Raw genomic sequence first — 70,066 nt, forward strand, 5'->3', positions numbered from 1 at the left:
CAAGCAGGAGAGATTAGAGCAAGACACAGGCTGGACTTCCTGCTTGAATTCTCAGAATTCCAAACCTACAAGAGACTGGGAGATTCCCTGAGCCCTAGGGCTTTCAGGAGGGGCTGTGAGCACAGGGGCTTTGTCCTTTCTGCATAAGGTAGGGGGGATGGGGACAGGCTGTACACAGGGGAGGCTGGAATAGAAGAGGGCTCTGCACGTGGACATTCTCACATGTTTGGCCTTGTTTCCTTCACACAGCAGAAGTTGCTTTGTCAGCCTCCCTGGAAACCCTGGGAGCAATCCCAGCGCTGGAAGTGGGCAGGGCAGGAGGCTCAGAGAGACAGGGCAGAGGAAGGAGAAGGCTGGGGCAGGATTAGGGAGGAGGCAGCAGAAGTCCTAGGCTCCCCTGAATCAGGGCTTATAGTGGGGGGCTGGCTGGACACTTCCCAAAGGCACCCCCAGGTCTGATACTTCCTGGGCCAACAGGAGAACATGTGGCCTCCCCTCCCTGACCCAAGCAGGAGCAGGGACTGCGTCCAGGCCCAGTTCTGCCTAGCTGTGAAACTCTCCATTAAACTCACCCACCAGTACAGGGGCTGTTGCAAGGGCCAAATTAAATAATGTTTGAAAAGGCTTTGGACATGTGGAGTCCATGCTTTATCTCCAGGGCCAACACCGGACGGCCAGCAAAGGGGACAGCCAGCAAAGGGGATGGCCAGCAAAGGAGATGCCAAGCACGCTGCCCAGGAGCTGAAGAGAGGTGGAGTGGGGCAGAGGTGGAGGACCCTGGAGAAGCCTTCCTTGGTCTTCAGGGGAGTGCAGGGGATAGCACCTGTGTCCCAGGCTCTCTGCTGAGCCCCATCACTGGGATGTAGCAGACCCAGCAGGCCACCCTGCCTGGAGAAACTGTCCTCCTCAGAACCCCAGTTCTCTTGGAACTCAGAGGACGGGCCTAGAAGGGAAGCCAGTTTCCCAACCGAGAGGAAGGGGGCCAGGCCTGAGCCTGTGCATGGCCAATATGGCCAGGGCCTGTGAGTGCAAGTGAAAGGACATACTATGGAGCTTAGGGCCCAGGGCCTCTGGCCCACCGCTCACTGCCCACAGGAGGAAGCTGAAAAGTCACACAGCCACCGAGCTGACTCAAGACCCTGCCTTTTCAGCCTCCCTGGTGAGGAGGACAAGCCCTCCCCTGAGCCAGGGGGACCTGCTGGGGTCTAGCAAGGCAGCAGGGGCTCCAGGAGGCGGGGCTGGAGGGGGCAGGCTCAGCACTGGTCCCTGGGCACCCAAGAGGCCTGCCACTGCCACCCAGATGGAGAGGGTTCTGGAGGCAGGAGCCAGCCTCCTCTCCCCACCTGGCCAGACCGGCATTCCTTACCTAATAAGGTGCTTTCTCCTTCCCTCCCTCAGCTTCTGTCAGGAACCTGGAGGGTGTGGGTGACGGGCGGGGCAGCACCTTCCCCTGCACCCAGCTGCACCGCACAGCAGCAGCCTCTCTGGGAGCAGACCCCCAACTGTCAGAGAAAGCAACCAACACAGGCCAGCCTCCCTCCAAGTCCCCAAGTGTGCCTGGGAACCTGGGCTCCTGGCCCCATCCTTGCCCCTGTGGGAGGGCGCTATGCACAGGCAGTATAGGCCCTTGAGCTGTACTGTTTCCCCTGCACCCAGTTAACAGCTGAGCTGGCTCTCCTGACCTCCCCAACACACAGACATAGACACAGCCCCCCGTGGAGAAGGAGGTGGTCTTGTGGGCCACACACAGCCTTCCTCTCTCTAGGGGGAGGGAAGCCCAGGTCCCCAAGGAGGGAGCGGCCCCAAGGGCCCCACTTCCTCCCCTGTCCAGAGAAGGCAGATCAGGAAAACCAGACCCCAGACCCTTGGAGACCTGCCTGATTCTAAACTGGGGGTAGGGGCTTCAAGGGGGTCCTAGTGGAGAGCTGGACTGACATGGAGGGCAGAGGCCAGGCCAGCATCACTCGTGTCCCCACATGTGGCTCCAGCCCTTCCACCATGGCGGAGCATCTGATGAGGCTCAGCCCAGCTGGACACCCTTTGGGATATTAGCCTCCCACACCGCAGTGTCCTCCTCTGTGAAGTGGGAACACACAGATTCACCTTTCAGAGTTGTGCAAGGACCCAGTGCAATGACAACTGAGAGGCCAGCATTTAGTGGCCCTCAAGTGCCCCTCATAATGCAGCTAGGGAAGGGTGCTGTGCCCCTCAGGGTCTCTGGCTGGGCCTGCAGGTGCCAACTCCATTCCAGCACCTCTAGACCCCACAAAGAGCCTACCCCACTTCCCAGGGAGCTGCTGGGAAGGAGGGGGAAGAGAGCCACAGTACTGTCACCTACAGGAGCACTGCAGGCAGACCCCTCTGAGCCCAGGCTGCTGTGCCCTGGGCCCAGTGTGTGGCTGTGTGTGGCTGACAGGCATCTGGGCCACACCCTGATGACTCAGGGCTGTGGCACTCACCACAGGGCCAGAGGGAGAACAAAGCCACCAGCTCAGGGCCTCGGCAACCCAGCATCCCTCTGAGTCATGCGTAAACACACCCAACTGGGTGCCCCCAAGCCTCCCAGCCAGTCCCACCCCAGGGGATCACAAGGCCCCCAACCCCTGCTGCTGTGGTAGAACAGGGGCAGCCCTCCCCTCACTGGCCAGGCTCAGGTATATCCACTGAGGAGTGGAGCTGGGCTGGAAGTCTGCAGGGTCCAGGCACAGACCAGGATTCCAGCCCACCATGACCCGAACCGAGTTCAGTTCAGCCCAGGCAGCAGAGTCTGAGACCTTCCTCAGGAGGCCAGACTTGGAGAGGACCTGAGCAGAGTGCAGAGGCCCTCCATGAAGGCCACAGGCCCTGGATCAATCTGAATCAGAGACAAGACAGATGCAGCCTGACCCTGGTCCTTCATCGGGCCTTCACGTGTGGGAATCACACAAGATGGGACAGTCAGGTCTTCCGGTGACCACTCTTATTAAGGCCAGAGTGGTCACCGGAAGCAGGCCCAGCTTCCCCACCTAACCAAGGACTGAGTTTCCTCAGAGGCATAAGACTCGCCCTGCTGAGACCCACATGAAGAGCAGCTCAGAGGAAGACCTGGATTCCCAGGCTAGGTCCAGAGTGAGGAAGAGGCCACCCAGGGGGACAGGGAGCAGGCAGGGGTGAGGATACCACTTTCCCTGACAGGAAGGATCCCCAAACCCCAGGCCCACAACACCTGCCCCTCACCCTCACCCCACACCCCATCTGACACTGTTCTGGCCCCAACCCTAATGCCGAATCTGAACTATGCCCCTGACTCAACCTTAAATCTACTCACTTCAAATCTGGGTGCTCCTCTAAGCTCAAGCAACCCCATCCTGATGTCCAACCAGTTGCATCCCAAACCCCAACTTCACCTGTGCCTGAAATTTCAGTGTCAGCCCTACGGTGCCCCAAACCCACAGCACTCCACACCCTGCCTTCCCAGGCATCCCCTCACCCTCACCCCTATTCCACATCCAGGTATCATCCCACATCTGCGTCCACCCTCACCTCCAACCCACTCCCCATCCCAGGCTCTCCATGAAGCCCCTTCTACCCCAGCGGCCCACACAGTGCCCACTCAGTGTCCACTGTCTGACAATCAGGAGCCTCATTGGATAGAGCTGTGCCTGGAAGCTTGGGTGGGGCATGGACACGGTAGTGGAACAAATGTCCACATGCCCAGACTGGGAGTCACTACAGACAGCAGACACTGGGGACCGGACATGCCCCCAGGTAAGAAGAGCAGGCCTGCAGCATTGCAGACCCCGCCTCCAGGTCTACCAGCAGGTCCCATGGGTCATCCACACCTAGCCTGCTGCCCCCTCCCCTGGCCAGGGTGGGGAGGCAGCTAGAGCATTCCAGGGACCTACCAACTAGGAGCCCTCTGCAGGACAGCCCAGCCTACTCCTCTACCCAACCCTTGGGCCACCTGCACCTCATGGGAGGGAGTCAACCCCAGGCCTCTGGAAGGAGAGCCAGCTTGCCCAGAGGCCAGCACCCCTCCAACGCTCCTGATCCTGCCCTATCATAAGGGCCCACAGGTGACTGGCCGGTCTTGGCCTGGGCACCCTCCTCCACTTCTCAGCTTCCTTCCACAGCTCACTGAAAAATACCTCCCTCTGCTCCTGCCAAAAGCCCTTTGGCTGCAGTCCCTGTCACAGACTCTGCAGGACCCCCAGACCCATCTGTGGCAGACACATGATGGGCCGCAGCCGAGTCACAACATGTCACATATTACTCAGTGGGTCAGGAATCTGCACTCCCTTGCCCACCCCAGGCCTCAGCCAGGCCCAGGGCTCATCCCAAAAGCTTAGTCAGGGGTTAGGGATGTCTGGGGGCAGTAGAAGCTAGGGGGCAGCAAGGGACTCAGGGACAGGCAAGCACCAGGGCATGTCCAGCTCTGGGACTAGGAAGTTCTTTTGGTCATCTAAGTTCAATTCCTTACTGTGTAGACCAAGGGGAGAAGGAGACTTTCCTCCTTGGGAACCTGTCCCTCCCTCCAGTTGCCATCCAAGTCCAGGCCCTGGCACCTCTTGCCCCACCTCAGCTGCTCTCTTGGCCCGGACCCTGCCCCTCTACACTGGCAAAGGGACCTGCTCTCCCTTCTTTAGTGGTCCATGGCTGTGCAGAATCTTCCAGAAACTCAGCTCTACCATGGCATCCCTGCCCCTGGAACACTTCAGTCTGCCACCCGCCACTGAGGCCTCTTCACCAGCAGTCAAGGCCTTGTGCCCTGCCAACCCAGCCCCAGCCTGCTGCCTGCTGTCTGCTGCCTGCTGTCTGCTGCCTGCTGCCTGCTGCCTGCTGTCTGCTGCCTGCTGCCTGCTGCCTGCTGCAGACCCCCTGCGCCCTGCCTCCACTCGGCAGAACCTTGCTGCCCTCCAGACAGGCCCCCCACCTTCCCTTCAGGGCTAGCTCCACCGCTGCCCACCTCCTCCCAGAAGACTTTGCTGAGTCCCTCCTCCGCTGTGCTCTGAGTTCTGATGGCCCCTCCCTCCTCTCCCGTCCTGTGGCTGCAGATGGTCTGTGCCACCCTCCAGGCCTCCAGCCTCCAGAACCCAGGCTCTGCGGCCACTCTCACCCACTGGCCAGTACTCAGGGGATGGGCTGTGCCTTCATGGGGGTCTCTGCCTGATCCCTCCATCCCTCTTGTCACTGTGGAGACCAGGAGTTCGGAGCTTCCCACACCAGCTCCAGTTCTCATGACAATCCGTCACATGGGGGTCTTGTCCCCTTATTTACAAGGACCCTGAGGACAAACAGTTTAAGTAGCAGACAGTGGGCATGAGACCCCAAAGCCTTCCCTCCCAAGGGGGCTGCCTCAAGCGGGTGAAGGGGTAGGGATCCCTGGGGAAGGTCTGCCGGGTGGATGCAACCCTACTGCAGGGTCTCCTGGCCTGGGGGGAGGCCAGGCAAGGGGCAAGGGCACCTCTAAGCAACCCATGCCGCAGCTGAGTCCCCGCCGCACGCCCCCAGCTCTGCACAAACACGCTGGGAGCCTGTGCGCACACCCAGCCTCCCCTCGCCCCCTCTCCTGCACCCACGCACTGACGCGCTACGCCAAACCCTCCCCGCCTCCCGCATCCAGACCAGACCTGCCAGGCTGGCTGGGCCGGCGCAGGAGACACTCCCGCCCCCACTGGGGTTCTGTGGGGCAGGAGCGCCCCCAGCTGACGACCGTGGGACAGACAGGGGACCGGGACCCAATCCAGACCCCAGCACCCCTAGCTACCCTCCATTTCTTGACTTTACTGAGCACCTAGGGCCAAATCAGAGGTGAGCCTGAAGAGGAGGAGGGCAGGCGTCCGCACCCAGGGAGCAAGAACAGGCCAGGGAGGAGCAGCTGAGAGGCAGAGGGAGATGGCAGCTGCCATGTGGATTTTGGACTGAAGCTTAGTAGTGGGTTGGGCCCGGGGTTGGAGAAGGAAGAATTAATGAGACTCCCAGATTCTGGCACCAGGGTGGATGGTGAGACCAAAGGCCTGGGAAGGAAGCTGAAGAACTTGTCTTGGACACCTGGGTTTGAGGGACCTGAACAGCATCCCAGAGGAGACCAGTAGGAAGTGGGCGCTGGGGTCTGAAATCTGGAGAGTCAGGGATATGGCGGGAAGCAGGGAGATTCCGGGTCCCACCGTTCTCCTCTCTGGCTTCTGATCCCATCCTCGGGCAAATCTCTTCTCAAAATGGGCTTGGTGGCCTGGCATGGTGGCTCACGCCTGTAATCCCAGTGGCTTGGGAGGCTGAGGCAGGAGGATAGCAAGTTCAAAGCCAGCCTCAGCAAAAGCAAGGTGTTAAGCAACTCAGTGAAACTCTGTCTCTAAATAAAATACAAAAGAACAGAGCTAGGGATGTGGCTCAGGGTCCAGTGCCCCTGAGTTCAATCCCTGGTATAAAAATAAAAAGAAAAAATGAGCTAGGTGTGGATAAATAAGATGCTGGTAAGGTCCTCTCCCACCCTGTGCTAGTCATTACCCACCCGGCCTAGCCTCAGTTCCCTGCAGAGCCCTCCTGAGAACACACCGATGACACGGGTATTAACTCCTGTTTATTGAGCATGTACTAATTTCTAGGTGCTGTGCTGAAGTCACCAGCCTGTGGGTAAAAATGTGGTCACAATGACATCAATGCCCAAATCATTGGGGTTCCTGGGGCCCCTTTTGTGCCACAGGGCCTCCTGCTGTCCACCAGGAAGTCTCCCTTGTTATTTCAGGGGGTCCCAGAGATGCCACCTTGTACAGGGCCTTTGCTCTGCTCCAGCTTCGCTGTGGAGGCCTTGCTGCCTTCATGGCCAGTGTCCTCCATGAGAACTCTCCCTGGAGAGTGGCCAATGAATCCTAAGCCCTCCAAGCCTGAGACAGGGCAGGGAACAGAGGGGCAGGAGGGACACAACTCTTCTGCCTCTGAGCACCAAGTCCCCCAGGTCCAGAGTTTTAGAGGCCTTCAAAAGCAAGGCTCCCTCAACCCCTGGTCCTAATCCACGGAGCCTCTCCCCTCAGGAGCCCCATAGCAGCCCTTCAGGCCACTTGGGTCCACACCAAGCCTGCTCCATCCACTGTCTTCTGTCCCTAGGGATTGAACTGGTGCAGAGTTCCAACCTCTTCTAGCCCAGAGACACCAAATACACCATTCCATCATTACTGGACCCTGTGCTCTGTGTACTCAGTAACCTCTACTGTCCCCTATGTCATCCCTGTAGCAAGGGAAACTACGTGCCTGTAAACCCAGCAACTCAGGAGGCTGAGGAAAGAGGATCACAAGTTTGAGGCCATCTTCAGCAAAAATAAGAAAAAATATTAAAAGGGCTGAGGATGCAGCTGAGTGGTAAAGCACCCCTGAGTCCAATTCCCAGTACTACAAAAAAGGGGGGGTGGATAAAGAAGAGCCTGGGGTCAGAAATATTAAGCAACTTGTGCAGGGTCCCATGGTAGATGGACACCAAGGCACATTCTACCCCAACCACTCAAGCTGGGATAGCTTCCCCCACCTACACTCTCATCTCTCCAGACCCAACTCCAATGTGCTTCCTTTTACTATACCCACTGGCTGGTGGAAGTGCTCCTTCAGAGATGACCTCCTATGTGACCCTTTTTGTTCACTCATTTAATGAGTGCCTGCTACATTGTAGATACAGCAGATCCTTTTTTTTTTTTGGACCAGGGATTGAACTCAGGGGCACTTAATCACAGCCACATCCTCATCCCTTTTTTACATTTTATTTAGAGACAGGGTCTCACTGAGTTGCTTAGGGCCTCACTAATCTATTAAGGCTGGCTTTTAACTTGAGATCCTCCTGCCTCAGCCTCCTGAGCCTCTGAGATTACAGGTGTGCACCACCACACCCAGCTAGATAGAGCAGATTCTAAGGTACTACTGTGAGTAGGCCAGGATCCCTCCCCTCGTGGGGCCTACATCCCTGTTGGAGAAGAAAGACAATAAACACAACAAGTGTCACATTGTCAGGGTCACTCCAAAGGCAGCTACACAAGCCCTCACCCATAAGGGTGCCATGCCTGGTTCAGTACTCCCCTGACACTGTATAGGAGTTCTGCATTTTTAAGTAAAGTGCCCCCTCTTCACTTTGCATTGAGCCTGTGGATTCCACAGCCAGCCTTAGACATACTGTGTCAGTGGCAGTTGGCATGAAGAAAAGTAAAACAGGGAAGAGGGTGGGGTGGCGAGGAGGAGAGTTAGACGTTTACATGGATGGCCAGGGAAGGTTGCATTGAAGGTCATCTGCAGGTAAATGGATGGAGCTGGAGAACATCCTGCTAAATGAAATAAGCCAATCTCAAAAAACCAGGGGCCAATGTTTCCTCTGATAAGTGGATGCTAATCCATAGTGGGGAGTGGAGGGGCATGGGATGAGTGGAGGAACTTTGGACAGGCAAAGGGTAGTGGAGGAGGGGGCAAGGGGGGTAGGAAAGATGGTGGAATGAGACCGACATCATTACCCTGGGTATGTATGATTGCACGAATGGTGTGACTCTACTTTGTGCACAATCAGAAAAGCGAAAAATTCTGCTCTGTTGTGTAAATGAATCAAAGAGCTTTCTACTGTCATTTAAAACTAACAAAAAAAATGATAAAGGGGAAAAAAGAGTGCTGATGACATGAAGGAGGTGGGGGTACAAGCCACCCACGCAAAGAGGAACCTGCAAGGACAAAGCCCCGAAGCCCCAGATGATTTCCCAGGCTCCGTCCTGGTGCCAGGGTGAGAAAAGCTGCAGGCGCAGGGCAGAGCAGTAAGAGCCATTGCTGACTTCTTGAAATAACTTTTTCTCCTTCTTGAAATCACTTTCTGTTTCCCATGGGCCTGGTGGACTGGGCAGGTGATGCCCAAGTATCCATCTGGGCAACCAGGTGGGCAGAGGAGCCACTCAGCAACTAAGACACTGTCAGAAGAGGACAGTGTGGGCAGGTGATTGGTGGGGAGATGGAGGTCCCTCCGGCAACACCTTTCACCCAGAAAAGGACTGCAGGCCCAGCCAAGGTCAAGGGCACACCACAGCCACCCACAGCCCACCCTCTACTCAAAGCTCATCCATTCTAGATATTGACAGGGAGGGTGAAGGCCTGGAGCTGCCTCACACATCTCCCCTTCCCCACCAAGGCACTTCCTCCCCTAATGCCCTCAGATTCCCACCCCTTTCCCATCTCTCTCACAACCAGCACTCTGGCCACCATCAGCATTTCACTTAGAAATGTGACCTCCAGACTGTACTTGAACCAGGGTCCCCTCTGCTCATACACCTCCAATGCCCAGGAGCTCACTCTCTCACCAGGAAGCCTGTTCTGTTCTTGGACAGCTCAGATTGCCAATCAACCCACCCCTCCACCTCCCTATAAGGCCCTGCCTGGCCTCCTCTGAAGCCACATGAAAACAGCAGCTCTCTCCTCCATGTGATGGAGACAGGGTAGAGAGAGGAATATTTTACAAAGCACCTGCTGTGTTCCAGTCACCTGAGAAGCAGAGATGAGCAGCAAGCTATGGTCCCTGCCCTCAAGAGATGAGAAAGGTCATTACAATGGAAATTGAAAAGGATTTTTTTTTTATCTCGAATTTTATTGAGCACTTACTATGTACTTGGCACTGTTCTAAACAGTTCATATGAAGGAAATCATTCAATTATCCCCAATTATCCCCAAAGCTCTGCTGTTTTCCACTCCACATGCGAAACCTGCCCAAAACCATGCAGACAGTAAACATGGTTCGGAATTCACGCTCAGCAAAATTAGCAACTAACTCTACCTGTGTAAGTTTGGGCCAAAGTTTCACTTCTCAGTATAAAGCATTTCTCCCACCTCCAAAATACAAAGTACCTCCTCTCTCCCCAGACTGGCCCTGGCCAAGGAATGGTGCAACAGCGCTGTCTAGGGGCAAAAACATGCACTGCGGAGGCATCCTTGCAAAGGTACCCAGAAGGATTTCCAAGTGGAAAAAGATCTTGTTAAAATCCTCAGGACCTCCCTACCATGAAGGTGACTTCTGAACACCTGATCTGCTTCATTTAGTTACCAATCAGAAGACAGATCGCAACAGAACTGTGTCATGAAAACCTTGTTCTTTGTTCAGGATCCCAATTCCTTTTTAATATGAATACAGGTGACATGAAGAGTTCCAGAACCTAGTGGTCTGGCAGAGGCTTCATGCAATCCCTGAGCACTGTTCAACTGTATCTTTTTCTGAACTTTAAGGGGCAAGGAAGGGAGAGGGCATCACTTGCAATGTAAGCTGGGTAGGGGATTCATGGATCCTCATTTTTAATATCTTTATTTTGTTTTATTTATTTTTTTAATGTGGTGCTGAGGATGGAACCCAGTGCCTCACATGTGCGAGGCAAGCAACTCTGCCACTGAACCACAACCCCAGCCCTATTTTGTATTTTATTTAGAGACAGGGTCTCACTAACTTGCTTAGCGCCTCACTGTTGCTGAGGCTGGCTTTGAACTCCAGATCCTCCTGTCTTAGCCTCCCAAGCTGCTAGAATTACAGGCATGTGCCACCGCACCCAGCCCTCATTTTTTTCTTTTATTAATATTCATAGATATGAGCTGTATTCTCTAAGACAAAGTTTAATTTAATTCTCTAAGACAAAGTTTCCAATGTTTCAAGCCAAATCTACCATATAGGTACAGAGTACCCACAATGAACCACAACAGAGCTGGGGGTTGGCTCGATGGCCAAGTGTTCCTGAGTTCAATCCCTAGTACAAAAAAAAAAAAATAAAATGAGGATCCGTGAATCCCCCACCCAGCTTACATTGCAAGTGACGCCATTTCCCTTTCTTGCCCCTTAAAGTTCAGAAAAAGGCACAGTTGAACAGTGCTCAGGGATTGCATGAAGCCTCTGCCAGACCACCAGGTTCTGGAACTCTTCACATGACCCGCATTCATACTAAAAAGGAATTGGGACCCTGAACAAAGAACAAGGTTTTCATAGAGTACCCCCAGGGGAATCTCAGATCATGGCCCCACACCAACCACCAGAGAATAAAGTCAAGCCCCAGGGTCAGGAAGCTGGATGCAGCTCTATCCTCAGAACACTGTCCCTGTGGCTACTGAAGTTCCATGTGCAAGAACTACAACAGGTACTTTACTCATTTGAAAACTATTTAGTGAGCACTGACTATGCGTGAGGTGCTAAGAATCTAAAAGTGAGCTGGACATGGCTCCTGCCAGCAGGGGTGACCTCTATATTGGAAATGAGTCCAGTTCAAAAAAAGCAATGGGACAAGATAGGACATAGGAAATGCCTTCAGAGAGACCCTGCAGACCAAAGGATCACTTCTGCCTTGGGAAATCTGGATGCTCACAACGAAAGACAGAACTGGGCCTTTAAAGATGGCCAAGGGCTGGGTTTGCTGGAGGAAAGGGGCTCATCAGGAGGGGACAGTGTCAAGAAAAGGACTAGGTTTGTGAAGCAGCCATGAGAGGAAGGACATTAGGAAAGGATTCTTAGGATGGTGAGACAGCCAAGTTCCCCGTGATGGCCGACCTTGAAGGAGTTTAGATTTGACTCAGTGGAGTGGGGAACCATGGGAGTTGTTTGAAGAGGACAGTACCCAGAGTGGCATTTGTGCACAGGGAGACCCTAAAGCTGACCATTGAGCTGACAGGGTGGGCCTGGGCTGGAGGAAGTGCAAGTCTGTCCATCAGTGAGAATGTCCATCTCTCGCAGCCAGCAGAGTTAGCCAGACCCGTGCTGAGGATGCCCAGCCCTCTCCACGCGGCCCTGTGGCTCAGTCCTCCTTTCTGCACATCTTCTGGGCCTCTCAGCCTCATGCCTCCTGCAGCCCTCAGAGTGTCTTTAGAGAGAGGCAGACCTTTCAGTATGCACTGAGCACCTGCTGTGTGCACAGCCAGGGAGAGATCAGAGAGAAGCACAGGCCCTGCCCTGAGGAACTCACGCCTGAATGGGCAGAGGATGCTGTGAGGAAACCGGCAGATTCAAGATGGAGTCTCTTAGGAGCCCACGGTGCCCTCTCCTCCCACCCACAGGAGACACATTGCTTAGACCCAACCTTGAGTCCTTGTAGTGGCTCCTCAAAGATATGCCCAGATCCCAGAACCTGTGAGTGTGGCTTCATTTGGCAAAAGTGTCTTTGCAGATGGAATCAAAAGATCTCCAGGTGAGGGCATCCTGGGTTACCCACCAAGGGGACCCTCAATCCAGTGATTGATAAAGTGATTGACTGAATGATTGATTGATTGATTAATTGATTTTGTGTGTGAGAGCAAGGCTGGAGGAGGGAGGAAGACATGGACACATAAAGGAGAAGGAGATGAAGACGGACTCAGAATCTAGAGGAACCGGCCACAAGCCAGGAACACTCGTCTGCTAGAAGCTGGAAGAGGCAAGGAAGGATTCCGCCCTGGAGCCTTTGGAGGGAGCACAGCTGCAGGGGATGTGCCTGGGGATTTGACTCAGTGGGCAAGTGCCCCTGAGTGTCTCTTAATAATTCCTGGTACCAAAAAAAAAAATTTTTTTTTGTTATTGAGTGTTCAAAAATTTTGTTATTGTCAGCTGGGCGCAGTGGTGCATGCCTGTAATTCAAGTGGCTTGGGAGGCTGAGGCAGGAGGATCGCAAGTTCAAAGCCAGCCTCAGCAATGGCAAGGTACTAAGCAACTCAGTGAGACCCTGTCTCTAAATAAAATACAAAATAGGGCTGGGGATGTGGCTCAGTGGCCGAGTGAACCTGAGTTCAATCCCCAGGTACAAAAAAAAAAGTGTCTGGCCAAACAGCACAGGGGCCACAGCTGGAGGCAGCCAGCAGAGCGAGGCCGAGTTCCACGTGGTTCTAGGCTATCAGGGAAGCGTCCTTCCAGGGCTGGTCATGGAGAGGCTGAGAGCAGAGGCCACCTCAGATTCACAGCAGGAGGCTCATTCTATTTTTTGTTTCTATTTAAATATCCAGATCTTTCTATTTTTTTATTTTGAGAGATGGTCTTGCCAAGTTGCTGAGGCTGCCCTCCAACTTTCGATTCTCCTGCCTCAGCCTCCCGAGTTGCCTGGTTTCATCTTTAATATTTAACATCAAACTGTTTTCCAGAGTAGCTGTACCAGCATACGCAACCACCTGCAGCCTGTGAGAAACCCTGCTGCTCCAAATCCTCACCAACACTAATTATTGTTACTCTTCTCCGTTTTAGCTAGGCTGGTGGAAATGTAGATCTAGCTGTCTCATTCCGGTTTTTACTTTGCATTTCCTTGATGACAAATGAGGCCAAACAACTTTTCGTCAACTTCACTCCAAACTAAGAGACTCCATAATGTTTGTGTGCCTCCTTCTCCCCCTCCTTCCTCTACCCCTAATGAGCACAATGCAAACTCACATTTATTGTGCACTTACTGAGTGCTAGACTCTATCCTCACCCTTTGTATTAAACGTCTAACCCTCCCAACAACCTACATGGCAGTTATTACTATGCTGGTACACAGAGAGGCTAAGTGACTTGCCCAGAGTCACACAGCTCCAGATGGTAGAACTGGGATCCATGCCAAGTTCCCATTCTGCCTGCACCCTGAACTGCTGCAGGAGCTCCTCCCACCAGCTCAGGGCTTGCTGCTTTAGTCTTCCTTCTTTCTGAGACAGTCTGGTAACCTTTCTGATCCAGCTGCTGGGAAACAAGTCAGGGATGGTACCACCCATCATGGCCACTGATTTTGTTTTCCCCCCAATTAGTGGGCTCTCATTTTCTGTTTTGTCATTAATGATAGCCTGCTTCTTTCCAGAGAGAATGTGGGAGGCAACACGCTTCAGAGTCGTAACCAAGGCAGAGAACTCATTTGCTGGGCCCCAGAAAACAGAGACTAGGAAAGGCCAGCCTGCCTAGCAACCGAGGCTGCAATTAAGCCTCAGGCAGTCGGGGAGGAAGAAGAAATCGGATCCATACTATCTGCAGGAAGCAGACTGTTTGTTCTGTGGGGACAAAGCTTTTCCCTCATAACACATTCCAACAAAAATGGTTCACGTGGACCTTGAAACAGAGAACACTGAGTGATGAACTCCTACGTCCTAAAAAAACATCTTTTAAAAAAATATTTTTATTTGTAGATGGACACAGTGCCTTTATTTCTTTATCTTTAGGTGGTGCTGAGGATCGAACCCCAGGGCCTCACACGTGCAAGGCAAGCGCTCTACCACTGAGCCACAACCCCAGCCCCTAAAAAAACATCTTGACATGACAGCCAGAGGAAAGCATATTTCATACGACAGTTGACCAATCCTGAGGACACTGCACCAGGGACGCAGAGTTTTCCAGAAAGGCAGCCAACGAGGTCCAGGGACAGACTCTCCCAAGGCAGGATCATCTGGTCAGGGCCAGAACTTGGAGTACTCAGAAACTGGCTGGGCGGTTCAGCCATCAAAGAGTCCCCTAAACACCCTCTACCCGCTCAAGTTTGCTGAGAAATGGGTGGTCCCTCGAGGACAGGGCCAGGCCCCTCTATTTCTGTAACTCCAGGCCTGGTTTCACACCCTCCACAGCTGGGCAGGCCTGGGGAGAGTAGGCTAAGGGGCCACACACCTCTCTGCCTGGCTCAGCAGACTCTTGGTTCATCCCTGCTACCTGCTTTCCCCTAACGAGGGGAAATGTGTAGCAGGGCGCACGGCCACCCATGGTGTTTCCCAGGATCCTTTGCAGCTGGGGGCATCACATGACTTAGGATGGCAATAGGATGCCAGTGGAAGTGATGAGGTTGGGAACACACCCTCTCCTGCCTTTTCCTCTGGCTGGAATGCAGAGGTGACAGGCCGCTGTCCAGCTTGGCTCAAACTCACAGGTCAGCCTCTGAGCCAACAAGATGGCCAACAAGCTCCTGTCTAGAATCTGGAGCTGTGTTCCAATCCCAGAAGGAAAACTAAGCTTCCATTGTGTTTAAGCCACTGTTATCTTGAGTCTAATGCAAGAGATTCAAAATCTGTAAACTAGCTTCTGTCCCTGTGAACTACCCATGACATGACATTGTCTTTGCTCCCAGAGCCACCAGACTGGCACCTGGGCATTATGTTCAACTTCGTGGACTTCCCCTGAGGCTAGCTCAGCAGCAGTCTAATGAGGAGGACAGCACCCCTGCGTGGGACTTACGCTGTCTCTGTTTTGTAGATGGGAAACAGAGTCAGAGATAAGGCCAATCCTGTTGGAGGGCTGGGAGGCAGGAGCCCCAGGGCCAGTCTCATACCCAGGTCGGCCGACTCTAAAGCCCAGCCACAGACCCCAGCACCAGTCCAAGGGGTACTGTGCGTACTGTTCACCCACCTGGCCAAACAGAGGCCCCTCCATCTGTGAAGACGTGCCCAAGGTCTGCATGACAAGCTGTGACTAGATTTCAGGGGAAACTCCCTTGCATTATAGGGGAGACACCCTGGGGTACAGAGGGGAAAGAGGCTGGACTGGCCAGGGAGTCAGCAAATCTCCACACGCTGGGAATCCTTGCACTACTTCTGGGCAGGGGTGAAGACCTTGAGCCTTGTGACAAGGCCCCAGCTGCCTCCTGGGAGTGTCACAGCCGTGGAGGGGCATTATCTGTGCCTGCCGTGTAGCCATGACTTTCCGGCGTCAGCTATCAGCCTGCAGGCCTCAAAGTGCATGTGGGCTTTGTGGCTCTAATGTGGGTTTGTCCCCCCACAACCCACTGCATCGGACTTGGCAGCAATCCCACCAGAGGGCTCTGGCCTGGACAGGGACCCCATGCGGCACTGAGCTACTGCTATGCTTCAAACTCCCACCAGCTTAGGGACATGCTAAGGCAACCACTTCGTGGTGTTGAGAGTCTGTGGCGGTCCTGGCTAGCGATAGGGTGTAGTAGCGACAAAGCACGGAGCCTCAGCTGGGAGGACTTTCCGCTGGGATGCCACAGACATGGGGCTGAGTCAGCACTGTGCCCAGCCTCATCCGCCTGATGAGTCGGCACTGCTAACTGGGGCACCCACAGGGCACCTCTTCACATGGCCTAGGCTGCTCCCAGTTCCACAGCAGGGTTCTAGGAGAGTGTCCAGAGAGGGACAACCAAAGAACAGCACCTGGCCAAAGCTGCCTGGCCTTTGTGAGGTAACCTTAGAAGCCACAGGGCCTTTCTTTCTCTGTCCCCCACTGGTGGCAGCAGTCACAAGTCCACCCAATTTCAGGGAGAGAGGAGACTGACTCCTAGTTCCCTGGGAGGAGTACTGAAGACTGGGGGACACTGTCTGAAACTGCCACTCCTCGTAACACCATTAGCAAGGCCCCGTGTGGCTTCTCCTCCTGTATCTGCTTTGGGGTGTTCCAACATCAAAAAATAGCCCCTGTGCCCCCATGCCTGCCACACCTAAGGAGATGCGTCATCCTTGCTTTTGGGGGGACTTTCATTCTAAGGCAGCTCCTCTAGGTCCACTTGTCTCCCCATCACCACCTTTGGGGCTGGTGCGAGGTCTGAGTCCTCTAATGTTGCCAGGTCAGGGGACCCAGAGAGTCCCTGTGGCTAACAGAGGAGGAGGGAGAACTGGACCCTTGTGTGTTACCAGAAGTCCTTCATGATTGGATACCTGGGACAGGGAGAGAAGCAAAGGGGGTCTAAGGTCCTCCAGGTCACTTTGCTCAAGGTCACCATTCAGCCAGAGGAGCATCCACCTCACCCCGCGCCTGCCCTCTTCCTGCCCTGTGGCACCAGCTTCTGTAAGACAGGGCCCTATCCAGCCCTACACCTCGGAGGATCCCTCCCGCCACTTCCCACCTACCTAGTGTGGAACTTCCTTCCAGAGCCAGGAGCCTAAGACCTGTTAGAGAAGCAGGTTCGACTGTTTCCTCCAGTCAAGGCAGCTCTCCCTGCATGGTTCAGCACCAGCAATGCCAGAAAGACAGTTCTAGGTTAAACAGAGATTCAACACGGAATCGTGTGGTCATGAAGTCACAGGTGGGGAAGCAAGTGGCAGCTGGGCAGGCAGGAGGCAGGAGGCTCCCTCCTGATGGGACCCGCTGAGGACATACCAACATTCCACCACGTTGCCTTCCGTGGATCCAAAATGGCAGCTGTGGCTGCTGTAGCCACCACCACAACTAGGACCTATGGTGATCAGATGCTGGAACAGGGCACAGAGGCCACAACCATTTGGCACAAGCTTGCTAATGAGCAGAAAAAGTAACAGAAAGCTGATGTCCACCACACCTCCATCTCTTAAACCCTGCACAAACACATCTGTTGGTGGAACCTGGTGTACCCTGGCTGCCACTGGGCAGAGAAGTGGGAATTTGGCTTTTAGGACTCTGCAGTCCAGAGAGACATACAGAAGGAGGTGGGAGTGGACTCTGATGGTCCATACATCACCCTCAGAGTGCACAAATAAGCAGCAGTTCACTAAACCTGTCCCCCTCTCTCTGGGGTGGGGGGGCAATATCCTATATTCCCTGGGCAACATAGGAAGATTTGGTTTCTTGTCTCTCCAGCACGTGTCCACTGGTTTATGTCTCCTGCTGCTGCTAAGCCACCTCTAGAGCTGTAGATCACCCCCATGAATCTCTTGACCTCTCATGCCTGCCACACCTGACATCCTCTCCACTAGAAAACGGAGAAGGAGTAACAAGAGTCCCATTTGCCACCACATCCCTGAAATGTCCCCAAGGGTACCTTTACCAGATTTCATTACTGAAGTGTTTGAACAATTTCAAAAAACAATTACCCCTGCCGGACATGGTGGTGCATGCTTATAATCCAGCATCTTGGGAGGCTGAGGCAGGAGGATCACTAGTTCAAAGCCAGCCTCAGCAATGGCGAGGCACTAAGCAACTCAATGAGACCCTGTCTCTACATAAAACACAAAATAGGGCTGGGGATATGGCTCAGTGGTTGAGTGCCCCTGAGTTCAATCCCTGGTATCCCCCACACCCCTCTGAGAGGAAACGAAGTCCCAACAGGCTTGGACCTTCCCTTGAGTTTCACAAAAAAAATGTACCTAAAGATGAGGCCTTTCCGAGGAAAGGATTCCACATACAAGTCTCCCACTCCCCTCTGCTTTCCTGTCTTTGGGGTCCTGCCAAACCCCAACAACACCTTCCCAACACCTCCAGCATCGACTCCTTCCTTCGGGAAATTCTCCCTCCACCATCCTTTCCTTCATCTTCCTTCATAACACGCCTCAGGTTGGAGTCCTGCCGCCCTATATAGCATCTTAGACTTCAGCACCGAGATGGAGAGAGGCAAGCCCTTGCTGCCTACTCAGGAGCACTAAGGGAGGGGGCTTAGAGGAGGCTGGGAGTTCCCAGGGACCAAAAAAGGGACTTCTTGAATTTGGTTCCTTTTTAGAAAATCCACTAGAGGGCGCTGCAGACTCACCAGTTCCTTCTCAGAGGGCTCTAGCCTAGATGACGCCACAGCATCTCCCAGGGAAAAGTTCAGACTAATGAGAGAGAGGAAAGAACATTTCCACATTTGCAAGGTATCTGCCCTGCTTTAGAGGTCCCATTATTCTATCCAGAGTCCTTTATTTCTTCCTGGTTCCCAGGCCCTGCTGGGTCAAGCTGAGAATAGGGCTCTGACCTTCAGAGCTCTCCTATGAAGAACTAGGTGTCCCTCCAGTTCCTTTGCCATACTTTCAGAGTCCCTGAAGAGGTCATATGAGGGGTGGTTAAGCTGAGACAGATCCCCTCTCCCACCCTATTGCACAGGGAAGGGAGCACAGGAGTGGAGGACTGTAAGGGCCCTTAGCACAGCCTCAGACAAGTCCCCACAGCTGGCAAGGACCAGGACTCTGAGGAGCTGTGGTGTCTGGAGCTGTGGTGGGGGGCTCTTTGATCTGCTTCCCAGACTTCTCCATTAAGTGGCAGTGGACTGTGATTATTCCTCCCTGAGACTACAGGAGGCAAAGAACAGAAGTGCCTCTCCAGTTTCCAACCACTCCTAGATGTGGGTGAGGGCTGTAACCCTCTGGCTAGCTGCTGAAGGTACCCATCACTGTGACAAAATGCGGGAGAAAATCAACTTAAAAAAGGAAAGGTTTATTTTGGCTTATGGTTTCAATCCATGGTTGGCTAGACTCTGAGTTAGGGCTCTTGGTAAGACAGAACTTCATAGCACAAGTCCATGGTGGAGCAAATCTGCTCACCTCATGGTGGCCAGAAAGCAGAGAGAGACCAGGGCCAAGATGGACCCTGCAGGACCCTCCCCCAGTGACCTAGTTCCTCCAACTGGAACCCACCTCCTACAGTTTCCTCCACCACCCACAATGCCATGAACTATGAAGCCCCCAGTGGATTAATCCACTGAGGAGCCCTCATGATCCAATCACCTCCCAAGAGCCCCAGCTGTGAACATAGCTGCCCACATAAGTCTTTGGAGAACATTCCAGGTCCAAACAATAATAGGGGAACGTGTAGAGGGATGTGGTAATCCTCAGATACCTTCCCACTTTTTTGTTGTCGCTGTTACTTCCTAATTTTATTCCCACACTGCTCCCAAGCAGCCCAAGTGCTTTGCTGGAAACTGGCCACTCCGTGGGTTCTAAGCTGGGTACGCAAATCCCTGCCAGTTACACGGTCAAGACGAGCCTGTAACCGCCTCAGGATCCAGGAGACTGTTGTTGTGGGCTTCTTAGAGTCACTTCCTCAGCCTCCTAGGAAAGCCTCCCAAAGGCGCCTCCCCTTTCCTCCAGGGACCTGAACCAGGAAGCGTTTGCCCTGCGAGCAGCTGTACTCCTTAGGCCACACGGGGGCGCCAGACTCAGGTGGAGGCTGCACCACGCCTACCTGGAGGAGGAACCCAGAGAACCCCACCCCACCCCCATTCCCCACCCCATCCCGGGGGTGTCAAATCAGCCCGAGGGCCCTCCCAGCACTGGGCATCCAGTTGAGCTGATGTAACCCCTTTTCTGTTTTAATTCAGTACGAGTGAGGCATTTTCTTGCAAATGAAAGCCTACTACCAACGCTGGGACAGTTCCTAAAGATGTGGTCCCCATCTAGTCCCTACTCCCACCCCCTACGTCTGGAGAAATGCAGATGGGAGGAAGCCCGCTGGACCTTGCCAGAGATGTAGACACAGAATCTACAGTGTGCGAGCGAAGGGCTGTGTTGAAGCTCTGCCTAGGGTACTGCGCATGTGCTGTACAGGTGTGAGCAAAGCGGCAAAACTACAAGCAGGAGCACTGTTTGAACCGAGCCTCTAAGGATGAGGTCAACGAGGTGCGGGGGGAGGTTCTATGCGTGGCTGGAAAGAGGGGGAGGGGTGAGGACAAGATGGGAGGTGGAACTGAAGAGGTGAGGTGGGGTGGGGTGTAAGCAAGACCAAGGAGACGAGGTTATCCAGAGGGAAATGAAAACCACAGAGGGGTTGGGGAAGTAACACGGATCACAGAGCAACACTGACCAATAGAAATTCCTTCAGCGAGGGAAGCATTCTGTATATGCAATATCCAGTGTGGAAGTCACTAGCTGCTACATGTGACTTTTGAGCACATGAAATGTGGCTGATAAGACTGAGGAACTGATTTTATGATTTTATTTAATTTTAATTAATTCAAATAACCACAGGTGGCTCTAGCACAGCTATGGGGGGAAGATGAGAAGGGAGAAGATTGGAAGCAGCAGTTAGGAGGCTGTGAAGGCAGTCTAGGTCAGGGAGAATAAGGGCCTGAAGGCAGAGGCAGGAGCTGGAGAGGAGGCACAATGCTAGGCACAATGTCAAAGGTGGTCATTGTGCAAACCACCATGTTCGGGGTTAATATTATGAACCATAGAAAACTGAAGTACTTGCCAGGCACAGTGGTGAGCACCTGTAATCTCAGTGGTTCCAGAGGTTGAGGCAGGAGGATTGCAAGTTCGAGACCAGCCTCAGCAACTAAGCAAGGCCCTAAGTAACTTAATGAGACCCTGTCTCAAAATAAAAAAAATAAAAAGGGCCGGGGATGTAGCTCAATGGTAAAGTACCCCTGGGTTCAATCCCCAGCACAAAAATAAATAAAGCTTCATAACAGGTCTGATTAGCTGGATACAAAGGTGCACACCTGTAATCCCAGCAACTCAGCAGGCTGAGGCAGGAGAATGGCAAGTTCAAGTTCAGCCTCAACAATTTAGCAAGATTGTTTCAAAATTAAAAAATAAAATAGAAAGGATGGGGGATGTAGCTCAGCACTTTCCTAGCATGCACGAGGCCCTGGGTTCCATCCCCAGGACCATTACGTTCATTATGTTCCTCCAGCTACGGAGCCAACAGAACGCCCCGAGTCATTGGAACAGCAGCAGTGTTCCAACTCAAATACTGAAGTTCAAAAAGTCTAATGTGACAAGACGGAGCAAGGTAAGCTCAGATTAACTTAGTCAAACATTACTCAGCCAGTGCAGCCAGCTTCCCCACAGAGCCAGCAAGTCAAGCCTTTGAAGTCCCTGGGCTTGGCCCTCCGTCCTGCACCTCGGCCAGCAGCCCAGGCCACTGACCCTCCTCTCTGGATCAGTTCATTTTAGGCAACAAGGTTGCTGGATAAATGAAACAGGTCCAGGAGGAAGGAGCTCCCTCTACAATGCTACTGGAACCTGTACAGAGCACCATGAACCTTGGGTGAGATGGTTGTGGCAAAAAGGAAATTCAGGGACCACGTTTTCATCCCGCATAAAATCCTTGAACATATTTGGCCATTGTTGGACATAGAAGTTTGTTTCACATAAGTTGTAGTTTGGAAATGTTCTTTAAATCTCTCTCTCTTAGGGGAAAAAATGAATTTAAATTTAGTAATGTGACATTACAATCCTTGGAAATAAAATTAGTTTTATACTGTTGTTCTGACAAAGTAAGGGAAATGTACTATCTGACGTGGCTTGGTTTAATTTTTTTTCTAAATTTTTTTCTTCTCTTCCAAAGAGATTTGAAACAATGTTTCCCAAAGCATGTTTGTTGGAATGGCAGTCCCATGAAATGCTCTTTTAAGAAAGTAAAAAGCTGGGCACCATGGTGCATGCCTGTAATCCCAGCAATTTGGGAAGCTGAGGTAGGAAGAACTCAAGTCCAAGTCCAGCCTGGATAACTTAGCTAGAAAGACCCTGTTCCAAAATAAAAACTAAAAAGGATGGGAATGGAGCTCAGTGATACAGCACCCCTGGGTTCAATCCCCATTACCACAAAAATTAAAAAAAAAAAAAAGAGAGAGAGAGAGAGAGAATGGGGGTGTGGCTCAGTGGTAAAGTGTGTACTTTGCATGCATGAGGCCCTGGATTCAGTCCCCAGAACCAAAAAAGAAAGAAAAGAATTGTTTGATCAAATCTACTTGGAAATCCCTCTCTCTCTCTCTCTCTCTCTCTCTCTCTCTCTCTCTCTCTCTCTCTCTCTCTCTCTCCTTCCCTCCCTCTAAGAGACAAAGTCTGTGTTGCCCACCCTAGTCTTAAATTCCTGGGCTCAAAGATTCTTCCTGCTTCAGCCTCTCCATCTCTTTTATAGAATCATGGTGATGTTGGCACATGATGCCCCTTAAAGCTGCAATAGAAACCCTGTTTAGCCGGGCGCAGTGGTGCACGCCTGTAATTCCAGCGGCTCAGGAAGCTGAGGCAGGAGGATCGCGAGTTCAAAGCCAGCCTCAGCAAAAGCGAGGTGCTAAGCAACTCAGTGAGTCCCTGTCTCTAAATAAAATTCAAAATAGGGCTGGGGATGTGGCTCTATGGTTGAGTCCCCTGAGTTCAATCCCCAGCACACCCCCCACCACCACCACCAAAAAAAAAAAAACCTCTTTGCAGGTAACACTCATTAGAGTCCCTTAGGGCTGGAGAAACCTGGAACTCACTTGAAGAACTCTGCTTTAGCCTCTGGGAGAGGGAAGGTGGGACATAATCCCTTGCTTCCTGCCAAATGGTTTTGAAATATTCATCATTTCTCTCAAATGACAAATGATGAAATATTGTTTCTACTTTTAGTTCATTTCCCCTACAATTCCTGTAACATTTGGTATGTGATAAAGACATTTTAAACAAAAAGATACATTCAAAACTGGGAACCAACAGGCAACAAACTGTTCCATTTACCAGCCACCTGTGCTTTTGAAGTGCTTGATCACACTCCGGATGTTTCCATAACCTCTGGGACGCCCTCCCAGGTACAAGAGCTTGCTTCACATTTCAGCCAATTACACAGCTGTGTCCCTCTTACCCAGCTTGCACACAGAAGAAAACGTGCTGAACTTTTTTTTTTTTTTTTTTTTGGCAAATCCATAAGAGTGGTGTCTAAAGAATTAACAGTATTGGAAACATTTTGGAGTTATTTGATTTCCTCACAAAACTTCATTATTGCTAAATCCAAAAGATGAGCATGACAGTATCTGTGAGCCTACCAGCTGTCCCCTCCTTCAACTCTGCTGTGACATTTCTCTATGTTTTCTGGTTATGCCAGCAGCATATCATATGATCAACTCCAATGTGCCTCTGTTAGCTTCTAGCACATTCTGGGAGGTGACACTTTTTTTTTTTTTTGGAGGGGGGTGGACTAGAGAAAGCTAAGGGGCTATAACACATTTACAGTTCCCCCTCCTTTCCACCCTGTGATCAAAGAAATTTAAGAGGTAGTGCCGTTGATTCAAATATATATATGTTTTCTAACAGCCCTCTATATGCAGGGAAGAAAACAGCAAAAGTCCGACTCCTAATGGAGCTGGCATTTGAGCAGATGGCTCAGACAGAGAAATTTCCAGCTAATATGATGGCTCTTATCATGTAAGTCAGTACAAGAAGGAGGCAAATGCATCTTGAGCCAGGTTGTTTAGCAAGAATGGGTTTGAAATCATGGAAATAAGAGGGTTAACGTCAAATAAAGAGCAGTTCTCAGACGGGCACGATGTCTGGGCTGCTCCGGAGGAGAGGAGAGGGACTCTGGTAGAGAAAGCTGGGGCCCCCGCTGAAGCCCAGGAGCTCCCAGAGGCCCAAGCTGAGGACCACCTGAAGCCTAGGGCAGCAGATTGGCATGAAGGGAACGAAGCAGAGGGACAGTGGAGCAGAAGCCTTAGGGAACCACATGTGGAGTAAGCCAGTTGGCCAAGTCAAGTCTCCACTAGTGACTTTGGAAACCTTACTCTCCCTTCCCTAAAATACGCCCCGGGTGTCCGTTAAAGTTCAATGTGGGCCCATGAGGTGAGGCACACCTGTAATCCCAGTGGCTCAGAAGACTGAGGAGAAGGATCACGAGTTCAAAGCCAGCCTCAGCAACTTAGTGAGGCCTTAAGCAACTCAGCGAGACCTGTTTCTAAACAAAATAAAAAAGGGCTGGGGATGTGGGCTCAGTGGTTAAGTGCCCCAAGTTCAATCCCTAGTATCAAAAAAAAAAAAAAAAAAAAGTTCAACGTGTACCGGGCCAGTGAAGGACAGCAGCGAGGCTGGGAACAGAGTTCAAAAGGAGCTGCCTACTCAGTGGCCATCTGTGAACTTCTGGGCAGGAAGATGCATCCAACAGATGCTGCCCTGAGTGCTTGAGGTGGTGCCCGTCTCTGCTCTCCCGGAGCACAAAGAGAAGCCTGATGCTGCCCTCGCTTCTGGCTCACTCTGCAGTTTGGAGAGAGAACAACTTTCAGGGACTTCCTGAGAAGATGTGTGAGAGAGGCCCATTTTCTGGCTTCCCCTAAGGACCCCCTCGGCCTGCAGACTCTCATTGACTTTTCTCGCCCAGGACTGAAGCCCGGGGCTCTCCACATCCTTGGCACTTCCTGTCCTCATGGTCCCTTTTCTCACGCTTGCCAGCTTCTGGGACCTCATGCTGCTCCTTTACCATCAGGCCACCAGGCCACCAGGCCACCTCAGTCTCAGCACTACCCTGCTGCCTGGCCTGCTCTTCCCCAATGCTCTCTACTGCTCACCTCCATGCCCAAATGTCACCTTGTGAGTTCAAACCCAGCCTCCCCCCCCCACCCCCACCCATGCACCCTGCCTGTTTTGCCTTCTCCATGGCACTTATTCCCACCTGCCTGGGATGAGTTGTGCCCCTTCTCCCATAAGACATGTTGAAGTTCCAAGCCCCAGTACTTCACAATAGGATCTGATTTGGAAATAGAGTTGTTTTTGTTTTTGTTTGGTACCAAGTACCCAGGGGCACTTAACCACAGAACCATATCCCCAGTGCTTTTTTATACTTAATTTAGAGACAGGGTCCCACCGGTGCCTCGATAAGTTGCTGAGGCTGGGTTTGAACTCACAATCCTCCTGCCTCAGCCTCCAGAGCCACTGGGATTACAGGCGTGTGCCACCATGCCTGGTGGAAATAGAGTAATGCAGATATAATTGTTTAATTTAAGATGAGGTCATACCTGACTAAAATGGAGTAAATCCAAAATGACCAATGTCTTTAGAAGAAGGAAGAAATGTGGAGCCGGGAGACTCATAAGGAGAACATCACATGACCTTGGAGCAGAGGTTGAGGAATGCAGCCACAAGCCAAGAAAAGTCAAATAGTGCCACCGCCACCCAAAGAAGCAAGGAAAGATACCCCTCTGCTGAACCTGAATTTTGTTCTTTAAGCCTCCAGAACTGTGAGAGAATAAATTTCTGTTGTTGTAGTGTTTGTTACAGCAGCCCCAGGGTGCTAATACACCATCTGCTCTACTCTATTTAAAATGATTTATGTAGTTAATCATCTATCCCACTTCACAAGAATGCAAACAGAGATGCCTGTCTGGCTCACTGCTTCATCCACAGGCATAGAGCAGAGCCTAGGTGCTATTTATTTTTTATTTTATTTTTTGGTACTGGGGATTGAACCCAGGGGTGCTTAACCACTGAGCCACACCCCCAGCCCTTTTTTTATATTTATTTAGAGCAGGGTCTCACTGAGTTGCTTAGGGCCTCACTAAGTTGCTGAGGCTGACCCTGAACTCATGATCCTCCTGTCTCAGCTCTTTGCTGAGCCATTGGGACTACAGACGTGTGCCACTAGGTTCTCTTTAAACAGCAACAGGCTGAACCAATGACAAACATAACAGACCTCACCTCCACTGGAGACTCAGAACCTGATGGCCAGTCTCCCATACCTCCACCCCTAGGTGCCTTTGATGAAGGAAGGGGAACCCTCCAACAAGACTATCTTGGTCCATTTTTCTATTACTACTAATGAATATCACAGACTGAGTAGTTTATAAAGTATAATGGTTTATTTGGCTTATGGTTTTGAAGGCTGGGAAGTTCAAGATCAGACACCCACATCTAGAGAGGTTCTTCTTGCTGAGGGGGACTCTGCAGAGTCCCAAGGCAGCACAGGGCATTATGATGAGAAAGAACATCCTAGCTGAAGTCTCTTCTCTTCTTCTTCTTACAAAGCCACAGTCCCGTTGGGTTAGGGCCCCATCATTATGGCCTCCTTTAACTTGAATTACCTCCCAGAGGCTCCCACCCCCAAATATCATAGTCAGGTTGTTTCCACTCTCTTTTAATACCTCCTAGTAGAGGTTAAGTTTCAACATGAGTTTTGGCAGGAATGTTCAAACCATAGTATTGCCCTTCAGCATACTCAACCCTGCCTGCTTCCAATTTGGCATCAGCTGGAACTGGCCCACCGAGCTGGCTCTGGAGCCAGATCCAGGACCCAGCTATCTTTTAAAAAAAAAAAAAAAAAAAATCTTTTTTTTTTCTAAGTTGTAGATGGAGACAATATCTTTATTTTATTAATTTATTTATATGTGATACTGACAATTGAACCCAGTGCCTCACCCATGCTAGGCAAGCTCTCTGCCACTGAGCCACAACCCCAGCCCAGACCTTGAAGGCAGACATCTCCCAGAGAAGGTGAAAGTAGTTATAATCCAAGAAGAACAAACGATAGTCAAGGAAATGACCCAAGGCCCAGGAGCAACATCTCTTCACCCACAGTTCTGTGGGCAGAGGATAAAGCAGGTTGGGGAGAACAGGAAGAGGATGGGACACAGAGTTGAAGTGGGGTGGAGGCTCAGTGGTTCAGGACACGGGCTGGGAAGACATCAGGCAGCCTATGCCTCATCTTGTGGGGTGAGGGTAGATGAGTGAGGGTAGACAGGCCAAGTACAAGGGGCAGGCAGGCCAGGGACACTTAGCCCTCCCCCACCATGTATTGTTCTCTGTGAACTCAACTATTCACTCATTCAACACATATTTATTGAGCACCTACGATGCATCAGACACTCCCAGTAAACCAATACACCAATGCAGTTATGGGTCCTGTTCTCAAAGGGCTTATATAACTTCAGAGAATGGACACTTGATATGGAATTAAATACATGAAGGGATAATCAAGGGCAATCTTGGACTCCATGGAAATGTCTGATAGGGACCCAGTTGTCTGGAGGGGTGTGAGGAAAGACTTCCCTGATGAAGGGATCATTCAGACCCAAAGGAAGACAAGGGGCCATTCAAACAATGGGCAGGAGGAGGGGAACTGTTCTTTCTTTTTTTTTCTTTTATTGATTCTGGGGATTGAACCCAGGGGTACTTTACCACTGAGTCCTTTTTATTTTTATTTGTTTTATTTAAGACATGGTCTCATGAAGTTTGCTAATTTGCTGAGGCTGGCCTCACTTGTGATCCTCCTACCTCAGCCTTCCAAGTTGCTGGGATTACAGGCATGTGCCACTATGCCCAGTGGGAAAAGCATTTTCAAAGTCCCAGAGAACATGATATGGAAGAAGATGGAGTGGAGGGGGAAGAAGCAAGAGATGTAGGAGAAAGAGCAGGAACCCAGAAGGCCATGGTTAGGGACCACAGGAAGATTTTTAGACTTTTCTGAGCAATGGGAAGCAGCATTGGGGTGGGGGAATAGGGCTAAACAGGAAAGTGGCTTGACAAGGTATTCCCTTGTTTTAAACTTTTTTGTTATAGATGGATACAATATCTTTATTTTGTTTATTTTTATTTATTTTTATGTGGTGCTAAGGATCAAACCCAGTGCCTCACACATGTGAGACAAGCACCCTGCCTTTGAGCCACAACCCCAGCCCCAAGGTATTCCCTTTTTAAAGACCACCATGATGCCAGTGTAAAACGGACAGGCCCAGAAGCACCAAAGGAGGGGTGGGGGGTCAGGTGAAAGGTGAGGCTGGGGGCCTGGAGATGCAGTAAAGCTTTCTCAAAGGTAGAATGGTCCATCTTTGGTGATGGACTGGCTGTGGAGGGAGTGAGGTGGGGAGAACCAAGGACAGTCACTAGGGAAGAAGCGGTGTCACTCATTAAGAGCAAGAACATGCAAGAGAGATGGTTCCAGAGGGAAGGATATGCACTTGGAACCAAAGCCAGATGTCACCGTCACTGTGAGCCCTGCTCTGGCTGGCCTTCCTGCCCACCACATCCCACACCCTCCTTCTACCTCTGCCTCCATAAGCTGAGTCCCACTAGCCTCTGTTCTGTCCCCTGGTCCTACCATGGGCCTTTTCATGCACTGTCCCTCTGGAGGAACACCATGCCCCAGCTCTTCCCTGACTACATTCTCCTCCTGGGTCAGGTCTTGACTCGAATGTCACCTCTCCAGAGAGGCTTTCTCTGACACCTTCACTAGTGGCCCCCTAGATTCAAAGCATAATCACCTGCAATGACTTCACAAAGGGTTCTTGGGTCTGAGAGGTCCCTTCCTCAGGGCCTTTCCTGACACCCCTTCAGGCTGGGATCCCTGTCAGGCACTCTAAGGGCAGGTCTGGAATGCCCCTACACCTACACACAGGGTTTGTGGGACAGGGACCTCTGTTCAGTGACTAGACAGCAGCTGCCCAGAATCATTGCTCCACGGGGCTCTACAGAATGGATGTCCCCAGCTGGGCTTCTGACTAGGGAACTGTGGACACAGAGAGGGCCATTCTATCACCTGGGAAGGGATGAGCTAGAAGGAGAACTGAGGAAGTGGCAAGAAAGTGCTGGAAGGGAGGAGAGGCTTGCCCAGAAAGGGGAGCTAGGCAGAAGGCAAGCCAAGGCTCCCAGGGCGGGTGGAGAGAGCGTGGAACAGACCCAGGCAGACGGCCAAAGGTCAAGGGCCCAAGCCAAAAGAGTATCACCTCACCGCCTGTGTCTGAGTCCCTAACACCGCCATCCCGCCTTCTTGACATGAGGAGAATTCAGGTTAGATGCTTAGGGGCAGAACTGGCATTGGGCCCCTGTGTTGTCCTGGAGCCCAGAGTCTCAGTCACTCTGGTTCACATTACCAGGGGGAGGACATGAAGGGGCAGGAGTCAACGACAGTGGAAGTGGCCAGGAGAGGCTAAAATAGAACTGAAAATGGGATTTTGGAATGATGGCCCCTCAATTGGTGACTGGGAGGAGAAGGGTGGAAGCCGGGCTGGGGAGGACTGAGGGACAAGTCAGAGGCCAGAAAATAGAGGTGACAAGCAGGGTGAAGCCACTGAGAAATTTGGCTGTAGGAGAGTAACCGGAGGAGGTAGTGGAGGCAAAGAGGGCTATTTTAAGGCGGAAGAAATGCAAGTGAGTCTGGAGGCGGGCGCTAGTGGAGGAGCTTTAGGAAGCAGGAGAAGCCGGCAGCGCAGGTAGGCCTGGGAGGCCACAGAGGTAGGAGAGCTGCCCTCCCCCTCTTTCCTGTGAGAATGGAAGGTTCCTGGAGAAAGGAGGCTCGGCTGAGAGACTATGGAAGGCAGTGTGCCAGGGCACAGTGAGGACCCAGGGAGCCTGGTGACCATTTGCAGTGCCATCCATCTGTCCAGGTGTGATGTTCTTCCAGGGACACCCAGCAGTCGGGTGCAAGGTCAAAGAACAGAGTGTTGCAGTTATCCAGGGCCAAGGTTTGATCCAAAAGGTCCTATGCAGGGATTGAAATTAGGACCTGGGCAAGAGAGTGACCATGGAATCTAAAGTAGAAGGAGCAGCAAGGATCTGGGGGACAGGGAGGAAGCAAATTCAAGGGACCCTAGTGAAAATGCCACATGCATAGACTGAGAGAACTGTAGTGACCACAAGACAAAGTGTCTGAAGTGGGCACTTTAGCCAGGTGCAATGGCCCACGCCTGTAATCCCAATAGCTCAGGAGGCTGAAGCAAGAATATCGCAAGTTCAAAGCTAGCCTCAACAACTTATTGAGGCCCTAAGCAGCTTGGCAAGATGCTGTCTCAAAAACAAAAAAAAATAGAAATGGCTGGGGCTGGAGATGTGGCTCAGTGGTTAAGCACCCCTGGGTTCAATCCCTGGTACAAAAAAAAAAGTAAAGTAGGGACTTTAGAGGTGGAGGGGTCTCAGTGGGGAAATAGCCATAGAGAGGAGCGGGGACCTGGGGCCTGTGGCCGAGGCCTCAGCCATCCTGCAGGACTCATGAACAGCAGCTGCAAGGGGACCCCAGTCTGTAAAGGGGTTTGTTGTTGCAGTGGTTTTGTGGGCGCAGGTGAGGGTGTGCACTGTAGAGCACTCACACAGTATTAAAAAAAAAATGAATCTACCTCTTCCCACAACCCACAATAGTGGGTTCCCCAGCCCAGGGGAGCCATGTTCCCACCTTCTTCTGTGTGGGGGCTCCTTTTTCCAAGGCTAAGGGGCAGTGGCTGGGCAGCCCTGGTGGGCTGGAGCCTTCCCCCCTGCCTTTCTCCAAGGTCCCCAGGTGTGGCCCCTTTCCAGCACTCCAGAACTGCTGGGAACACAAATGTTCCTAGCCACCGGCTCAGTTTCTGAAACCCTCTCTTCCCTGACTCCCGAGGGAACCCATCCCCTTCCCCCAGCTGTCTGGCACTCCTCCTCCATCTCCCTGCCAGCTCCTCTCTGTCCTCCCTCTATTGAAGTGGCATCTACCAGGGTCACACCTCCAGGCTCCTGCCCTGTCTTCTCCAGATGATCCAGCCCACGACTTTCATCCCCAGGAACACTATGGCCTAGAACTCTGCCTGCTGAGCCCCAGCCCTATACAAGCTCCCCTGGGATGTCCCTGATTGCTCAACCTCAACCCACCAGCCCTGCATAACCCTAGGCTGCCCTGCCTGGAGATTCACCTGCAGCAGCCAAGGGCTGGTGATTTAGTCAGCTTTTTCACTGCTCTGACTAAACGACCCAACCAGAACAACTGCAGAGGAGGAAGGTTTATTTGAGGGCTCATGGTTTCAGAGGTCTTAGTCCATAGAAGGCCAGCTCCATCCTGTGGGGCCCGAGGTGAAGCAGAACATCATGGTGGAAAAGTATGGCAGAGGGAAGCCGCTCACATTTTGATCAGAAAGCAGACAGACTCCACTCTCCAGATACAAAGTTTATACCCCATAGGCACACCCCAGTGAACCACTTCCTCCAGCCACACTTCACCTGCCTCCAGTTACCACTCAGTTAATCCCAACAGAGATTGATTCACTGATGGGGTCAAGACTCTCACAACCTAATCATTTCTCCTCTGAATCTTCTTGCATTGTCTCACACGTGAGCTTTTGGGGGACACCTCACATCCAAACCACAAAAGTTGGCTTATGGCCACCCAACATCTATTCACCCTGGAACTTCTCTCTCCTTCTCTCCTCTCCCTTTCTCTGAGATGGTCAGGTTCAGGGAAAACAATAACAATGTCACATGATAATTACAGTGCAGAAAGCCTCTTTCTGTACGTTACCTATTGGATATTCACAGTGACACTGTAGCTTCCATTTCTTCATGGGCAAAAAGATTAGGGGTTTGGAAAGTTTACAATCTGGAACTCAGTGCATATGCTGCCAAATCCAGTCTCATCTCAGCACCAGGCTGAGGCTGGACTAGGCAAGACCTCAACAGTCACTACTGGTTGAACGAGGCGGTGCTCTTGCCCACATTGGCCACAGGGGGGGAGCCAAGAGCTAGCATCAGCGTCACTTTCAACCCCATCTCATATCCACCCTCAGGAGGGCTGGGATCTGAGGGTGGAAAGGGATCTATCACCACTAGAAAAGACCAGGGAAGAGAGGCCACTATTTCAGTATCTGCTACAAACAAGTCAAAGGAGGGAAGCGCAGGAACAAACCACTAATTTCAAAACTCTGGGACTAAAAACAAACTGTATTGCTGAAATTTGCATGATCAGCATATTTAATAACAAGCCACATAAAGTGATGAGCATTGCTAGATTGCTGGGGTGCCTATGCCTCAAAATGGGTAACAATGACCCCAAGAAGGGACAGATCTATCAGACCATGCTGTCCTGCACCAGGCAGGACAGGGGCTATGCTCATGCCAGCAGAGACCTGTGAGCAGAGGGCACAGCCACTGAGCAGAGGGCACAGCCACTGTCTCCTGCCCCATGCTCCCAAGGTAGGTGGCCACTTCAGTGCCCAGAACGTGTAGCAGTCACTAAGCAGACTCATCGGTTCCTGATCGCTCAGACCTCCTGGTCCCACACCCAGCAGTACTTTAGGGTCCTGGATGGATCTCAGGATGAGGAATCCCCACAGTCCAGGTGTCTCCCAGGCCATCATCTGCGGTGCAAATGGGTTGAAGGAGGCAGGGGTTCCCTGGTGTAGCAGCTAGAAGGACAGTTCTCAGAGGCTCAGGAATCTGTAAGAGATGACCACCCCCTTCTTTGCTGGAGGGAAGCTGCATTGCGTGGAGGCTGAGGAGAGGGTCTGCCTGCTCCTGCTCAGGATGAACGCAGAGGCTGGAGGGAAGTTAAGGAAGATCTAAGCCCAGTTGGGCGTGGAGGCCCACACCTGTAATCCCAGCAACTCGGGGGACTGAAGTTGGAAGATTGCCAGTTGAAGGCCAGCCTTGGCAACCTAGCAAGAACTTGTCTCAAATTTTTAAAAATAATTTTAAAAGGGCTGGGGGCATAGCTCAGAGATAGAGGACCTTGAGTTCAATCCCCACTATGGAGGAGTGGGAGGAGGTTCAACCCATCAGTCACCCTGTCCTTGTCCCATGGACAGAACCCAGTCTCATGGAGCTTGCTGGGAGCTCAGACACAATGCTTCTCTCAGGGCCCTCAGACCTACAATCAACCCCCACCTTTCAGTCCCAGCTGGAGCCTGAGATGGGGTGACAACAGCACCCACTTCACCATTTTCCAAATTCTTTCCTCCCCACTCAGCCTGACCAGGGCCAGATTTCCACAGCAAACATCTCGATATCTTCCCCCAGGAACATTGAGGTCCCCAGCACACCCCCACGGGCTCCAGACACCAACTTCAAACATTGAGTATGGACGTCAAAGGCAGGAAGTTGGATGACCTACCCTTACCTACCCCCTCCACCTACCTCAGCCCTGTCCTGGGTGTGAGCAGACGTGATGATGCTAGGGTACAGCCCTTCCCTGGCGCCGAATCACTCTACACCCCTAACACCATATGGACTTGAACCCAAAGGCCAACCAGGAGGTCACCACCTTCAGCTCCCTCTGCTCTGATAGCCTGAATTTTTTTCCATCGATGTTTATTTCAGCTAACCCTCTGCACCTTCCCCATTCCTCAGACTCAGGCCAGGAAAGCTGAGTCCAGCAGGCAGGGCAGCTGCTGCCTGGCATCTGGAAGGCTGTTGTAGCAGCAGAAGGATCTGATAAGGCCGCTGGGGGAGTAGGGACAGGAGAGGGCAGTGTCACAGAGGCCTAAGGTTCAAGCCCTTGACTCAAGCAATGCCAAAATGTGCATGTGTGAAGGTTCGTTCCTTTGGGGAGGGAAGCCATATTTGGCATCAGCCTCTCAAACAGCAATGGGAAAACAGAGGCAGGGAATGCCTTAAACCAGAGGGCCAGGAGAACCTGGGTACAATAAAAAAAATTCTCTCCTCTCCCCCAGGATGGAGCAAAGTGAGGCAGGGAATGTCCCCTGGGCCAAGTCTGCTGCTTTGGTGCCAGGAGCCATCACATACACACTCCTGCTGCTCTGGGCAGCTCTCTGTCCACAGGGTGGGGGCGGGTCCCTGAGGTGAGAAGTCCGAAGCTCAGCAGGGCCAATGTAGCACAGCTGCCCAGGATGAGCGCCAAATCTTGGGCTGCTCAGCCAGGATGGCACGTCGTCATCAGCTTCACAGCCGCTTAACCACACCTGCTACACCTACCATGACCCTCACCAGCCCTCCTCTTAGGCACCCAGTAGGGCTCCCTCCTCTAAGGGAAACTGGGACTCTGCCCCTGTCCTGGGAAAACTGTACAGGCTCTTGAGTGAGAGGGCCAAGGGAGATCAGAATCACCCTGACCAACACTGCCACCACAACCTTCCCACCCCAGGAGCTCCTGATTACACAGTTGAGCAAAGGGGACAGATGGGAAGACTTTCCCCACCCAGCTCTGAGCTGGCCTTGGCCTCAAGTTACCTTGTCCTTGGGCCACCCAGGCCCTTCCTTCCAGATGGTTCCTGTCCTTGGAGAGACAGAGGCAAGAGCCCCAGACAGCCCCCACAGCTGGGAGTCTTCAGCACCACTTCCTAGAGCGTGGTGCTCCTGAGGCCCCCCAGCTGCTGGGAACCTTGCCATCCACACACCCTTAACATACCACACAATGCTCTGTGCTCTGGGCTACATTTGTTCCCCAAAACTGAGTGAGGGATGGGGCCCCAGCACACTTCCCCACACCCCAGAGTCACCCAGACCACCCCCTTCCCAGGAGGTCTCAAGTAGGAAGCCACAGTGAGGAATCTTACTCAAACCCCCTTCTAGGAAAAAAGCTACCAAGAGAGGAAAGGCACACTGAAGCCCTAGGCTGGGCTACTGCCCTTCTGGCCCGTTTCCCCTGAGCCTTCTGTACAAAGGCGGCAGGGGCCTGCTGGCTGGGGCCTCAGTACCTGGGGGTTCTGGGGTGGTACAGAACATGGGGAGACTGTCTCAGGGCAGAAGGGCTCCAAAGCACACTGTGGGCCCTTCAGACTACCTCCTCTTAGGTCCACCTGCCTCCCTCTCCCACAATTACACAGTGGCCATCTGTTCCCAGAAGGGGAGGGGGACTTAGGGCACTCAGTGCTACAAGAGAGACAATCGGGAGGAGGCAGAGGCACACAGCTGGTAGACTAAGCTGGGAATCAGACTTCCTCAAGACCTAATTCTCCAAAGATAGGTGCCTGGCTGCATCCACAGAGGTGTCCAGCAGTAAGGTTACCACAGTCCCCCTGACACCTGGCCCCCTCTTACTGCACCCAAGCCCTCTCACCTGTGCAGGCACAAGAGTGCTGGGGAAGGGCCCCCAGCCCAGCAGCAGCGGTGCGTATGTTCAGTGGCTGTGGAAGTGCAGAAGGGGCTGGGATCCCAGGGCACTGCCAGACACCTAGGAGTCATCATCACCTGTGCTGCCACCAGTCTCAGCCTCATGGGACCCTTGCCACTCACGGGCCAGCAGTGCTGTCAGGCCCTGGGCTCGGAGCAGCAGGCCGCCACCCAGGAACAGGACCCCGCACAACACAAGCAGCGACAGCACGCCCAGCACCGCTGTCTGCACCACACGCGGCCCCTCAGAGGGCTCCAGCAACAGCCCAGACTGGTTGCAGCAGCTCAGCCAGGCGGCCTCGGCCGCTGGACCTGCCTGGGAGCTGTTCATGCTCCAACACCAGCTGCCCAGATGTGCACAGAACAGCCAGATGTGCTGGAGCCTCAGCTGGTTGGCAGGCAGGAGGGCGGCTGCTTGGGCGGGATGAGGGGCGGGTCCCAGAGGTCCTACGCCCCCCCACTTCTTGCGCAGAGCACAGGGGCCTTTCCTAGAGAGAAAGCTCTTCCAATAGTCTATGGTCCCTTCTCAGACAGGGGGACTCCAACATATTTCTCCTTCTCAACAAGGCCCACACACCCACCAGTGTGCATCCAACCAGTCAAGCCCAGGAGCCCTGTCCCTGAGGCTCTCCTCCCTTGGCAAAGGCCAAGAGACAGTATCTCCCTCAGAGGACTGAAAAAGTCCTGTCCCAAGTGCTGGTTGGGGTGCTGCCCAATCTGGGGAGGACACAGGACAAACAAGGGCTTTCTGTCCTTGGTCAAAGTTCAATACTGTTGAATACTGTTGACCTGGGGGCTGCTGGGACTCCAGGCAAATGGGCATCCTTAAGGATCTGAGTTTCTCCCAGGGGCAGACCAAGGCCTTCTTCAAAGTCCAGGGCAAGGAAAAATGGAGGCCACAGAGGATACCAAGACTTCACGGCCTAGCCCTCATTTTCTTCTGCCCCACAGGTCACGGAGTGATGTATTTACCAATAGGAAAGTATAGATCTGGGGGCTGGGGATGTGGCTCAAGCGGTAGCTCGCTCGCCTGGCATGCGTGCGGCCCGGGTTCGATCCTCAGCACCACATACAAACAAAGATGTTGTGTCCGCCGAAAACTAAAAAATAAATAAAAATAAAAAAAAAAAGAAAGTATAGATCTGGGCCATCAGGGCTCCAGTCTTATGTCTCCAAAGAATCATGATGCCAAAAGGGATGGGTATGTTACTGTCCACCAATAGCAGCACACTGCCAGCTGGGTGTCCCATAAAAGCCAGCCAGAGGGTGGAAGAAAGAGCAATCTGAATGCAGAAAAGTAGAAAGTGGCTGGGTGCAATGGTCCATGCCTGTAATCCCAGCTGCTCAGGAAGCTGAGGCAAGAGGATCACAAGTTCAGAGCCAGCCTCAGCAACTTACTGATGCTCTAAGCAACTCAGTGAGACCCTGTCTCTAAATAAAATATAAAAAGGGCTGGGGATGTGGTTCAGTAGTAAAGAATACCTGGGTTCAACCCCTGGTACCAAAAAAAAAAAGGAAAGCTGGATGGAAACCAAACCCTCCTGTCTGGGTCTTCTGGAAGATTCTGTAGCAACTTTGAATCCTCTTTTTTAAGAATAAAGTCACCTAAAGAGACTTCAAACTTGGGGGCCCACAGCCTCAAGTGGCCTTTAACCCTGTGAGGAGGTAGGGAAGCCCTCTCCCAAACCATCCCCTCTCAGAATGGTCAATATTTACAAGCCCAGGGACTCAGTCCATTGCTCTCCTTTTCTGGTCCAAGTCTTTCTAGGCCCTAGCTGACCCTTATTTCTAGGATTTGGGGTGGAAAGGGAGTCATTCTGTGTTCCCTGGTCTGCCTTGTACCCATCTCCCAGGCCCTAGGTCCAACTTGTGTGATTTTCTTTTCTTCTTCCTGCTCCTCTAAATACTCCTCCCAATAAAATGTGGTGTATATTCTCCCCTAAATAAATAAATAATACATAAATAAAAACAAAGTCACAAGACTGGCAGTGAGCATGTGCATAATATGGGCAAGGCCCTGGGTCCCATTCCTAGAACAGAAGAAAATTAAAATAAACAATGTCACTGCTGCCAAACACTCTTATCAGTCAACACCTCAGAAGGAAAACAGGAAAGCGTCCCCACCCCTGCACTGCAGGAGGCCAGGTGGAGGCCACACGCCATCAAGGATTTGCTGGGAAAAGTTTTCCCCATCTCCAAACCCTCTCCTCAGTCCTCCAACTTTGATGCCCAGAAATTGAGAGTAGGACATCATAAAACTCAGTCAAGAAAGAGCACACAGCCAAGGGTGGTGTGGCCTGGGAAAAACATGCAAACATTTTCTGATCCTCCTGGCTACCCAGCTTGCTCCAGAGCCATGAGCAAGACACTCTCACACACCCACAGCTTTCCTCCCTTAGCTCCTCCCCCTACTCACACTTCACTTTGTAAGGTTAGAACTGCCCCAGATGTGGCCAAGCAGAATTGTAAAATACAGATTGAATCAAAAGCTTGGTACACAATGGATATTTTGAATATGCTTGGGTAAAAATGAGTGTGAATTACCAAAGCAATGCTCTAACAATCTGAGGGTAGCCCAGCCTGGAAGTGGACCAATCTCTCCCCAGACATCCCCATATCAAGTGACCTTTCCAGCTTAGATGGAGTCCTGTGTATACTCTACGAAGACAGAGAAAATATTCTTTGGGGCCACCATGAAGCAAGCCCAGACAACATAAAGCCTGAGGATGTCATAGTTTCCTTAGGAAGGGAAGAGAAGCTGGGAGTGGTGGTATATCCCTTTAATCCTGGTGACTCAGGAGACTGAGGCAGGAGGATCACAAGTTCAAAGTCAGCCTCAGTAACTATCTCAAAATAAAATAAAAAGGGCTGGGAATGTTGCTCAGTGGTTAAGCATGCCTGGGTTCAATCCCAAGTACCACCAAAAAAAAAAAAAAGAATGGAAAAAAAAAATAAGCTCAGTTCATCCAACAGTAAGAGAGTAAGAGACCCTCACCCCGTGACCATCATTCATGGGACTAGTCATGGTCGGTCACTCATCTCGGTATGTCCATATTCAACAAAGAACAAAATCTGTTTCAATCTTCTTTAATCCAATCTACCAATTCTCCACATCTTGGAGTAATGCCCACAACACACACCCATGTCCTCAAAGGAAGGCCAAAAAGTGTTAATGCTTTGGAGCAAGACACAAGCCAAGGGAGTGATGGCTGAACCTAAACTCACATCTCAATTTTATTCACCATCCTTATGAAGGCTCTTCTGTACAGTAGAGAAGAAAGGGGAACAAGGGTTGGAGACTGTAGGCAGGACCTGACCACCAGCAAAGGTCACAGGGATGACCAGAGGCTGGCAACCACAAAACAAGGGAGCCGGAGTCTGTCCCATCCAAGTCTCACCAGGACCCAGAGCAGGTTCCAGAGTCCAAAAGACCTGACAGTACAATGCCCAGAAACCAAGGTCTGGGAATCCTGAGGAAGCTCTCAAGGCTTCAACGAAGGCTACAGGGCAAGGGTGTCTTTGATAAGCCTACGCATAGTGGTGGTGACTGAGGTGCCCAGGGCATCAGTGATCTGAAAGGAGATCTTGTAGAGGTAGGGCTGCACGTCCCGCAAGCCTGTGTCAAACACGTTGTCCACCTCCGACTGGGTGGGCATCTTGGGCAGGTACTCATGCCGGTTCATCACCTCCACAATGTTGATGATCTTCTCACAGAGCTTCTCACCCACCTTCTCCCGGCAGATTTGTCGCTCCTGCTCTGTGGCCAGGGCTACCACGTGCACCTTCACAGTCCACACTTCCCAAGGAATGCACTCATCTGAGAAAGGCCAGCGAGACTTCTTCTTCTGATAGAACTCCAAGGACATCTGCCCCAGCCCATCACCACCTGAGTTTCTCAGTGCATCCTGGGAAAAAGGGAAGAGATGAGCAAGCCAAAGTCTCTGAGGAGTTCTTTCCCTGGAGGGACCTGCTCCTGAGTCCTAGGAATTACACAATCCTAGCTCTATTCATCCTTTAGAAATAACAAGGAGTGAGACCCAGATAATAAAGGATTCGCATGAGAGTAACACAACCAGCCTGCAAATAAGTGGTTCAAGCAAACTAATGCCTATCTCCTAACCCTACACCTCTGGCTTTGTTAACAATTCATGTTATGTCAGGCACAGTGACACATGCCTATAACCCCAGCCACTTGGGAGACAGAGGCAGGAGGATTCCAAGGTCGAAGGCAATCTAAGCAGTTTAGCAAAGCCCCCAAGCATCTCAGCAACATCCTGTCTCAAAAAATTAAAAGGGCTGGGGATGTCGCTCAGTGGTAAAGTGCCCCTGGGTTCAATCCTCAGCACCAAAAAAAGAACTGATGTTATAACCTAGTGTAGTGGTATATGAGAGGCTGAGGCAGAAAGATCACAAGTTTGAGGCCAGCCTAGGTAACTTAGTGAGACCCTGTCTGAAAATAAAAAATAAAAAGGGGTGGGGCTATAGCTCAATGACAAGAGCATTCCTGGATTTAATTCCCAGTCATCATAAAATAAAAGAAGAAAAAATAATGATGTTATAGAAAGCCAGCACAATAATAGCACACACCTATAATCCCAGCTATTTGGGAAACTGAGGCAGAAGGATCCAAATTCAAGGTCAGCCTTGGCAACTTAGTGAGACCCTGACTCAAAATGAAATTTTTTTAAAAAGGGATGGTAGGGCTAGGGTTGTGGCTCAGAGGTACAGCACTCACCTAGCATGCATGAGGCACAGGGTTTGATCCTCAGCACCACATAAAAATAAAATAAAGGTACTGTGTCCACCTAGAACTAAAAAATAAATATTAAAAAAAAAAAAAAAAAAAGCATGGTAGAGCACCCCTGTCTTTAATCCCCAGTACAAGGTGGGGGCATGGAGAACTGATGTTGTAGAAATCACTCTGGTCTGCAGGAAATTTAAATAAACAATTTAAATGAATCTTTTCAACAACTCCATGAAGTAGGTACATTACCTTCATTTTACTGAAGCAAAACGAGGTTCAGAGGAGGAAAGTAATTTGCCAAAGTCATATGCCTATAAATAGCTGCACCAGGGTTTGAATCCAGACTATTCAACTACAAAATCCATTTTCCCCCCTTTTTCTCTTTTTCAGTGCTGGGGATTGAACCCAGGTCCTGAGCTGGCTAGGTAAGTACTCTACCACCAAGTTACATCCTCAACCCCAAATCCCTCTTCCATCTTCATATTCAGGGCCTTCACCTTCCACAACCCCCACCCCTTTGGTTCCTATCCTTCATATTATTCCCCACACAGAGTCCTTACATAGAAAGAAGGAAGCCAAGAAACAGAATGAAGAAGGGAAGCTGAAGGACAGGCCAAACCTGGCTAATTCTCTGAGAAACAAATGGAAAAACTAGTTCAATAATTCTGCCTATCCCACCCCATGGGTGTGGGTAGCCCCAAACTCATCCCAGCTAGGACACTGAAGCACATTTAAACCCGAGTTAGTGACAATCCAGAGAATAAGAATGCCACAAATTCTGAACTATCCCTCAGGGAACAGTCTCTCCTCCATGGAAAAACCAAGGTCACATGACCTTGACTGATGGTAACAATGGCACAGAATTCTACAATGCACATTGTGTGCTGGGCTCTGTTCCAAACACTGGACACAGCTGACTCATTTAATCCTTGGAATACATACACCCAATTTCACATACAGTGGAATCACGTTCCCTAGGCTGGATTTGGGTGGTGTAGTCTGGGTCCAGAATCCACGCTCTTACCCACCCTGCTCTGAGTGCCTCTCAGAGACATCTGGAGAATAGATAGATGAATAGGCTGCTTCTCTTGAAAAAGGACTAGGAATCCTCATGAACTTGCCCTTTCTGGGCTTGCAGAGATGAGGGGAAGGGGCTTTTTGAATGCTATGGCCTGGGAGGGGCTCCATCAGACCCTAGGCAACCACTACACAGTGCATGGTCCTACAGTCCTCAAAAAAAGAAAAAGAAAAATTTCCCCTTGATATTTACAAGTTTGATATAGCCACTCTCTGAAATAGGCAAATACCATGACTCTCAATGAAAAAGTTAAAAATCATCCTGCCATTCTGAACACTTGAGGTGACCAAGGGTAGCAGCCTGGTGTGTTCTTTCCACACAGGCACATAAAAGCCCATGCCACTCTGCCCAAAGGGATCACCCATCTTGGATGGCATCTGTGGAGCCAAGCTGTCTTCCCTCTGAGGAAGTCTCAAATGCAAAAGGCCCAGACTGGCAAAAAGAAAAGTGGACACAGAAACACAGCCCTGTTAAGAGAGAATTTGGAGTCAGACAGAAGGTCAAGGCCTTAGGAGCATTGTCTTCCCACAGGATCTGACTGCCAACACCGTAAGGGCTTCCTGCTCTCCCTTCTTCCCTGAGGATTTGTACCCGCATCCCACTCCCACAACACCCAGACTCCGAGAGGAGCTCTCAACACCTGTTCCTTAGAGCCTGGGAGTCCAATTCACACTCTCAGGAAGGAGAAGCTGATCCAACAGCACACCAGGGTGGACAAGCATTCCAGGCCCACCTGTCACAGACTGTGTCACACTCCTACCTTGAATTCCCCGACAACCTTGCGCAAGGCGCGGTCCAGCTCCTCAGAGGAGACTCGCACATAGGTGAAGTCGATGAAATCACAGTCCACATCCTGGGTGCCCACGGTGCCGATGGAGTAGGTGCCCTCCTTCTTGTAGTGGAACTTGCCTGTGCTGCGGTGCAGGAGCACCGTGTGTAGCACAGCCAGCATGGCCTCCTCCACCTGCCGCCCCTCCACCGACACCTCCAGCACCTCCGAACGACAGTTCATCCTGGAGCCACACCAGGGTAGATGACAAGGACCAAGACAGGGAGCTTCACTCTACTCAAGGACAACCCTGCAAGAAGAGACCGGTCAGAATGCTGACACCTTCTAAACCATCCACATTGGCTTGGCTCAGCCCCTGCCTCTACTTTGGAAGCACCTACTACCAGAAATTCACAGGCCCTCGGGATTGGAGAGCTTCCAAGGTTACCTGTCCAAACACCCAGTTGAGGCTTGTTTTTCCTTTACAGTATTAGGTGCAGCATGTAGCAAAGGCTCACCTATGCGACACCTGTCAGGCACTGACCACCCAAAGGCAAGCACAGCACTTCCATTAGGAGTTGAGAGCACACAAAAGAAAAAGAATGGTAAATATTCCCACTGCCATGAGAGGATGAGATGGCAGTAAGAAAACTACAGAGTTTTCTTACTTCCTGGGATCTTAAATGAACAGGTGAAGGTGCTTGGAGTATCCTGATGGCAGTAAAGAATCAACACATTCCTGTACTAAGATCATCAGAAAGTTAAACCTGGGCCTGGGCACAGTGGCCCACGCCTGTGATCCCAGTGGCTTGGGAAGCTGGGGCAGGAGGATCGGGAGTTCAAAGCCAGTCTCAGCAATTTAGCAAGGCCCTAAGTAATTTAGCAAGACCCTGCCTCTAAATAAAGTATAAAAAAAGGGCTGGGGATATGGCTCAGTGGTTATGTACCCCTGGGTTTAATCCCCAGGACCAAAATCTGGGCACAACAGTGCACAACTATAATCCCAGCTACTCAGGAGGTTAAGGCCAAGGATTCCAAGTTCAAAGCCAGCCTCAGCAACTTAGCAAGACTCTGTCTAAAAAGGGCTGAAGATGTAGCTCAGAGATAAAGCATGAGCCTATTAGGTGTGAGGTCCTAGGTTCACTCTATAGAAGCAAGAGAGACAGAGAGGGGTGGGGGCAGATGAGGGAAGTTAACTCTAACTAAAGGACAAAGAATGGTTCTTTTTTTTTTTTCAGTTTTTCGGTGGACACAACATCTTTATTTTATTTTTATGTGGTGCTGAGGATCGAACCCAGGGCCCAGCGCATGCCAGGCAAGCACATTACCGCTTGAGCCAAATCCCCAGACCAAGAATGGTTCTTAACTATTTTGTGGTCACAGTCTGCTCTAAGAAGTCAAAATCTGAATAACATACTCATATATACACCAAATCTCACACATTTCCAGAGCCACCAGAGTAAAGAGTGGATTTAAGGCATAAAGGTTAGGCGGGGAAATGATCTAAAGTCACTACAAAAGTGGCCGTTACAGAGGCATCAGGTATGGGGCAGTGAAGAGCAGACTGTGGAGTTTTCATATCCAACAGTCCAGGGTTTGAATCCCAGTTCTCCCATACGGTTTTGTATTTTTTGTTTTTTTAAAGAAACAGGGTCTCACCACATTGCCCAGGTTGGCCCTGAACTCCTGATCTGAAGCAATCCTCCTGCCTCAGCCTCTCCAACATCTTGCTCTGTTCCATAGTATGGATCTTAAATGTCCACCAAAGGTCATGTGTTGAAGGCTTTGTCGCCAACCTATGGCAGTAGTAAGCAGTGAAACTTTTAACAGTTAGAGCCTTGTGGACAGAAATTACATCAATGGAGGTGTGCCACTAAAGGGGACCTTGGGTTCCTTCTTTTTTTGCTTCCTGATCACCAATAAGGGGAACAGCTTTGCTCTGCCATGTCCTCCCTGCCAGGATGTCCTGCAATACCACAGGAATTAGAGCAAGGAAAGGTTAAGGTAATACATGGACAACACATGTATGGACAACACATGTATTACTGGTTAAAAACAATGACTCAAGAGCCACACAGCCTGGACTGGAACCCTAGTTCTGCCACCACTCCCTGAGTGATCCTGGGCAAGCTGTTTAACACCTATGTGCTTGCTTCCCCATATATAAAAAGGAGATTGTAGTAACAGCTACCTTTAAAGGACAGTCTCAAGAACTGAATGAGTTAGCCTGTGTAAACCACTTATGGCAGTACCTGGCAAGTAATAAACATTCACTAAGCATTAGCTGCTGTCATTCGTTATTATATTGTTATTGACTAGAGATGATGCAAGGCTGTTACAGCACTGGCAGGGGGAGCAGGAGGGAGAGAACTGACTTGAGAACCAGAACTTAGTAAGTAACCAAATATGAGCCCAGAAGGAGAGGGAACACTCAGTATCTTAGCTGTGTGTTCAACCTGCAAACCGCCCAATACGGGATTCACTACCTCTCACTGTACCTCATTTCAACTTTAGACAGTGCAAGTCAGTTATTCCTGCCCCTGAAGGCATCTGTATCTTGTGCTTCAAACCACTAATTTTATTTATTTTTAGTACCGGGGGTTGAACCCAGGGGCACTTTATCACTAAGTTACATCCCCACCCCTTTTTATTTTTTATTTTGAGACAGGGTCTTGCTAAGTTACCCAGGCTGGCCTTGAGTTTATGATCCTCCGGTCTTAGCCTCCCAAGTGGCTGGGATTACAGCATAAAACCACCTGGTTTTAGCTTTCATATCTGAAGCCACAAGTACCTTTTCACAAGTAAGCTTACCTTTTTCACAAGTAAGCTTTTCAGAAATTTAGAGGCAGCTCTCTATCCAACCACCTCACCCCTTCTAACAAATTAAAGGTCCTTAGTCCCCATAAACATGCCTGCTCAACACATCTTTTCTTAACAGTGTAACCTTTTAATTTATTTTTTTATTAGATGTTCATGGATCTTTATTTTATTCACTTATTTACATGCAGTGCAGAGAATTGAACCCAGTGCCTCACACATGCTAGGCAAGCACTCTATCACTGAGCCACAACCCCAGCCCCTCAACACCACATCTTAAAAGACTCCTTGGGGTCCTAGCAACTCTCCACTGCATTTCCATTGTCTCTACCCCTCTTAAACAGTGGTGCTCAGTAGTGGACACAAGGCAGCAATCTGTGTGGACTGCTCAGAGATCAGGCTGGCTCAGTCTCTCAGCTCCAGGACCAACCTGTATTATCAGGTGCTATTTTCACTTCTCCCTCCAGACAGTTCCTGGAGGACAGAGACTATAAACTTTTCGACACAATAAACTTAGTTCCCGGTACCTAATACAAAATAACTGCTCAACACATCCTGACCCAGGAATTCCAGGTCCCTCCAAGGATAAGGGTTGCAGGGTTTGTTTCTCTGAGATCCAGGATAAGATGGGTTATTTTGCCCATTTCTGTCCTCTAGTTTTAACTCCATCCTGTACTTTATCACCTCCAGTCCAGCCCACTTTCTTTCACAACTTTCCCCTCTTGGGTCCCCCATAAACTTTCATACATGCCATACAACTCCATACTCTGGCCCCAAGCTCAGGCTCATCCCTCAATCTCGGTGCTATCCTAAGACCCACTCTACACCAAGTAGGTCCTGACCTACCCCAGCCTTCCTCCCACAGCAGCTGCATTGGGTTATCCATGCTCCCACCACCACCGCCGTGAAGAGTAGGCGCGTTCCCCAGAGCAGGGCCTGGGAAATCTGGTCCCTCTGGTCGCCCCAAGGGACAAAGGCTGACGGATGCCTTCTCAAGTGGCTACAGCCAGAACACCACCTTCCCCACCTTATGCGTCAAAGCCTGAGCGCGGGTTACTGGGGTTCGGATCGCCCTTCCTCCTCCTCCTGCTCGGACATCACCTCTGCTGCGACGCTCTCCAACCTCCGCGAGGGCGCTGACCCGTGAGACAGACTAGAAGCAAAAAGAGAAGGTTGTTCGGCTCCGCAACTCGGGTGGGACGCAGGCAGGACATCCGCCAGGGTCGCGTTCTCCCGCCGAAGTTGCCGGCGAACTTCCACAGTCCTGGGACCCAGGCAAGAGCTGACTCCTCGCACGTCTTGGGGGCGGCGCCCCTCGTACCCACCCCCGAGATTCGGGGCGCGCCCTCATGCCCGCCATCCCGGGGAGCACCCGCACTCGCACAGGACAGGTGACAGGTTGCTAGGACGGTCACCTACCTCCTTTAACTCGGATCCAAGACCCGCAGAGCTCGCGACGTCACCCCCCTGCCGGCGTCAGACCACCTAGACAAGAACGGCGCCGGGACCGGAAGCCCTCGCCTCGCCTCGCCCCGCCCCCGGAGGGTGGTGTACTGGAGGGTGCCACCTCGGGCAGCCGGGGAGCGGCCCGGCTCAGCCGAGCCCCGACACCACTGTAGCTGCCCAGTGCATTTGGAAACTCACAGGATCGCACACACATATTCATGTGCTTCCCTGTAACTTGGATGCTTCCTTTCTTTTACTATTCCTTGGACCTTAAAATTTGATAGTAAGAAGATCCCCCTCATTTGGACGAGTCCATTCACTCCACCAGCGAGAATGTTGTTTCTGTAGGAATAACCTATTTCCGCCATAGAGATGTCAGGGAAGGAGGGCCTGATGGGCTCTGCGCTGCCTCCCTTGGCCGAGAGGAGTCAACGGCGTTGAGCGGGCCCCTAGGACAGAAACCGATCCCAGATTTTGAACTCCGGGCTAAGAGCATTCATTCCCATAAAATCAGAGGCATACCGTCTAAACAAAGAGAGGTCCTAGAGATGAGTGCACGTCAGTGTGACGCATGACGCCAAATTAATGGCAAAACTTGAGCTTGTCTGGCTTGCATAATAGGCAAGATCTCTCGTCCTCAGTCCGCACAAAGATGCTGGAGAAAGGATCTGAGGTTACTCTACAGCAGCACTACCTGGCGCTCTACCGTGAGCGATCTGGTGACAGTTCTTGTAAGGCTCGTAATTCTGCCGCTGCTTCTCTGTTATCACTCATTCTTTTTGATTCCCTCTATAAGCAGAGAACTGCCATGATGATCCCAAGGGATAATTCATATGGAAGACTTTTGTGACCTATAAAGTGTTCTATGAACATGAGTGTATTTTTAGTGCTGTGTAACTGCCTGGGAACATGTTTTCTTCTGTATGCAGATTATAAACTCAAATCAGAGGTGTCAGCTGCTCGGTTAATACCAGGAGAATCTGTCAGGCCCTCACCTCCAACAGGGGGCACTCCTGAGTTTACTTGAGGATTAAGGTGCTCTTTTTCCTAACACATTTTATCACCTCAAACAGTAATAGATAACATTTATTGAGTGGCAAGAAAACGACATGATTCTAAGCCATGCACAGAGGCACACGCCTGTAATCTCAGCCACTTAGGAGAATGAGGAAGGAGGCCAGCCTGGGCAACCTCACAAGTCCCTGTATCATTAAGGAAAAAAAAAAAAAAAAAGGCATGATTCTTACCTGATACCTATCAATCTATATGGATAAGGAATTAATTCTGGGAGTGGTTAAGCAACTTGACAAAGGTCACTCTGTAAGTGGCAGAGCAAGAAGTACAAATCCAGTGCTCTTTACCACCTCAGAGCTTTCTCCAGCAGGACCCTCTTGGTGCACTACATTCTCCAATACACCCCACTACCACCACCAGTAGTGTGCTGGTAAATGTCTAACTTGACTCTCTGGTATGGAACTGCCTTGATTTGTAGTATTTTTTTCCAGTTTCCTACCAAGACAACTTTAAGCTACAGGACATCACTGAATTCAGAGTCTGGAATGAATGGATAATTAGCTCTTGATCAGCAAGGATAGTATAGGCTCCTGAGAGCCAGTATCAGCTTCAACACACTACTGTCACCTACCCTACCCTTTAGGCTCCCCTTCCCACCTGTTCTTCCGAATTTAGATGCTCTCCTCCTGCCTGTGTCTCTGACTCCCTCTTTTCCTCTCCTCTGTTCAATATTTCCTTTTCTTCTTCACCATGATTCTGCTTTTGTTCAGCCCTTGCCTACATCCCAGGTGTGGATGACTCCCTGGGCAGTCTGGGAGTCTTCTTAGAACCTGGGGAAAGAAAAAGGTTGCATGCCTTACAAGACCAACAACCTCTTCTAGAGCCTGCACAAAACCACAGGTCATCAGTAGAGAATGTTGACAGGACAGAACACTTGAGAAAGGTGAAGGAGTAGGGGGACCCAGGAGGGTTGGAACCGGCCCTGATGTGGGGGTGGAACAAGGGCCTAACCTCCAGAGCCTGCCAGTGAATGAGGGGAGTGACTGACTGTCGGGAGCCGCTCTGGACATGAGCTATGTACATACCTTTAAGTTTGAGTAAAGGGGTACTGAACAGTTATTGCACCCTGCAATACATTGGACTTTTACGCCTGCTGAGATAATGAGGTGTGGCTCCAGGCGGTGGGGTTGAGTTACACTCACCTGCTCCTTTGTAATCCTACCGCTTTGTCTTTTTGGGGATAGAATGTTCCATGGAACCTCCCCTTGCATGTCCCTTATACAAGAATAAAGAATTCCTGTGGCTGTCTCTCTTTCCATGGACCCTTAAGGTCACAGAGCCATCCCCGGATTTTGAAAAGGTACGTCTGTGTGTTTGCATGCTTTCTTCACCATTTTCTTAAATCATTGGAATAATCAGATTTTGTGAACCCAGAGTAGGTCCCCAGCTCAAATAGAGATGGCGATAACTGACCTCCGTCTACCCCACGCACACACACCATCTCAAGGCCTTTGCTACCAGTATACTGGTGTCATCATCATCATTATCATGGAGCCCTATTAGGCATCACGACAGCATAACACAGGCACAACTGTGTGGATTTCTCCAAACCATTCAAGACAGATAGTCAGGTGCAGTAGCACACGCCTGCAATCCTGGGGACTCGGGAGGCTGTGGCAGGAAGATCACAAGTTCAGTCTCAGCAAGTTAGCAAGACCCTAAGCAAATTAGTGAGACTCTGTCTCAAAATAAAAAATAAAAAGGGCTGGGGATGTATCTCAGCGTAAGCTCCCTGGGTTCAATCCCCGGTACCAAAAAAAAAAAATGCAATTCTACCCCCAATCCCTATTTATAGATAATGAAACTAGAGTTCAGTGATATACAGTAGTTTGCTGCAAGGATTAATTTTTTGTGTCAATGTGACTGCGACAGGAACACACAATTTGGTCACACATTATTCTGGGTGTTTCTTATGAGATAACATTTGAATTGGCAGACGAAGTAAAGCAAGTGGCCTCCACCTCATCCAATCAGACGAAGGCCTGATGGAACAAACCCTCCACTCTTCTCATGCATAAGGAAAACTTCTGCTTGACTGCTTTCGGGCTGGGACATCAGTCCTTTCTGGCTCTACCTGGGTCTCAAGACGGATGGCATTAAAACTGAAACTACCTCACCTCTTCTGGCTCTCCAGTTGCTGACTTTAGATCTTGGAACTCATCAGCCTCCATAACAGCATGAACTAATTCCTTATAATAAATCCCTCTATCTCCCCACTCTGGTGTGTGCCTGTGGTGTGTCCATGTGTCCTATTGGTTCGGTGTCTCTAAACCCTGACTAATACACTCACCAAGGCCACACAGCTGCTCTTTCCTCATTCCACCAGCCTTTACCACTCTTGCCCCTACACCAAAACTCATCCTCCCCATGAAGCCTTCTTTCCTGCCCTAGGGTGAGGCTAAGTCCCCTCACCTCTCTGATCTCCCAGTTAGCCTTGCCTCCTCTTACCACTCTGAATTCTTCCAGGGAAATTCTCAATGCAACTCAGATCTACAGTCCCATAGTCATTTGAGTAATCCAGTAGGGAAAGGGTCTTAACCAAAAAAGTGGGATGGCATAGCATGAATTCTCCCTTCCTACACCTTTACCTATAAGGATTGAGGTGTAATTGTTCACTCATTCATTCATGCCTCATGTATGTAACTGTCCACATGCCAAAGGGAACAAGTCACAATGTTTTCTGGTTTTTTTCCTGTACCAGCAATCGAACCCAAGGGTGCTTAGCCACTGAGCCACATCCCCAGCCCTTTTTATTTAGAAACAGGATCTTGCTAAGTTGTTTAGGGCCTCACTAAATTGCTAAAGCTGGCTTTGAACTCACAATCCTCCTGCCTCAGTCTCCCAAGCTGCTGGGATTACAGGTGTGCACCACTGTACCGACTAACAAGTCACAATTCTTGCCCTCTGAGAGCTCCTAGTCTTACAAAGGAGAAATAGAGCAGGAGGTACAACTGGGCAAAAAAAGCTAACAAGTAGGGAGAAAAATGGTAGGAGGTTCTATGGGGATCGCTAGTGTCATCCCAGAGGTACCAGTGACCTGAAAGAGAAAATGGCATAGTTGGAGTGAAGGAGTCCCAAGCCCTGCTCTGTGCAAGTTAGGAAGCAACCAGGCACCAAAAGAAAACCAGGACAACTGCAGAGAACACAGGATGGCAACCTGAGGAGATGGGCAGAGAAGGGGGGTTGGTGGTTCCAGGAAGAAGTGGAGCTGCAGGGGGTTATTCTGGGAAGTCCTTCTGGAGAAAGAGAAAAGCCAGGCTGTAGTAGAGATCTTGCTGAGGGCTGAGGGAGACATGGGGTTCTGAGGCAGAAAAGGCAAGAAGAGAGGGAGCCAACTTCTCAGTCAGAGCCTGGGCCCCCGGCCGGCTAGACAGACAGGCCACTGAGCAGGGCTCTTAGCCATGCCTGCTGCAGAGGCCTGCGGAGGGACCTTGAAGACCAACCCAAGACCTTGGGAGTAGGCAGCTGGCGTTGCCTGGTGAGTACGGCCTCGGATGGCCCCACCTTATCCTGGGATGTGCCCAGAGGAGAGCTGAGCCCCGAAGAAGCTGGCCCTGAAGGCCACCCCAGCCGCTCCAGAGCTGACCCCAGTGGCGTCATAGGGAGTGACTCAAGCCTCAGCAACAACAATGAGTGAGACTGACGTCAGGCGGGGGGCTCTTGACGGTGGCCAGCCTGCCTGGATAGCCGGCACCCGGCCTGCTGACCCTCCATTCAGGGCAGGCCGTGGGGGTGAGGAGGACCGGCTGTCTCCTTCTAACCTCTGCCCCCTGGGATCCTAGGCAAGGCTTCTCTACCACCCACCCTTTCTGGGATGTCACTCCCAGCCCCCACTCTCCGTGGCAGAGGAAATGCCTGGGCAGATGGGAAAGTGGAGAAAGTGGCAGAGAGCGTGAGAAAGAGGCCCCTCCCAGCCCCGACCTGCCAACCTCATCAGGCAGCCTCTGGTCCTGGACCAGCCAGGGTGTGTGTCTACTGTCTGTTCTGAGAGCTGGGGATCTGTCCTGTGCTGGGAAGAGTTGCATTTCTTGTTCTCCTGGAAGGTCTATGTGTTTGTCTTGCCAAATTGGGGTGGGGGTTGTGCTTAATTTCTGTGTATCTGTCCCTGGGGGGGGGGGGAGAGGGATCATCTCTTCTCCCTTCAAGGGCTGAGTATCTGTTCTTTTGGGAGGCATGTGTGTATCTCTCATTCTTAGGGAAAGGGATTCTGTGTGACTATCCTTGCAAAAGGGAAGAGCTATTTATCCGCCCTGTTGGGGGCAGGTCTGAATTTATCCCCTGGGAGACTTTTTTCTGACTCTGATTTCATGCCATGCAGGGGGCATCTCTACCACCTCAAGGTATCCCAGCTACCTGGGTCCCTGGGATGAGGGGCCAGTTTTCCTGCTTGGTCACCCCAAGGCTGGGCTCCCTGGTGGGGGCCCCAAGCTAGGAGGGCAACGCCAGTCAGCACCCTGCCTGTCTGGCCGGCCACTGGGCACTGCTCCCTGCTAACGCAGCATGTACCAGGACAGGCCCCCCCCCCCCGCCACGCTCCCCTCCCTGGCCCAGCTGCTACCCCCAGCCCCCGCAGCCACATGGAGTCTGATTTATGGTCCTGAGTTGAGGCTGGGCAATGCCAGTGCCTGGGTCAGACCTTGAGGAGACCTGAAGTGGCCCCCCAGCCTGGCAGGATGAGGGCCCAGCAAGAGGTGAGAGGAAGCCAGGGTGGCGGGGAGGAGGAGCAAAAAGGGCTAGAGGTGGCAGGTGGGAAGCCTGGGCCAGAGCCTCCAGGGCCCCACAGCTCTTAGGCCACTTCTGAGTCCAGCTGGGGACCTTGGAACGGGCCTTCTCCCCTCAGAGGGGGCAGCGAACACTGGGTAGTAAGGAGGGCTTTTACTTGGCCTGGCACTGACTCCTTCCTGTACCCACCACAGGGGCTGAAGTTTTCTAAATCCCACTAGCCAGCCTAGGCCTTCACCCAGCAGTCCCCTAGCCTGGGCCCAGGGAAGCACCTGGGCAGAGTTTCACCTGAGAGTCTGAGAGTGGAGAAGGGCTGGAGGCAGAGGCCATAGCCTGAGTTTGAGCACTAGCTCAGAACAGCTGCTATTCGAGCTGTGGGGCTGCAAGGTTAGGTCCTGACAGGACTAGAAGCAGGATGGACAGAGGTTCACCCCTTCAGCCTCATATTCCAAGGAATCCAACGGTTCTGGGGTCTCCGCTGCAGTCAGGGGCTAGTGAGGGAGAGAAGGGGGCCCACCCAGATTTCTAAGTTCAAACTCCCTGGGAGGCCCAGGCCCAGCCTTCATGCGTGTGCACCCAGCATTGCCCTCCACCAGGACAGAACTCTGACATCCTAACACAACTGCCTCATGGCTGTGGAGGCCTTCATTGATCACTGTCCTGTTAACAGGTGGCAGCCTCCCACTTCTGACAGGTCTCTTGGGCTTCCCTCTGCAGCCATAGAGGCGGCTGTCCAACAGCTGAACATGCCTGGTACAGAGCGGACCATGTGGACAGCACAGTTCGACTGTCGTGTGGTTGCTTATGGCCTTCAGAAGTTTCTTGCCTCCTGGAGGTGAACCTTTACCGCTTCCCTCCATAACCAAGGCCTGTGGCTCAGCCAGGCATGAGGTGTTTTCTACCCTAGGCCCCAGGGAAGGGCCATGGGGCACAGCTCCTAAGGTGTAGATCTCCCCTCAGAACCTAGACCTCAGACCATCCTTCCCAAGTCACAGTGGCACCTCAGGGCTGGGGAGGAGGTCAAGGCCTCTGGGCACTGGGCCCAGTATGGGTGGGTGGGGTGGGGGAAGACAGGGAGGCAGGCTTCCTGGGTCTCCATGTGAGGACAAACAGCAGGCTTTGAGGCCTTGGAAAATCCCGCCCGGGATTCCAGGCCCTGTCGCGTCACTGCCTTTTGACTATTGTCCCCATCGGAAACGGGCCCAGCCCCCGGCCAGCAGGGACAGAGCGGCCATTGTGAGGCCCCACCAGCCTCAATGCCCCCTTGTTCACCCTCCTCGCCCCTAGCAAGATGTGGAGGCCAGGTCTTGAAGTTGCTGAGAGAAAGAAAGGGCTGCCTCCAGGGTCCAGCCCTGGGCAGGGCAGGCGAGGCAGGGTGGGACTAGAGAATCAGCCAACCCACCCCACACGCCCTACACCCCAAATGTCATAGTCCTAGAAAAGAATCATCATCACTAGGAGATTCTTTTGTGGTAATGGGGACTCTACCACTGAGCTACACCCTTACTCTTATTTTACTTTTGAGACAGGGTCTTGCTAAACGTGAGGTTCTCCTGCCTCAGCCTCCCTAGTACCTGGAATTACAGGTGTGCACCAAAACACCCAGCTTGGAGGTTCTTTCCTTGGCGTGGCCCTGGACTAGAAGGCCAAGAGGTCATGTAGCTGGTATACCCAGCTTGGATACTTACAAGCCAAGTTGCCTTGGGAAATTGGGAAAGTCATTTCATTTCTCAAAAGTAGATTACTCTTTTGGAAAAAAACAACAGCTAATATTTATTGGTGTTTATCATGTGCCAGGCACAATTTGAAACACTTTTTTTTTGGTACTGAGGATTGAACCCAGGGGCACTTTACCACTGAACTACATCCCAGCCTTTTTTATTTTTCATACTAAGATCTGGTCTCACAAAGTTGCTTAGGGCCTCACTAAATTGCTCAGGCTAGCTTTGAACTTGGGATCCTCCTGCCTCAGCTTTCCAAGCTGCTGGGATTATGGGTATGCACCACCATCCCTGACTGGAAATACTTTAAAGTGTACTCACTTTATGGCAACTTTATGAAAGGTTTTTTTTTTCCCTGATTTATAGATAAAAATAACTGAGGCACATAAAAGTTAAGTAACTTTAATTAACTTGCCTAATATTACAGCTTGTGAGAGCTGGAACCAGAATTGATTGTTTTTGTTTTTCTTTTTGTTTTTGCGGACTGGCTCTAGCTCAGCGGTTCCTTCGACAAAAAGCTTACAATCACCTCTTTTTGTTTTTGCTGTGCTGGGGACTGAACTCAAGGCCGAGTGCAGGTGCCTGCTAAGCAAGTACTCTACCACTGAGCCACACACCCAGCCCCAGAGCCAAGATTTAAACCCTGGTGGTCTAACTCCAGAGTCTTTGCTTTTGACCACACTACTATGTTCCCACCTGTGAGATGGGAACACATGCTTTTCTCACTAGGTGGTCGTGAGGGCTAGAAATAACAAATATTCCATGAAAAGGACCCAGCTGGTAGTGGATATTATACATGATAGATATTATCACAATGGGGCTTAGAAAACTACAGGGACCAAGATTCTCCCTTGTCCCTCCCAGGCCATAGCCTGTCCTCACACATGGAGAGAGACCTGAAGTGAGAGGGACTCCGTCCTGCCACAGTTGTGGGAGGTTTTCCGGCAAACTCTGCTCCTAATCACAGTGCTGACGCCAGGCTCACTTCCCTACTAAACAGATGGGGAAACAGACCTTGGTTGAGGAAGGGGCTTCTCTGACAGCAGTGAGGAGGTAGAGGCAGGCCAAGGGGCGCATTTCCTGATGACCTCTTGGCAGGTGCTTTTTCTGCTGATAAAGCTCACTCAGGAGCCAGGGACACATGCTTGGAAGTTCACATCTGGTGAGGGTCACAGCCACCCCCTCAGGGACTGGCTTCTCTACTCCAGCCACACATGGATGCTTCAAAAGGTCTGAGGTTAGACTGTGTTTCCAGAAGCCAAGGAGGCGTGTGGTTGGGGGGTCCTTGGATAGCTGAGGAAGGCCCTCACATCTCCCCTGCTCCAGAGTAATGCCCTATTTTGTCCAATTGCCACATAGTGGGAGCAGCCCCTCATCCAGTCAGTTCCCAGGGGCCCTGGAGGTAGAGACTCAGATCCTGGGACAAGGGTGGTGAAGAATGGAGTGAGAGCACTGCCTTTGGGGATCCTACCAGGTCCAAGAAGGAAATGATGATGCTTGATGAACACTGAGCACAGAGAAGGGAGCTGGGTCCTGCCTGGTGACTAGCTACCTTAGGCCTTAGGTTGCTGTCAATGAGGTCCACGTTTCTCAAAAAGGTGACACCAACTACCTGTATCACAAGCACCTGGGTGATAGCTAAAAAGTAGATTCACAGGTCCTGCCCATCACCAAACCTGAGTCTCCGAGGAAAGAGCCCAGGCATCTGCCATTTAAGCCAGCAGACAAAGCAACTGGGAGCTGAGCAGGGCTGGAGAACCTACATGGGGGCACTTGGGCCAAGAAGGCCAAGGCTACTGGCTGTGTGGATCCTGTTGCTGCAGTGGCAGGGAGTCAAGGGAAATGTAGAGAATGAGGATGAAACAAAGCTTAAATTCAGTAACTGCTATTACCATTTGGGGCTCGCCTCTACCCAGCCCATGTAGACACTAAACAAACACTCCTCTAACCCTAAAACCTCTATGCATCTGGGTCTATTCTTTCTGTTTCAGATGTAGAAACCAAGAATCAGAGAGGGTTAGGGGTGTCACTCAGTGGCACAGTACTTGCCTAACATGCAGGAGGACGTGGGTTTAAAACCCAGCCCTATAAAACAAACAAAACAAAACACAACAACAACAAAAAAACAGAATAATCTGCCCCAGGTCAGGAACTGTGGCAGTCCTGACACCAAAAGCCAGGTCAATTGCTAGAACTGCTGCTCTAATCCCTGGGTTAGGCAGCCTCGGCTGCAGCCCATCAACCAGCCAGCTGAGATTAGTGGAGGCTCCCCTGTGCTAGAAACCAGTCCAAGTATTTTGTATAACCACCAAACAAAGCAGGTGCCAATACAATCTGCCTTTGAAAAACAAGTGAACTGAGACCTCAGTTTATCTAGATTTATCCAGAGCCAACCCTATCTCTTAGGTAATTATGGGGGTGTAGGTAGTGGATGTCAGAGACAGACCATCTCAATTTCAGCTACATGTCTATTTTTTATTCAATATATTAAATATATTAATCAGAAAAGTCACATACTATAAATCCAGGAAAAATACACAAATATAAATGTCAGAATCTGTCATTTGTCTTCTTCCTCAAGTGACAGTTTATGTACATGTGGAAGGAGGGTGGGAAGAGAGGGCAAGTCCAAGGAGGTTGGAAAGGCTTGCCCAGGCAGAGGGGGGACCCCATCCCTTCCCCCCAACCTCCATCTTAACCTCTTCCTTCCTGTATTTACAGCAGCATTCAGCTTATTTACAGCACAGAGGCATGTGTTAAAAACGGTTTATCTTACAAAAAACATGAAGGCCAGGGTTGGGCTTGGGGAATAAGACAGTGGGGTCACCCCCATGAATGCATCCCCCTCCCACAGGGCTTGAGCTCTCTGCTGACCTCCTGGAGCAGGTGAGGAGGTGGTCAGTCTGCAGCTTCAGCCCAGGCTATGGAGGTGCTCAGGGGGTCCGTGGGCTAAAGGCACGTGGGGTGGCATAAGAGCACGCATGTGCACACGTGTTCAGGGTTGGAATCAGAAGGGCAGTGTGTCCATAAAAATCTTGTCAACAATGGGTGGAGGAGGCACCAAGTCCTCCAGCTTGAGGTAGAAGATGCGCTGTAGGCCCTGGGTGCACAGGGTTCGCAACTCGGGCAATTTGCCCAGCAGACGTGACAGGCAGCTGGCTGGCTGGGGCTCACCGGCTATGGCTGCCATGTGCTCCTTTAGGCAGCTGGCAATGCGGTTCTGCAGCTCCTCTACCCGCCGTGGCTCCTGTAGCCCATGCCGGTCTGCAAGGAAGGTACAGGATTAACCACCCAGCTGAAGACCCAGCCTCCCAGCCTCCTGCCGGCCACAACTGTGGCCACAATTGTTCCTCTCAAACTCCTCTGGCACTTTGCAAAAGCATGTCCCCACAGGAGCTTATCCTTTTTCCTCCAGTAGTGGGGACTGAACTCAAGGGTGCATTACCACTTAGGTATACTCCCAGCCCTTTTTATCATTTATTTTTTGGCACTGGATATTGAACCCAGGGGCACTTTACCATTGAGCCACATCCTCAGCCCTTTTTATTTTGAGACAGGGTCTTGCTAAGTTGCTGAGGTTTGCCTTGAACTTGAGCTCCTCCTGCCTAAGCCTCTTAAGTCACAGGCATGCATCATCGTGCCTGGTTTATTTTTTGAGGCAGGGTCTTGCTAATTTGCCCAGGCTGGCCCCAAACTTGTGATCCTAGAAGCCCAGAAGCCTGTCTTAAAGGCACATCAGAAGCCTCCAGAAGGATGCTCCTTATCCTCCTAATCCAAGGAAGAAATCAAGGCCTAGGAGCTAGAATAACTTGCCTTAGATCACAAAAAATGGATTGAAACCTTAACCCAGGTAGTCTGGTCATGACTTTTCTTCCCCAACAGTTCTGGGAAGCCCTGGAGTCAAGCAGAGTGTTCTGGGGCCACCGCCAGGAAGAGCTGGCCTTAGACCTTGCCTCCCTCTGCAGCCTACAGTAACTCTGACCGTGTTCCATACAGTTAGGTCCCCTGTGAAATATAAGTGAAAAGAGGGCTGGAGGCAGATTCTGATGCTTTGTAAAATAAATAGATCTGAAAACCTCTCCACTGAACACCTGAGCCCATCCTGCCTAACTACACGTCCTCAAGTCCACAACAAGCGCAGCCAAGCTGTGCCACCACAAGTCAGAGCAGCGGCCACCTCCAATGGAATTATTGATTGGAGAGGATACCAGAAGGGCTTCTGGGGTGCTAGCCATGTTCTGTCTCTTTGTTCAAGGTGCCGGTTATACAAGTGTGGTTTATGAAAATTTATCATGTGTACTTTTCTATGTGCTATGTCACTGACAGGGAGACTTTTAAAACAAACCAAAACCCTAGGCCAAATACACAGCACCTGTGGCCTTATCTTGGGCCATCCGAGGTCATTCAAAGGCAGTCCTGGGCATTGGAGTCAGGTGCAGCCAAGCTTCTCTCCAGTTCCTGAAGTCCCCACTTTGCAGGTGGGTATGAGCACGCGACAACGTAGAAGCCCAGGAAGTGCCAGATGCCATCCTGCCCAATGTTGGGGCAGCGCCTCCTGAGGGCCATTCATCCCCCTAATACCCACCCCCGTGGACCCAGCTTGGTGCCAGCCACTTACCAGTGATGAGGACAAGAGCAGAAAGGCAAGCAAAGGCAGGGACATCGACTACCAAGCTATGCAGGGACCGTGAGAACGCCAGGATACTGTCAATCCAGTCACCAAAGCCGCGGGCACACTGGAGTCGGTGCAGCACCAGGCCTGAGCAGAAGATGAGCTTCCCCTCACCTGGCTTAGACCTGGCGGAAGAGGTGCCAACAGTCAGGTTTATGAACAGAAGTAGCTGAGAAGGTGCCAGGAGGAGGGTGGGCAGCTCACCGGTAGGCCAGGCGGAGGATGAAGAGCTCCAAGAAGGCTGACTCCAGCAGCAGGTCCTGGTCACCCGGAGACAGCTCAGTAAAGCCAGGGATCTTCTCGGCCCACTTGCGGATAACCTCCAGGGAACCCGACAGAAGATCGTAGAACTGCTGCACATCACCAGCATCTTCCTTCCCAAAGTGGGGCAGCACCAGCTCCTGGAACTGCAGGGTGATCTGGGGGATAAGTACTGCAGGCCAGGCCCATGCCAGCCACCACAGGCAGCCCTGTCAGCTGCTTGGATGCCAGACCTGGGAGTGAGAATATGCCCCAGATTGGGCCCATGCACTCACTTGCTGCCCACTCTTACACATCATTCCAGGGCTGGGGCTGCTTTTCTTTTTGGCACTAGGGACCAAACTCAGGGGTTGCTTCACCACTGAGCTACACCCCTAAGTCCTTTTTAATCTATATGTCACTGAGTAGTTGAGGGTCTCACTAATTTGCTGACTGGCCTTGAACTTGCAATCCTCCTGCCTCAGCCACCTAAACCACTGGGATTATAGGCATGTACCACAGCATCTGGCAGGATCACGATTCTAAGTGGCTGCCCACCGGGGGTGCATTTCTCCATCTGGTCAGGTCAGGGGGTGCCTCTTTTTCCAATGTGTTGCCTGAGGGTGTGCCTTTCCTAGCATGCATTTGCAATGGTCTTCCCCAGAGCAGGAGCAGGGCGGAGTGTGTGGGGCTTCACCTTGGAGTAGTCCAGTTTCGCCATGCTGGGGCCTGAGTCCAGGTGTGCTCGGACAAGGGAGGTGAGGAGATTGGCAGGGGAGGCATCTGGAGGCTGCTTGGGTTTTGAAGGTAGCCGGCCCCGCCGCCCCTTCAGGCTGTCTGTTCGGACAACTGCAGAGAAATGGGGAGGGATGAGCAAAGAGGGAACCAGAGGAAGAACCCTTTGGCCCATGCTACACACTCCAATGCCAAGAAGCACAGGACCCAGGAACCAGTTCTTAAGACCACAGCACCCTAAAAAGGCTCTCCCCTACCACCACAATCACGGTCCAGGCAGGTGGACGTCACCTTCCCTCTCAGGCCCATGGCCTAGAGGTGGGGTGAAAATCAGACCCAGAAATGCCCACCACTGTAGGCCTGGGGACCCTGCCTGCCCCACCCTATCAGGCCACCTCTGCCCTGCTGGGCCCCATCCTGCCACCCACCTTCCTTCACCATGCCCACAGCCAGGCACTTCTGGAAGCGGCAGAACTGGCAGCGGTTCCGCCGCCTCTTGTCCACAGGGCAGTCCTTGTTTGCCAGGCAGATGTACTTGGCGCTTTTCTGCACTGTGCGCTGGGGTGGGGGGGGGCAACACGGAACAAGCTGTCAGAGTGTGGGGTGGAGAGGGGAAGGACAGGGGAGGGGACCGTCCAGATCCTGCTGCCGACGCAGACAAAAGCACTCTCTGTTCGTAGCTATTTTTCTAACATTTGGGTGGCAAGGGAGGGAGAGATGGAGGGGCAGGGAGGGGAGAGAAGTCCTGGAGTCGCTGGGGGTAGTTTCTGCCTCAAGAGGAAGACCCTAGGGCCCAGGACTAGGAGCGAGGGGCTCCCGGCACTCCAGACACCTGTACTTTTTAACATGCCTGTGTCCATCTACCCATTCCATGGGGCAGACAGGAGAGGGCCAAGGAGTTGGGGGTGGGGACGGGAAGCTAAACAGGCACCCAGTTCTGGGACAAACATGCAGCCTGTTCCCAAGTGCACCCCCAGCCCTCAAGAACCCAACTCTCTGCCTAGATGCTTTCATCTCATGCCAGGGAACACGAGTGCCCGAGGCTCCCCTTCCCAGCAGGACCTGGGTGGGGAAGCGGTGCAGGGAAGAACCAGAGGCTGGCCACTAGAACTTCCCCTCCCCAAACACTCTGTAGTCAGTGCCCTTTGCCCACCTCACACCTCTTGTTCCAGCTCTCTGCCATCCCATAGGCCCCTCTGTGCCCTGGTGAATGAAAGATTCCAGCACCTGCATCTGTGGGTCCCCAGGAAAGTGGCCTATCTGGCAGGCTTGCCCCCTTTCAATGGGACAAGACTAGCTGGGAGGAGAAACCAAGAGAGCCTACCACAGACCCCAGTGGGATGAGAGACGGGCCCATACTCACTCCCCACAGACGCCATGCCCAGAGTAGCATACCTTAAAGAAGCCCTTGCAGCCTTCACAGGTGCGTACACCATAATGCTGACATGAAGCATTGTCCCCACACACAGCACAGCGGCCCTCATTTCCACCTGGAGCCCCGCTCCGGGCCTTGGCTGAGGTCACAGGCACATCCAGCATTCCTGGGCCATCCAGGTGTGGGGAAGTGGGCGCCAGGCTTGGGAAAGTCACTGGCATGGAATAGCTCTCTCCCTCCCCCAGCTGGTGGGCAGCCTGTGAGGGGAGTAACTTCAGGGAGCTTTGGGCCAGACTGGGGCTAGGACCAGGGGGAGGACTGAAAGAGAAGAAGGTTGGTGGTTGCGGGGGCCCAGAAGCCTTGGGCAGCTGCTCTGTCCATGCCCTCAGGCCTTCGTAAGTCTGGCTGGGGGAGAAGTGGCCAAATGAGCCATCCCAGGGAGAGAGCTGGGGTGGTTGGAAGCTGGGTGTGGACGGCGATGGGGCAGAGCAGGGGCTGCCATAGTAGTCAGAGCCACTGGAGGATAAGGTCTCATCCAGTGGACCACTCAGGGTGCCAGGGTAGCAGCCGTACACCTGGAAGTCTTCAAATTTGAAAGAAGCAGAGGCAGGGGAGGTGGCCGAGGAGGAGGATGTGGAGGAGGCAGAGGAGGAAGCCGAGGAGCATGGCTGGGCTGTCCCGGGCAGCTGGTAGAGGAAGGTATCAAACTCTCCCGTGTAGCCATCCATGAAGGTGCTGAAGCTGGGCAGGGCAGTGGGGGCAGCAGGGGCCGCCTCAGGGCTGGCCAGGTCCATGGTGGGCTTGCTGAGTTCAGGGGTCAGGGCGTCGCTTGCCAGGTGGTCACGGGGTCCTGGACTTGGTGCTGGTGTCCCATACTGGGCTTGGATACAGGGCATTACTCTAGAGAGGGAGAAGACAGAAAGGAGGGGAGGGGATAAGTCAGAGGAACGTGGAACCTTCTCTGAAAGAATAGGCCCAGGACAGCCAGGTGGTAAGCCTAGAGACAGGAGAGGCACCAGGGCCACAGTGCACCAAGAACTCAGGAATCCTGACCCCTGACCAAAGCACTATCTCAATCCATGTGCCACAAAGCCACTGGGCAGTAGCCCAGCCTGAGTGGGCTCAGTCGGAAGGCCAGCCACACCCCAGTCGGCCTGGGAACCCTTGGGAAGGCATCCAGCCAGCACTTCTCTGCTGGAACAGGGGGAAGCTGTGTTCCTCCAGCCCCTGCCCCTCCCCTCCCAGGGAAGGCGTGGGTGGGAGAGGACGGGTGGGAGAAGCAACCTGCCTCAACCCAGCCCCCAGGAGCAGATTGACTTTTTTCTCCAACCAGGCACTTCCTGGGAATATTCCCAGGCACACCCCAGCCACTGGATACCCCTTCTCCCTTCCAGCAGAGTGCCTGGGGAGATGGACATCCTGGAAATGGAAGAGGCGCTAAGACTGACAGCCCAGCTGTCTAAGGTGATCTAAGTGGCAACATCCAAGCCTGTCCCTCATCCCCACCCCCAACCGGCATATTGAGCAAAGGCAGCAAATCCAACACATATCCCAGATCTGCTATCTGAGGCTGGGCACCCACTCCAAACCTCCTAGATGCTTCCAGAAACAAATAAAAAGGGAGTCCAGGCCTCCTCACTATTTTCAGCTCCCCCGGGGTTCAGGTAACCAGGCTCCAGACCTTTAAAGGCCTATGCTAAAGGGAAGCTGAGGTGGGGCCAGAGAATGGCCCTCTAGATATCCAGGAGAATGGACAGTCCCTAAGAGGAATTTGTCTGCTACCCACAGTTACTTGTACAAGAGAACTCTCAAAGTCCAGCAGAAGACTTAAGGTGGCTATAAAGAAAGGAGGGCTAGGGATATAGCTCAGATAATAGAGTGCTTGCCTTGCAAGCACAAGGACCTGGGTTCAATCCCCAGCACAAGGGGAAGGAAGGAAGGAAGGAAGGAAGGAAGGAAGGAAGGAAGGAAGGACCGACGGACGAACCCACCCCTTGGTGGGTGGATGGAAGGTGATCTTCCCCTGCCTGGGTCCTTCCACCTAAGCAGTGTCTGCCCTGAAGCATCCAGAGGCTCAGGCAAAGGGGATTATACAACCCCCGCCCCCAATCCTGAGGCACAGATGAACACAGACAATGTCATTAAGGGGAGATCCTTAAGTTTGCGGACTGCTCCAAAATCATGCAGAGGAGGCTCCAGAACAGTCTCCAGTCTCCCTTTCCACTTCCATTTCTGGGATCACAATTCTGTCCTCCCCAGACAGGGAGGCAAGCTGAATAAGAAACCCAGCTGGAGCACAGAGTACCACGTTCAAGGGGTACACTGATGGGGCAAAGGTTGTTACCACTTCCTGGAAAAGAGCCCAGAAAGTCCTCTGGTTCCAGCCCTTCTCCAATCCACAGGCTCCCGAAACAGGGCAGCTCCATCCCTGGCCAGACATTCATACAACCAACCCAGACAACAGAGGCCCTTGAAGTTCCAGCCCCATCTCATATACTACCTGGGGGGACATAAGGATGGCCATGTCTGTCCACACTAGGATAGCCCAGGCAGGGATGGGTTGTGGGTGGAGGAAGAAAGGTAGCAGCCACACAGGACTGGGCATTTGTTCCAGCCTCATTCAAATCCTGTTTCTCCACTTGGACAGCCCACATCCGGATCAACCCCCACAACAACCTAACCCTTCCACCAAGCAGGTACTGAACAACACAAGATATGAACCTACATCTAGGCTCATAGGAGGTGAAGGGGGGTGAGCAGTCCACAGGGAGAAGGAAGAGGCGGGGTTGGAGGAGGGAGTGGGAGAATCCGCTTCAGGCAGGTCCTGGCAACAATGTGGTTTGCACCTGTTATGCTGAACAAGCCTCAGGCTGCACCCTACCTGCAAGATCCAACAGAGACCACTGCCGGAAGGGGCAGAGGTGAACAGCAAGTGGAGCCAGAATGGGGGAGGGTATCCTCTAGGTAATGCCACACTAAGACTCCAACATTAGCAACTTAATTTATATGCAGATTCCCAAGGACAAGTGTTTCCACACACCCATCACCCGCCCATATACAAACACACACACAAACACACCATTCAAGGCACAGTTAAAACAATCTTCCCTGTGCTTCCATATACCCTGACCCAAAGAAAATTTATCCCAGCAACAGCAAGCACTCGTGCACAGTTCAACCACCAACCTAGCCATTTCCTTCAGTAATCCAGAGGTCTCCTGATATAATTCAGGCAGAAAGTTTGGGGTGACCAACCCCTGCAAACTAAGCTACAGATTCTGGAAGTGGTTGAAAAGAAAAAATGAAAAAGAACAAAAACGGGGCAGGAGGAGACTGAGGAGAAAACCCTTTGGGAAATCCAATTCCAGTTGGTGTCAGATGGGTCCCAGAAACATGAAGCGCTACTGTGTATCTTCTCCCCCGCTTTAATAAGACCCCCATCAGCACCCGAATCCAGAACACCATGTGCCTCCTTGGGCAACCTGGGAGACTGAACTAAGGCCAGCTGCTTGCTGGACAAATCCCCACTCCCGGCGCCAACCCCAACCCCTGCGGCTTCCACCTTGCAGATACTTCACCCCGCCCCCACCCTCAACCCCACTCCAGGAGTAGATTCCACTCAAGTTTGGGTCTTTACCCCGCTCCAGCCACTACCCCTCAACACCAGAGCTGCACTACACATCCGCCCTCCTGCAAACCGACCCTACAACAACCTTTCTGCCCGCGTGTACACCCATCGCCTTCATGCACCACCCCTAAAACCAGATGCATACTCCCCACCGGGGTACCTACCCGGACGGCTCCTGTTCCCCCTGCCCGGGACCAGCGCCCCAAGTCGCAGCCTGGTCCCGCGTGCGCTCCTTGGTTAGTCTCACGCACTCCCCCAACTTTCACAGCCTCCGACACTGGGGCTCCCCGAACGAGCCGGACCCTCCTCTTAAACGCTCCGTGACGCACGGGGAGGGGCGGGGGCGCCACTGACGCACGCGGCCCCGGCGAGCTTTGGCCATACAAGGGCGCGGGGGGCGGCGCGGTTCCGGCACTTGGCGGCCAGGGGGAGGCGCAGGGACGGGGAGCCCAAGGGGGCGGGGCGAGGAGGGGGGGCCTGGAATGTCTGCGCGCGTGACGCACGCGGGGTTCCATTGACGCAGGGAGCGCGGATTGTTTGATCTATAAATAGTCTCCCCAATCCGCTGCGCAGGTTAAAAATAGCAACTTCCAAACCCACCGGGCTCCCAGTCTCCGGACCTAGGACCCAGTCTCCGGGCCCCAGGTCCAAAATAACGAGCCGGGAGAGTCTGAGCCAGAGGAGAGGGCGCTCTAGAGACACGGCAGTAGGATTTCCCCGGACCAGGATCTCCTTCCTCACCCTCCGCTGCGCTGGGTCCCTCCGGCTACCCCGGTCCCGCCCCGCCTTTGCACCCTCCCAACCCTTCGCACAGGACTGGGGTGTCGCCCTCTGCTGCTGCTGGGAGGCCAGGGCAGCCTCGGGACACCTACTGGGGAAACTAAGCCCCCATCTCAGCTCCAGACACAGCGTCTTCCCCAGCAGTGTTCCAGGCTGAGTTGTTGCCCCAGGGACTATAGTTAAGAGCCCTGCTAATTCTCTCCGGCAATCTCACCAGCAAAATCCCTTCCCTAGGGTAGGGGTTGGCCATGCCCAAGCTCTGCCAATGGGCTGTGCTCCACAGCTGAACTTGGTTTCTCACCAGTCCTCCCTTTACAGGGTGAATGCACCCAGGCTGGGAAATTACCGAATTTCAGAACCGGGTGGAGCCTGAGAAATCTTTCCAAACTTATGCCAACTCTTCCCCATTTTATAAATAAACAGACTCAGAGAAATAATGGCACTTGCTCAAGGTCACACAGCAAGGTGGTGGCATACTGGGGTGGAACCCCAAGGCCAAGGTCTGAATCCCCAGGCTATCTTTTCACATCTACCAATGCCAGCTCTCTCCGTGATCAGGGAGCACCTGTCCTCCCACCCCACCTCCAGCACTGGTGGAGAGAGCAGCTCTGACCAGTAACCACCTGCCCAGGGAGTAGAGTAGGGAAGGGCCTGTCAGAACTGTATCAGGGCCCAGGCCAGGCTGTGGCCATCTGGAGGCATTCCATAGTCCAGCTCTTACCCCTCCATCCCCATCCTGCCCCAAGCTTAGGGCACCACCCCCATGTCAAGTTAAGAGGGGAAAGAAGGGCTGGGGTTGTGGCTCAGCAGTAGAGCTCATCTAGCACGTGCGGGGCCCTGAGTTCAATCCTCAGCACCACATAAAAATGAATAAATAAAGGTATGTGTCCAACTACAACTAAAAAATAATTTTAAAAAAAAGAGGGGAAGGAAGATTGGTTAACACTGGCAAGAGGACTAGAGCCCCCACCTCACTGGGACCCACACCCATTCCCCTTCTCTACTGTAAGTCCTCACCAGCAAGACCTCCTGCTTCCATTGACCCCATCTTCATCTCCTCTGGTCACCCTATGACACCTCTTCTGCCCCTGAACACCCTGGACTACTCATTCCCATTCTCACCTCCCATCCCATCTGTCTCCAGTCCCCACTTCTGTCCACTCAAAATTCCAAAAGCACCTCAAACTTCCTCCATTCCAGACAGTTTATCATCTCAGCACCACCTGCTCACCACCCTGTCTCTGCTCCTGATGCCCCATGTACAATATTTCTTTTTTCCCTTAAATTCTCTTGGAACATCCATGGAATCTCATTTCAGCTACAGCCCACAGCACCTCACTGGTGCAGCAGACCGACCGGGTGCACCCAATGACCTTCTGGCCCACATCCACTAAGAAAACCACTCTTGGGCTGGGAGACTGAGACAGGAGGTTCAGGAGTTCAAAGCCAGCTTTGGCAATTTAGTAAGTAAGCAATAAGGTTCAGTGAGACCCTATCACAAAAAAAATTTTAAAAAGGTGAGGTAAAGTAGTAAGTGCCCCTAGGTACCACAAAAAAATTAAAACTCAGTAGCTGAGCACCTGCGTAGCATGAAAATCCCTAGCTCCATCCCTAGTACTAAAAAAAAAAAAAGGAAGAAAAAGAAAACCACTCTTAAAGTGTTTCCTCTTTCTAAATTCTTACTGTCCACCACAGATGGAGCAGACTTCATTTGATACTAATTTCATCCAGGGATCTGGCCAGAACCTGCCAGAACCTCCCCAAGTCAGCATACAATCTCAACTTGGAAGAAGCCACAGAGAACTCTGGGTTTTCCCAAACCATCTTCCAAAGACCTTCAAGGCCACCAGTGTGAAGGTGAAATGTGGGTAGGATGGTGCCAAATGAAACCACCAGGGACCCCACCCCACCTCAGCCAAAGTTTTGTTTTTCTTTCTCTTGGGCTTTTTTTTTGGCTGCGGGTGTGTTAAGGTATTGAACTCAGGGGCACTCGGTCACTAAACCATATCCCCAGCCCTATTTTGTATTTTATTTCTGAGTTGCTTAGTGCCTTGCTTTTGTTGAGGCTGGCTTTGAACTTGTGATCCACCTGCCTCAGCCTCCTGAGCTGCTGGGATCACAGGCATGTGCCACCACCCCCAGCTTTTCTTGGGCTTTTGTGCAAGATCTCACTTGGATTCTTGAGGAATCCTTTTGTGGAAAATAAAGGTAAATTTTAAAAATAATACAGTTTTTAAAAGGGTTGGAAACCACTACTATAATTCAAGCCCCCAGTTTACAGATTAGGTTCCAAAAGGGGAGGCATCTTTGCTCCAGAGCACACGGCAAGTCTGTGCTGGTGAAAACAGCCCCAGCTGTGCCACATCTGGCTTCACACCTTGCCTCCCACCCAGGTCAGGATGCCTCCCTCCATCCCAACAGTCTTCCTCAGAAAATAAAAACCAATTTTAATGTGTCAGCAAAATCAGCCAAGTCAACATTCTTCCCTCCATACAGCAAAAACAGGTATATTATCAGCTCAGTCTTAAGGGTTAAGCCCATCTTCAGCTCCAGCACACTCCTCCCTCCCCACCATTTTGCCTTTGTAGTAAGTGGCAGAGACCATTCTTTGGGGCAGACCACACATAAGCCCCATGGAACCCAAGTGTGGTAAGGAGTTCTTCAGGGACTAGTCTAACTCTGAGCATCTTCGCCTCTCATCTGCAGACTCGCGTTTGCAGCCCTGGTCCACCTCCCCAGGCTGCTGCAGGTTGCGGAGGTTGCAGTCTTGATACCCTGAAGGCAGAAGAGGGTGAGGAACTGCAGCTGCTACCTGGCCATGCTTTTGGAAGCAGGGGATGCTGACAAGGGGCTCCAAACATATCACACTCCTAAAATAAGTACTATAATGAGAAAAAAGTGGAGTCCATCTGTGAAAACAGGTCACCCATGGGGTACCAGTGTGGAGCACCTAACCTAACAAGAGGAGAGAAAGGTGAAAAGGGCTTGGAGTTCCCTAGCTTCATTTCTGCTGGTCAGAGGCCCTCAGGAGTTAGCTTGGGGCCCCAGATAATGTGGAATTCCAGGGAAAGACAAAGGATGCAAATTAGGAGACCTAGAGCAAAAGCTGATTCCAGACTGAACAGAAACCCTCAGCGATACCCAAGTTATCAGAATGACGGCTCACTGGGGTAGGGGTCGGGGGGACAGGTAATGATGGGAAAGGTATCTAAAACTAGAGACTAGGAATGAAGGTAAGCCCAGACAGTGTCACATAGGAAGGGCAGAGAGAGAAGTCCTATTGGAAACAAGAGCCATCCCCACCCAGTCAGGCCATGGCCCAACCTACCAATCGGCCTCACTACCTTGGCCCCACATAAGGTCCTCAAGCTAATCATTCTCACCCCTACTTCTGCATGTCCTCTTTCAGCCACAGGCCACACTGCTCCTCTTCTTCCCTCCACTTGAGTTCTCTTGATGCTCCTGCCACCCTCCTAGACCAGCCCATCCCTTAATAATAAACACTTTCTTACTGGGGTGAGGAGAAGGTGGGCAGCAAGAGGGGGTTACCACCAAGGGTCAGACCTTGGGCTAGGATGATTTGCACGGATTCTTCCGCTGAACACTGTCCCCACCCCTTCCAGGTTTGTAATTATAGTCTGCATTTTATAAATAAGGAAACAGAAGCTCAGGGGCAGGTTCAAACTGAGGTCCTTTAACTCCCAGTTTTTTGCTGACCTATTGCCTTGACTCTGAACTCCAGAGGCTGTGGCTTCTGGCCCCATAGGCCTTGATTCTTGTAAGTACACTACAAAAACCAGGTGTACACACGTGGCCTATGAGAGGGACTTTGGTGGATCTGAAAGCACTCTAGTTCCTGATCTGGAGGATGATTATCTAATGGGTTCACTCTGGAAAGGTCACCAAATTATAACTCAAAATTTTACATTTATAACATGTACACTTTTCTGAATGTATAAAATATGCCCCCCACATGTAAAAAGCTTATTTTAAAAAATAGCCACACTTGGGCTGGGGTTGTAGCTCAGTGGTAGAGCAATTGCCTCGCATATGTGAGGCACTGGGTCGATCCTCAGCACCACATAAATAAATAAAATAAAGGTATTGTGTCCACTTACAACTAAGAATATTTTTTAAAAAATAGCCACATCTAAATGGGAGAGACACATTTATTTAAATGGATGCAGATGCAGCTGGAATTTACTAAGCACAAATTCATTCAAGCGTGTGTTTCTGAAATGAGAGTGACTGGTTTCCCATTACACATTTGGTCTATCAACAGATACTTGGAGCACAACTAGGGTTAGGAGGTGCCGCGATGTGTGGTATCAGAGAGGGGTCAGCATGTTTGGGGTCCAGAGACTTACGTGCTCAGACCCACCCTGCCCCCACCAGTGTGTGCACAACATGAGGACAGCACACCAACTCCCCACCTTGGCAGGAGGAGTGTGATGCACCCTCAGCAGTAAGCAGTCAGGGCAGGTCAGTGTCCACCACGGCTCCTCAGCCCAGAGGGTGGGCATGGCATTGAGTAAGCAGGGAATGGAGGAAGTAGAACTATACAGTACTTTCCCACGCTGCCCCCACCCAAATTTAGCTGGGGCCCAGCCCTGCTGAGCAGGGGGCAGGAACTTGCCCCACTTTCACCAAGAACATCTCCACCCATGGGCCTCCACGCCCCTCCTGTGGGGTGGGCAGAGGGAGTGAGCTTTGCTTCCTCCCACCAAAGAAGTAGCCCCGGGAGCTTCCCCTCCTCAGCCCCAGGGCCCATTGCCAGCCCTGACCTGGCCACTTCCTCTTCCTGCTCTGGCAGTGGGCAGGGAGATTTGTGCTGTGGGCAGGGAAGAGCTGAGAGCTACCTCAGGGGCTTCCCATGGGCAGCTATGGGAACTGGAGGTGAAGGGTCAGGCCGAGACCTCTGGCTCTGATCTCCTGGCCCTCTCCCAAGCCCTGCCATGCCCACACATGTGGTCACCTCCCCACAAAACAGGCTCCCAAGGATGCAGGCAGGTTAGCCACTACTCCCTCCACACACAACGGCTCTTGTCAGGGGCAAAAGGTGAAAGAGCTATCAGAAGTATCTTATACCAGAGGCTAGCAAGCCTGTTGTGTGACCTAAGGTCAATCCCTTGCCACCTCCAAGACTCTTTCCTCATCTGCCCAGTGCAGAAAACATGGTAAGTCACGGTAGCAGGAGAAGTGAATTCACTAATAATGCAAGGGAGATTCTCAACATT

General features: G+C 51.8%; 3 protein-coding genes across 3 annotated transcripts; all 3 read right to left on the reverse strand.

The window, feature by feature from the left end:
• Positions 1–35,089: 35,089 nt before the first annotated feature.
• Positions 35,090–35,359, reverse strand: Smim41 (small integral membrane protein 41). Its single transcript, XM_034636855.2, has one exon. The coding sequence runs from the start codon at positions 35,357–35,359 to the stop codon at positions 35,090–35,092; it is 270 nt and encodes an 89-aa protein (XP_034492746.1).
• Positions 35,360–38,238: 2,879 nt separating this feature from the next.
• Positions 38,239–45,962, reverse strand: Atg101 (autophagy related 101). Its single transcript, XM_027949967.2, has 4 exons — positions 45,856–45,962; positions 45,464–45,589; positions 41,611–41,929; positions 38,239–38,933 (listed from the first exon to the last, which is right to left on the reverse strand). Exons 3-4 carry the CDS (start codon positions 41,860–41,862, stop codon positions 38,529–38,531), a joined length of 657 nt encoding a protein of 218 aa, XP_027805768.1. The 5' UTR covers positions 41,863–41,929; positions 45,464–45,589; positions 45,856–45,962; the 3' UTR covers positions 38,239–38,528.
• A 9,891-nt stretch (positions 45,963–55,853) lies between these two features.
• Nr4a1 (nuclear receptor subfamily 4 group A member 1) lies at positions 55,854–64,344 on the reverse strand. Its single transcript, XM_027950072.2, has 7 exons — positions 64,214–64,344; positions 60,442–61,321; positions 59,475–59,604; positions 59,009–59,160; positions 58,276–58,478; positions 58,018–58,196; positions 55,854–56,663 (listed from the first exon to the last, which is right to left on the reverse strand). The coding sequence occupies exons 2-7, from the start codon at positions 61,315–61,317 to the stop codon at positions 56,407–56,409; spliced, it is 1,797 nt and encodes a 598-aa protein (XP_027805873.2). The 5' UTR covers positions 61,318–61,321; positions 64,214–64,344; the 3' UTR covers positions 55,854–56,406.
• Positions 64,345–70,066: the final 5,722 nt, after the last annotated feature.

The sequence above is a fragment of the Marmota flaviventris genome, chromosome 3, assembly GCF_047511675.1.
Source record: "Marmota flaviventris isolate mMarFla1 chromosome 3, mMarFla1.hap1, whole genome shotgun sequence".
Classification (NCBI taxonomy): Eukaryota; Metazoa; Chordata; class Mammalia; order Rodentia; family Sciuridae; genus Marmota; species Marmota flaviventris.

Excerpts from the sequence above, each read along its gene's own strand:
- Nr4a1 (XM_027950072.2), bottom strand. The coding sequence starts at position 61,317 with ATGCCCTGTATCCAAGCCCAGTATGGGACACCAGCACCAAGTCCAGGA. Across the intron at positions 59,161-59,474 it reads TGTGGGCATGGTGAAGGAAG|TTGTCCGAACAGACAGCCTG; the intron begins GTGGGTGGCAGG and ends ATTTCTCTGCAG. Across the intron at positions 58,197-58,275 it reads ATCCTCCGCCTGGCCTACCG|GTCTAAGCCAGGTGAGGGGA; the intron begins GTGAGCTGCCCA and ends CTCTTCCGCCAG.
- Smim41 (XM_034636855.2), bottom strand. The coding sequence starts at position 35,359 with ATGAACAGCTCCCAGGCAGGTCCAGCGGCCGAGGCCGCCTGGCTGAGC.
- Atg101 (XM_027949967.2), bottom strand. The coding sequence starts at position 41,862 with ATGAACTGTCGTTCGGAGGTGCTGGAGGTGTCGGTGGAGGGGCGGCAG. Across the intron at positions 38,934-41,610 it reads AGGTTGTCGGGGAATTCAAG|GATGCACTGAGAAACTCAGG; the intron begins GTAGGAGTGTGA and ends CCTTTTTCCCAG.